This window comes from Dendrobates tinctorius, unplaced genomic scaffold, assembly GCF_039654945.1.
Source record: "Dendrobates tinctorius isolate UK_male_01 unplaced genomic scaffold, ASM3965494v1 ptg000515l, whole genome shotgun sequence".
NCBI lineage: Eukaryota > Metazoa > Chordata > Amphibia > Anura > Dendrobatidae > Dendrobates > Dendrobates tinctorius.
This window is the reverse complement of record NW_027362174.1, coordinates 579,060-650,183: the sequence shown is the minus strand read 5'-3', so window position 1 is coordinate 650,183 and position 71,124 is coordinate 579,060. Positions and strand designations below refer to the sequence as shown.

Sequence of the window (71,124 nt, the reverse complement as noted above, 5' to 3'; positions counted from 1 at the left end):
CGGAGTGAACTACTTATACGATGGACTACTTGCTAGAGATGGGGTGCACCTTACGAAGACTGGAAAGCAGGTATTTGGAAGTCGCCTTGCTACACTTGTAAGGAGAGCTTTAAACTAGAACAACATGGGAAGGGAAGCAAAAGACCAGAAAAAGCCATACACCTGACAAATGCTACTGAGAACTCTGCTATTAGAAGTGGAAAGGAAGAACAAAGACGAAAGAATCTAATTAAAAAAAATATTGGAGAAAGAGAAACCAATCACAAACTAAAATGTTTCTATACTAATGCACAAAGCATGGGCAACAAACAAGGAGAATTGGAACTACTAACACAGGAAAAGAAATATGATGTCATTGGAATCACTGAAACTTGGTGGGAGAATACACATGATTGGAATACAAGACTAGAAGGATACAACTTATTTGCAAGAAACAGACTTGATAAACGAGGAGGGGGTGTCGCATTGTATGTTAGAAATGCGTATATCTGCACAGAGATTGAAGCTTCAGAGACTGGGAGTTCTGTGGAAACTGTTTGGGTAAGAATACAAGGACAGAACAATGGAAAGGACACCATTGTAGGCATTTACTACAGGCCGCCTGTGCAAGCTGAAGATATGGATGAACTCTTTATGCATCAAATGGCCAAGTTCTCCAAAAAATATGACATAGTTGTCATGGGAGATTTCAACTATCCAGACATTTGTTGGGAATCTCTCTCAGGCAAAACTAACAGGTCAAGGAAATTCTTATCCTCTCTTGCTGACAACTTTATCTTCCAAAAGGTAAAGGAGAAAACAAGGGGAACTGCTACCTTGGATCTAATCCTTATAAACAGGGAGGAAATGGTTGAGGAGGTAAAAGTGGCTGGGACCCTAGGAGGTAGCGACCATGCTATTTTAGAATTTTGGATAACTAGAGGCGGAAGACCTGTGAAGACTCAGACGTCAAGGTTAGATTTCAGAAAGGCAGATTTTAAGGGATTCAGAAAGAGAATTGGAGGGATCCAATGGCTGGATATCCTTAAAGACAAAAATGTCCAGGAAGGATGGGAAATCTTGAAAAATGAAATTCTCAAAGCACAGTTGTTAACAATTCCGAAAAGAGGGAAGAATAGGAAGCATTTAAGGAAACCAGGATGGATGAACACAGAACTTAAGCACATGCTAAAAAGGAAGCAAAAAATGTTTATAAAATGGAAAGAAGGAGGCATATCTAAAGAAGAATATAATGCTGTCTGCAGAACCTGCAAGGCACAAATCAGATTATCTAAAGCTGAAAATGAATTGAGGCTTGCAAGAGATGTCAAAAGCAATAATAAAGGATTTTGGGGATATGTCAAAAGTAAAAGAAAAGTCAAAGATGCTATAGGATTTTTACAGGATGAAAATGATGAAATGGTAAGACAGGATGTTGAGAAGGCTGAACTTTTAAATTCCTATTTTGCATCTGTTTTCTCTCAGAAAGGAAATGTAACATCAACTGTTATTCACTGTCCTATTAAGGGAATAGAAGAATCCAGGATATCTATAAACAGAATGATAGTGAGGAAACACTTAGCTAACCTAAATGTATTCAAGTCTCCAGGTCCAGATGAATTACACCCCAGAGTACTGAAGGAGATAGCAGAAGAAATTTTTGAACCCCTCTCCATAATCTTTGAAAATTCTTGGAGAACAGGAGAAGTGCCAGAAGACTGGAGAAGAGCAAATGTTGTTCCTATCTTCAAAAAGGGGAAGAAGGTGGACCCAGGCAACTATAGGCCGGTGAGTCTGACTTCTATACCAGGAAAGATCTTTGAACAAATTATTAAACAACATGTATGTCAATACCTGGATAAGAATGAAGTGATTAAACAGAGTCAGCATGGGTTTGTAACTAATAAGTCATGTCAGACTAATTTAATTTCCTTCTATGATGGTATTACTGATTGGGTGGATCAAGGAAATGCTGTAGATATAGTATATCTTGACTTCAGCAAAGCATTTGACAAAGTCTCTCATACAATCCTTATTGAAAAAATGACTAAGTATGGAATGGACAAGGCAACTGTTAGGTGGATTCATAACTGGCTTAGTGATCGGACCCAAAGAGTGGTCGTAAATGGCTGCACATCCAGTTGGAAGAATGTCTCAAGTGGGGTACCACAGGGCTCTGTCCTGGGCCCTGTATTGTTCAACATCTTTATCAACGATTTAGATGAAGGAATTGAGGGTAAACTGATTAAATTTGCTGATGACACAAAGCTAGGAGGGATAGCTAATACTAGAGAAGAGAGAGAGAGGATTCAAAAAGATTTAAATAAACTGGAGAAGTGGGCAGCAACTAACAGAATGGTTTTTAACAGGGAGAAATGCAAAGTACTACATCTGGGCAATAAAAATGAAAAAAGCATATATAGAATGGGAGGAATAGGGCTAAGTGACAGCACATGTGAAAAAGACTTGGGTATACTAATAGATCACAGACTGAATATGAGTCAACAGTGTGATGCAGCAGCAAAAAAGGCAAATGCAATTCTAGGATGTATTAACAGAAGGATACAGTCTAGATCACGTGAAGTAATTATTTCCCTCTACTCCTCTTTGGTCAGACCTCATCTGGAATATTGTGTCCAATTTTGGGCACCACATTTGAAAAAAGACATCAACAAACTGGAGCAAGTTCAGAAAAGAGCGACCAGAATGGTGACCGGTCTGCAAACCCTGTCTTATGAGGAAAGGTTGCAGGATTTGGGAATGTTTAGTTTGCAAAAGAGAAGACTGAGAGGAGACTTAATAGCTGTCTACAAATATCTAAAGGGCTGTCACATTGTAGAAGGATCAACTTTATTCTCATTTGCACAAGGAAAGACTAGAAGCAATGGGATGAAGCTGAATGGGAGGAGACACAGATTAGATATTAGAAAAAACTTTTTGACAGTTAGAGTGATCAATGAGTGGAACAGGCTGCCACGAGAAGTGGTGAGTTCTCCTTCAATGGAAGTCTTCAAACAGAGGCTGGACAGACATCTAACTGGGATGATTTAGCGAATCCTGCTTTGAGCAGGGGGTTGGACCAGATGGCCCAGGAGGTCCCTTCCAACTCTACGATTCTATGATTCTATGATCTTTCTTTTCTTCCCCCTCATCTTTCTCTTCTTCTCTCTCATCTTTCTCTTCTTCCCCCTCATCTTTCTCTTCTTCTCTCTCATCTTTCTTTTCTTCTCCCTCATCTTTCTCTTCTTTCATCTTTCTTTTCTTCTCTCTCATCTTTCTCTTCTTCTCTCTCATCTTTCTTTTCTTCTCCCTCATCTTTCTCTTCTTTCATCTTTCTTTTCTTCTCTCTCATCTTTCTCTTCTTCTCCCTCATCTTTCTCTTCTTCTCTCTCATTTTTCTCTTCTTCTCTCTCATCTTTCTTTTCTTCTCCCTCATCTTTCTCTTCTCTCATCTTTCTTTTCTTCTCTCTCATCTTTCTCTTCTTCTCTCTCATCTTTCTTTTCTTCTCCCTCATCTTTCTCTTCTTTCATCTTTCTTTTCTTCTCTCTCATCTTTCTCTTCTTCTCCCTCATCTTTCTCTTCTTCTCCCTCATCTTTCTCTTCTTCTCTCTCATTTTTCTCTTCTCTCTCATCTTTCTCTTCTTCTCCCTCATCTTTCTCTTCTTCTCTCTCATTTTTCTCTTCTCTCTCATCTTTCTCTTCTTCTCTCTCATTTTTCTCTTCTCTCTCATCTTTCTTTTCTTCTCTCTCATCTTTCTTTTCTTCTCCCTCATCTTTCTCTTCTTTCATCTTTCTTTTCTTCTCTCTCATCTTTCTCTTCTTCTCCCTCATCTTTCTCTTCTTCTCTCTCATTTTTCTCTTCTCTCTCATCTTTCTCTTCTTCTCTCTCATTTTTCTCTTCTCTCTCATCTTTCTTTTCTTCTCTCTCATCTTTCTTTTCTTCTCCCTCATCTTTCTCTTCTTCTCTCTCATTTTTCTCTTCTCTCTCATCTTTCTTTTCTTCTCTCTCATCTTTCTCTTCTTCTCCCTCATCTTTCTCTTCTTCTCCCTCATCTTTCTCTTCTTCTCTCTCATCTTTCTCTTCTTCTCCCTCATCTTTCTCTTCTTCTCTCTCATCTTTCTCTTCTTCCCCCTCATCTTTCTCTTCTTCCCCCTCATCTTTCTCTTCTTCTCTCTCATCTTTCTTTTCTTCCCCCTCATCTTTCTCTTCTTCTCTCTCATCTTTCTCTTCTTCTCTCTCATCTTTCTCTTCTTCTCCCTCATCTTTCTCTTCTTCTCTCTCATTTTTCTCTTCTTCTCTCTCAACCAGGGGAAGAGTCTTGAGGAGATCATTTGCATATTCCCAGTGCCTTCTGGGATAAGTGAAGAGTCTCCGCGAGCTGAACGATCACTGGGTTTTGGCCGTTGCAGCTGAAAAGAGGAAATCGGAGAAACCAGGGGAAGAGTCTTGAGGAGATCATTTGCATATTCCCAGTGCCTACAGGGATAAGTGAAGAGTCTCCGCGAGCTCAACGATCACTGGGTTTTGGCCGTTGCAGCTGAAAAGAGGAAATCGGAGAAACCAGGGGAAGAGTCTTGAGGAGATCATTTGCATATTCCCAGTGCCTACAGGGATAAGTGAAGAGTCTCCGCGAGCTCAACGATCACTGGGTTTTGGCCGTTGCAGCTGAAAAGAGGAAATCGGAGAAACCAGGGGAAGAGTCTTGAGGAGATCATTTGCATATTCCCAGTGCCTACAGGGATAAGTGAAGAGTCTCCGCGAGCTCAACGATCACTGGGTTTTGGCCATTGCAGCTGAAAAGAGGAAATCGGAGAAACCAGGGGAAGAGTCTTGAGGAGATCATTTGTCGGCGCGCGAATTTTGGCTCATCTTTCATCTTTTTAAGAAATCTCAAGATGGAAGAGGCCAGGAGCCATTTGGTGAGCTGCATTTCTTGCTACATGTTCACAGATTTACCAGTGGAAAAGCCAAACTTCACATGCCACAAATGCAAGCTTGTGACCCTGTTGGAGGAAAAGTTGCAAAATCTCGAAGAGAGGTTAGCTACGTTGAAGATCATTAAGGAAGGTGAAGAGTTCTTGGACAGAGCAGAATTATCTCTTCATGTTACAGAAAGAGAAGAAATTCGAAGTGCACCTGAAGAAACAGAGGATTGGAGACATGTGACCCAGAGAAGCAGGAGGATCAGGAGGCAGTCAGCACCCATACTGCTCAGAAACCAGTACCAGGCTCTCACACAGGAAAACGATGAAGAAATACATCAGGATAAGACTTTGCCAACAAACAGCAACCTTGTACGCCTTCAGAGTCCTCCTGGATGGAGAAAGAAAAATGTTGTGAAGAAGAAACGGAGAGTGGTGGTCATGGGGGATTCCCTGTTGAGAGGAACAGAGGCCGCTATCTGCAGACCGGATATAACTTCAAGAGAAATGTGCTGTCTTCCAGGTGCAAAAATTAAAGATGTGTCTGACAGGATATCAGGACTCTTCAGACCTACAGATGACTACCCATTCCTGCTACTACATGTGGGGACAAATGACACCGCAAGAAACGACCTGGAAACCATCTGCAGAGACTTTGAAGACTTAGGCAAGAAAGTGAAAGAACTGGGAGCGCAGGTGGTCTTCTCTTCCATCCTCCCAGTGGATGGCCATGGAACAAGGAGGTGGAATAAGATTCTGCAGGTGAACAACTGGCTACGTCGATGGTGCCGTCAGCAACGATTTGGATTTCTGGATCACGGAGTGAACTACTTATACGATGGACTACTTGCTAGAGATGGGGTGCACCTTACGAAGACTGGAAAGCAGGTATTTGGAAGTCGCCTTGCTACACTTGTAAGGAGAGCTTTAAACTAGAACAACATGGGAAGGGAAGCAAAAGACCAGAAAAAGCCATACACCTGACAAATGCTACTGAGAACTCTGCTATTAGAAGTGGAAAGGAAGAACAAAGACGAAAGAATCTAATTAAAAAAAATATTGGAGAAAGAGAAACCAATCACAAACTAAAATGTTTCTATACTAATGCACAAAGCATGGGCAACAAACAAGGAGAATTGGAACTACTAACACAGGAAAAGAAATATGATGTCATTGGAATCACTGAAACTTGGTGGGAGAATACACATGATTGGAATACAAGACTAGAAGGATACAACTTATTTGCAAGAAACAGACTTGATAAACGAGGAGGGGGTGTCGCATTGTATGTTAGAAATGCGTATATCTGCACAGAGATTGAAGCTTCAGAGACTGGGAGTTCTGTGGAAACTGTTTGGGTAAGAATACAAGGACAGAACAATGGAAAGGACACCATTGTAGGCATTTACTACAGGCCGCCTGTGCAAGCTGAAGATATGGATGAACTCTTTATGCATCAAATGGCCAAGTTCTCCAAAAAATATGACATAGTTGTCATGGGAGATTTCAACTATCCAGACATTTGTTGGGAATCTCTCTCAGGCAAAACTAACAGGTCAAGGAAATTCTTATCCTCTCTTGCTGACAACTTTATCTTCCAAAAGGTAAAGGAGAAAACAAGGGGAACTGCTACCTTGGATCTAATCCTTATAAACAGGGAGGAAATGGTTGAGGAGGTAAAAGTGGCTGGGACCCTAGGAGGTAGCGACCATGCTATTTTAGAATTTTGGATAACTAGAGGCGGAAGACCTGTGAAGACTCAGACGTCAAGGTTAGATTTCAGAAAGGCAGATTTTAAGGGATTCAGAAAGAGAATTGGAGGGATCCAATGGCTGGATATCCTTAAAGACAAAAATGTCCAGGAAGGATGGGAAATCTTGAAAAATGAAATTCTCAAAGCACAGTTGTTAACAATTCCGAAAAGAGGGAAGAATAGGAAGCATTTAAGGAAACCAGGATGGATGAACACAGAACTTAAGCACATGCTAAAAAGGAAGCAAAAAATGTTTATAAAATGGAAAGAAGGAGGCATATCTAAAGAAGAATATAATGCTGTCTGCAGAACCTGCAAGGCACAAATCAGATTATCTAAAGCTGAAAATGAATTGAGGCTTGCAAGAGATGTCAAAAGCAATAATAAAGGATTTTGGGGATATGTCAAAAGTAAAAGAAAAGTCAAAGATGCTATAGGATTTTTACAGGATGAAAATGATGAAATGGTAAGACAGGATGTTGAGAAGGCTGAACTTTTAAATTCCTATTTTGCATCTGTTTTCTCTCAGAAAGGAAATGTAACATCAACTGTTATTCACTGTCCTATTAAGGGAATAGAAGAATCCAGGATATCTATAAACAGAATGATAGTGAGGAAACACTTAGCTAACCTAAATGTATTCAAGTCTCCAGGTCCAGATGAATTACACCCCAGAGTACTGAAGGAGATAGCAGAAGAAATTTTTGAACCCCTCTCCATAATCTTTGAAAATTCTTGGAGAACAGGAGAAGTGCCAGAAGACTGGAGAAGAGCAAATGTTGTTCCTATCTTCAAAAAGGGGAAGAAGGTGGACCCAGGCAACTATAGGCCGGTGAGTCTGACTTCTATACCAGGAAAGATCTTTGAACAAATTATTAAACAACATGTATGTCAATACCTGGATAAGAATGAAGTGATTAAACAGAGTCAGCATGGGTTTGTAACTAATAAGTCATGTCAGACTAATTTAATTTCCTTCTATGATGGTATTACTGATTGGGTGGATCAAGGAAATGCTGTAGATATAGTATATCTTGACTTCAGCAAAGCATTTGACAAAGTCTCTCATACAATCCTTATTGAAAAAATGACTAAGTATGGAATGGACAAGGCAACTGTTAGGTGGATTCATAACTGGCTTAGTGATCGGACCCAAAGAGTGGTCGTAAATGGCTGCACATCCAGTTGGAAGAATGTCTCAAGTGGGGTACCACAGGGCTCTGTCCTGGGCCCTGTATTGTTCAACATCTTTATCAACGATTTAGATGAAGGAATTGAGGGTAAACTGATTAAATTTGCTGATGACACAAAGCTAGGAGGGATAGCTAATACTAGAGAAGAGAGAGAGAGGATTCAAAAAGATTTAAATAAACTGGAGAAGTGGGCAGCAACTAACAGAATGGTTTTTAACAGGGAGAAATGCAAAGTACTACATCTGGGCAATAAAAATGAAAAAAGCATATATAGAATGGGAGGAATAGGGCTAAGTGACAGCACATGTGAAAAAGACTTGGGTATACTAATAGATCACAGACTGAATATGAGTCAACAGTGTGATGCAGCAGCAAAAAAGGCAAATGCAATTCTAGGATGTATTAACAGAAGCATACAGTCTAGATCACGTGAAGTAATTATTTCCCTCTACTCCTCTTTGGTCAGACCTCATCTGGAATATTGTGTCCAATTTTGGGCACCACATTTGAAAAAAGACATCAACAAACTGGAGCAAGTTCAGAAAAGAGCGACCAGAATGGTGACCGGTCTGCAAACCCTGTCTTATGAGGAAAGGTTGCAGGATTTGGGAATGTTTAGTTTGCAAAAGAGAAGACTGAGAGGAGACTTAATAGCTGTCTACAAATATCTAAAGGGCTGTCACATTGTAGAAGGATCAACTTTATTCTCATTTGCACAAGGAAAGACTAGAAGCAATGGGATGAAGCTGAATGGGAGGAGACACAGATTAGATATTAGAAAAAACTTTTTGACAGTTAGAGTGATCAATGAGTGGAACAGGCTGCCACGAGAAGTGGTGAGTTCTCCTTCAATGGAAGTCTTCAAACAGAGGCTGGACAGACATCTAACTGGGATGATTTAGCGAATCCTGCTTTGAGCAGGGGGTTGGACCAGATGGCCCAGGAGGTCCCTTCCAACTCTACGATTCTATGATCTTTCTTTTCTTCCCCCTCATCTTTCTCTTCTTCTCTCTCATCTTTCTCTTCTTCCCCCTCATCTTTCTCTTCTTCTCTCTCATCTTTCTTTTCTTCTCCCTCATCTTTCTCTTCTTTCATCTTTCTTTTCTTCTCTCTCATCTTTCTCTTCTTCTCTCTCATCTTTCTTTTCTTCTCCCTCATCTTTCTCTTCTTTCATCTTTCTTTTCTTCTCTCTCATCTTTCTCTTCTTCTCCCTCATCTTTCTCTTCTTCTCTCTCATTTTTCTCTTCTTCTCTCTCATCTTTCTTTTCTTCTCCCTCATCTTTCTCTTCTCTCATCTTTCTTTTCTTCTCTCTCATCTTTCTCTTCTTCTCTCTCATCTTTCTTTTCTTCTCCCTCATCTTTCTCTTCTTTCATCTTTCTTTTCTTCTCTCTCATCTTTCTCTTCTTCTCCCTCATCTTTCTCTTCTTCTCTCTCATTTTTCTCTTCTCTCTCATCTTTCTCTTCTTCTCCCTCATCTTTCTCTTCTTCTCTCTCATTTTTCTCTTCTCTCTCATCTTTCTCTTCTTCTCTCTCATTTTTCTCTTCTCTCTCATCTTTCTTTTCTTCTCTCTCATCTTTCTTTTCTTCTCCCTCATCTTTCTCTTCTTTCATCTTTCTTTTCTTCTCTCTCATCTTTCTCTTCTTCTCCCTCATCTTTCTCTTCTTCTCTCTCATTTTTCTCTTCTCTCTCATCTTTCTCTTCTTCTCTCTCATTTTTCTCTTCTCTCTCATCTTTCTTTTCTTCTCTCTCATCTTTCTTTTCTTCTCCCTCATCTTTCTCTTCTTCTCTCTCATTTTTCTCTTCTCTCTCATCTTTCTTTTCTTCTCTCTCATCTTTCTCTTCTTCTCCCTCATCTTTCTCTTCTTCTCCCTCATCTTTCTCTTCTTCTCTCTCATTTTTCTCTTCTCTCATCTTTCTCTTCTTCTCTCTCATTTTTCTCTTCTCTCTCATCTTTCTTTTCTTCTCTCTCATCTTTCTCTTCTTCTCCCTCATCTTTCTCTTCTTCTCTCTCATTTTTCTCTTCTCTCTCATCTTTCTCTTCTTCCCCCTCATCTTTCTCTTCTTCTCTCTCATCTTTCTTTTCTTCTCCCTCATCTTTCTCTTCTTTCATCTTTCTTTTCTTCTCTCTCATCTTTCTCTTCTTCTCTCTCATCTTTCTTTTCTTCTCCCTCATCTTTCTCTTCTTTCATCTTTCTTTTCTTCTCTCTCATCTTTCTCTTCTTCTCCCTCATCTTTCTCTTCTTCTCTCTCATTTTTCTCTTCTTCTCTCTCATCTTTCTTTTCTTCTCCCTCATCTTTCTCTTCTCTCATCTTTCTTTTCTTCTCTCTCATCTTTCTCTTCTTCTCTCTCATCTTTCTTTTCTTCTCCCTCATCTTTCTCTTCTTTCATCTTTCTTTTCTTCTCTCTCATCTTTCTCTTCTTCTCCCTCATCTTTCTCTTCTTCTCCCTCATCTTTCTCTTCTTCTCTCTCATTTTTCTCTTCTCTCTCATCTTTCTCTTCTTCTCCCTCATCTTTCTCTTCTTCTCTCTCATTTTTCTCTTCTCTCTCATCTTTCGCTTCTTCTCTCTCATTTTTCTCTTCTCTCTCATCTTTCTTTTCTTCTCTCTCATCTTTCTTTTCTTCTCCCTCATCTTTCTCTTCTTCTCTCTCATTTTTCTCTTCTCTCTCATCTTTCTCTTCTTCTCTCTCATTTTTCTCTTCTCTCTCATCTTTCTTTTCTTCTCCCTCATCTTTCTCTTCTTCTCTCTCATTTTTCTTTTCTCTCTCATCTTTCTTTTCTTCTCTCTCATCTTTCTTTTCTTCTCCCTCATCTTTCTCTTCTCTCTCATTTTTCTCTTCTCTCTCATCTTTCTCTTCTTCTCTCTCATTTTTCTCTTCTCTCTCATCTTTCTTTTCTTCTCTCTCATCTTTCTCTTCTTCTCCCTCATCTTTCTCTTCTTCTCTCTCATTTTTCTCTTCTCTCTCATCTTTCTTTTCTTCTCTCTCATCTTTCTTTTCTTCTCCCTCATCTTTCTCTTCTTCTCTCTCATTTTTCTCTTCTCTCTCATCTTTCTCTTCTTCTCTCTCATTTTTCTCTTCTCTCTCATCTTTCTTTTCTTCTCTCTCATCTTTCTCTTCTTCTCCCTCATCTTTCTCTTCTTCTCTCTCATTTTTCTCTTCTCTCTCATCTTTCTCTTCTTCTCTCTCATTTTTCTCTTCTCTCTCATCTTTCTTTTCTTCTCTCTCATCTTTCTTTTCTTCTCCCTCATCTTTCTCTTCTTCTCTCTCATCTTTCTTTTCTTCTCTCATCTTTCTTTTCTTCTCCCTCATCTTTCTCTTCTTCTCTCTCATTTTTCTCTTCTCTCTCATCTTTCTCTTCTTCTCTCTCATTTTTCTCTTCTCTCTCATCTTTCTTTTCTTCTCTCTCATCTTTCTTTTCTTCTCCCTCATCTTTCTCTTCTTCTCTCTCATTTTTCTCTTCTCTCTCATCTTTCTTTTCTTCTCTCTCATCTTTCTCTTCTTCTCCCTCATCTTTCTCTTCTTCTCCCTCATCTTTCTCTTCTTCTCTCTCATTTTTCTCTTCTCTCTCATCTTTCTTTTCTTCTCTCTCATCTTTCTCTTCTTCTCTCTCATCTTTCTTTTCTTCTCCCTCATCTTTCTCTTCTTTCATCTTTCTTTTCTTCTCTCTCATCTTTCTCTTCTTCTCCCTCATCTTTCTCTTCTTCTCCCTCATCTTTCTCTTCTTCTCTCTCATTTTTCTCTTCTCTCTCATCTTTCTCTTCTTCTCCCTCATCTTTCTCTTCTTCTCTCTCATTTTTCTCTTCTCTCTCATCTTTCTCTTCTTCTCTCTCATTTTTCTCTTCTCTCTCATCTTTCTTTTCTTCTCTCTCATCTTTCTTTTCTTCTCCCTCATCTTTCTCTTCTTCTCTCTCATTTTTCTCTTCTCTCTCATCTTTCTCTTCTTCTCTCTCATTTTTCTCTTCTCTCTCATCTTTCTTTTCTTCTCCCTCATCTTTCTCTTCTTCTCTCTCATTTTTCTTTTCTCTCTCATCTTTCTTTTCTTCTCTCTCATCTTTCTTTTCTTCTCCCTCATCTTTCTCTTCTTCTCTCTCATTTTTCTCTTCTCTCTCATCTTTCTCTTCTTCTCTCTCATTTTTCTCTTCTCTCTCATCTTTCTTTTCTTCTCTCTCATCTTTCTCTTCTTCTCCCTCATCTTTCTCTTCTTCTCTCTCATTTTTCTCTTCTCTCTCATCTTTCTTTTCTTCTCTCTCATCTTTCTTTTCTTCTCCCTCATCTTTCTCTTCTTCTCTCTCATTTTTCTCTTCTCTCTCATCTTTCTCTTCTCTCTCATTTTTCTCTTCTCTCTCATCTTTCTTTTCTTCTCTCTCATCTTTCTCTTCTTCTCCCTCATCTTTCTCTTCTTCTCTCTCATTTTTCTCTTCTCTCTCATCTTTCTCTTCTTCTCTCTCATTTTTCTCTTCTCTCTCATCTTTCTTTTCTTCTCTCTCATCTTTCTTTTCTTCTCCCTCATCTTTCTCTTCTTCTCTCTCATTTTTCTCTTCTCTCTCATCTTTCTCTTCTTCTCTCTCATCTTTCTTTTCTTCTCTCATCTTTCTTTTCTTCTCCCTCATCTTTCTCTTCTTCTCTCTCATTTTTCTCTTCTCTCTCATCTTTCTTTTCTTCTCTCTCATCTTTCTTTTCTTCTCCCTCATCTTTCTCTTCTTCTCTCTCATTTTTCTCTTCTCTCTCATCTTTCTCTTCTTCTCTCTCATTTTTCTCTTCTCTCTCATCTTTCTTTTCTTCTCTCTCATCTTTCTCTTCTTCTCCCTCATCTTTCTCTTCTTCTCTCTCATTTTTCTCTTCTCTCTCATCTTTCTTTTCTTCTCTCTCATCTTTCTTTTCTTCTCCCTCATCTTTCTCTTCTTCTCTCTCATTTTTCTCTTCTCTCTCATCTTTCTCTTCTTCTCTCTCATTTTTCTCTTCTCTCTCATCTTTCTTTTCTTCTCTCTCATCTTTCTCTTCTTCTCCCTCATCTTTCTCTTCTTCTCTCTCATTTTTCTCTTCTCTCTCATCTTTCTCTTCTTCTCTCTCATTTTTCTCTTCTCTCTCATCTTTCTTTTCTTCTCTCTCATCTTTCTTTTCTTCTCCCTCATCTTTCTCTTCTTCTCTCTCATTTTTCTCTTCTCTCTCATCTTTCTCTTCTTCTCTCTCATCTTTCTTTTCTTCTCTCTCATCTTTCTTTTCTTCTCCCTCATCTTTCTCTTCTTCTCTCTCATTTTTCTCTTCTCTCTCATCTTTCTTTTCTTCTCTCTCATCTTTCTTTTCTTCTCCCTCATCTTTCTCTTCTTCTCTCTCATTTTTCTCTTCTCTCTCATCTTTCTTTTCTTCTCTCTCATCTTTCTCTTCTTCTCCCTCATCTTTCTCTTCTTCTCTCTCATTTTTCTCTTCTCTCTCATCTTTCTTTTCTTCTCTCTCATCTTTCTTTTCTTCTCCCTCATCTTTCTCTTCTTCTCTCTCATTTTTCTCTTCTCTCTCATCTTTCTCTTCTTCTCCCTCATCTTTCTCTTCTTCTCTCTCATTTTTCTCTTCTCTCTCATCTTTCTTTTCTTCTCTCTCATCTTTCTTTTCTTCTCCCTCATCTTTCTCTTCTTCTCTCTCATTTTTCTCTTCTCTCTCATCTTTCTTTTCTTCTCTCTCATCTTTCTCTTCTTCTCCCTCATCTTTCTCTTCTTCTCTCTCATTTTTCTCTTCTCTCTCATCTTTCTTTTCTTCTCTCTCATCTTTCTTTTCTTCTCCCTCATCTTTCTCTTCTTCTCTCTCATTTTTCTCTTCTCTCTCATCTTTCTCTTCTTCTCCCTCATCTTTCTCTTCTTCTCTCTCATTTTTCTCTTCTCTCTCATCTTTCTCTTCTTCTCCCTCATCTTTCTTTTCTTCTCTCTCATCTTTCTTTTCTTCTCCCTCATCTTTCTCTTCTTCTCTCTCATTTTTCTCTTCTCTCTCATCTTTCTCTTCTTCTCCCTCATCTTTCTCTTCTTCTCCCTCATCTTTCTCTTCTTCTCTCTCATTTTTCTCTTCTCTCTCATCTTTCTTTTCTTCTCCCTCATCTTTCTCTTCTTCTCTCTCATTTTTCTCTTCTCTCTCATCTTTCTCTTCTTCTCCCTCATCTTTCTTTTCTTCTCTCTCATCTTTCTTTTCTTCTCCCTCATCTTTCTCTTCTTCTCTCTCATTTTTCTCTTCTCTCTCATCTTTCTCTTCTTCTCTCTCATCTTTCTCTTCTTCTCTCTCATCTTTCTCTTCTTCTCTCTCATTTTTCTCTTCTCTCTCATCTTTCTTTTCTTCTCTCTCATCTTTCTCTTCTTCTCCCTCATCTTTCTCTTCTTCTCTCTCATTTTTCTCTTCTCTCTCATCTTTCTCTTCTTCTCTCTCATTTTTCTCTTCTCTCTCATCTTTCTTTTCTTCTCTCTCAACTTTCTTTTCTTCTCCCTCATCTTTCTCTTCTTCTCTCTCATTTTTCTCTTCTCTCTCATCTTTCTCTTCTTCTCTCTCATCTTTCTTTTCTTCTCTCTCATCTTTCTTTTCTTCTCCCTCATCTTTCTCTTCTTCTCTCTCATTTTTCTCTTCTCTCTCATCTTTCTTTTCTTCTCTCTCATCTTTCTTTTCTTCTCCCTCATCTTTCTCTTCTTCTCTCTCATTTTTCTCTTCTCTCTCATCTTTCTTTTCTTCTCTCTCATCTTTCTCTTCTTCTCCCTCATCTTTCTCTTCTTCTCTCTCATTTTTCTCTTCTCTCTCATCTTTCTTTTCTTCTCTCTCATCTTTCTTTTCTTCTCCCTCATCTTTCTCTTCTTCTCTCTCATTTTTCTCTTCTCTCTCATCTTTCTCTTCTTCTCCCTCATCTTTCTCTTCTTCTCTCTCATTTTTCTCTTCTCTCTCATCTTTCTTTTCTTCTCTCTCATCTTTCTTTTCTTCTCCCTCATCTTTCTCTTCTTCTCTCTCATTTTTCTCTTCTCTCTCATCTTTCTTTTCTTCTCTCTTATCTTTCTCTTCTTCTCCCTCATCTTTCTCTTCTTCTCTCTCATCTTTCTCTTCTCTCTCATCTTTCTTTTCTTCTCTCTCATCTTTCTTTTCTTCTCCCTCATCTTTCTCTTCTTCTCTCTCATCTTTCTCTTCTTCTCTCTCATCTTTCTTTTCTTCTCTCTCATCTTTTTCTTCTCTCTCATCTTTCTCTTCTTCTCTCTCATCTTTCTCTTCTCCCTCATCTTTCTTTTCTTCTCTCTCATCTTTCTTTTCTTCTCCCTCATCTTTCTCTTCTTCTCTCTCATTTTTCTCTTCTCTCTCATCTTTCTTTTCTTCTCTCTCATCTTTCTCTTCTTCTCCCTCATCTTTCTCTTCTTCTCTCTCATTTTTCTCTTCTCTCTCATCTTTCTTTTCTTCTCTCTCATCTTTCTCTTCTTCTCTCATTTTTCTCTTCTCTCTCATCTTTCTCTTCTTCTCTCTCATTTTTCTCTTCTCTCTCATCTTTCTTTTCTTCTCTCTCATCTTTCTCTTCTTCTCCCTCATCTTTCTCTTCTTCCTCATCTTTCTATTCTTCTCTCTCATCTTTCTTTTCTTCTCCCTCATCTTTCTCTTCTTCTCTCTCATCTTTCTCTTCTTCTCTCTCATCTTTCTCTTCTTCTCCCTCATCTTTCTCTTCTTCCTCATCTTTCTCTTCTTCTCTCTCATCTTTCTTTTCTTCTCCCTCATCTTTCTCTTCTTCTCTCTCATCTTTCTCTTCTTCTCTCTCATCTTTCTCTTCTTCTCCCTCATCTTTCTCTTCTTCCTCATCTTTCTCTTCTTCTCTCTCATCTTTCTCTTCTTCTCCCTCATCTTTCTCTTCTTCCTCATCTTTCTCTTCTTCTCTCTCATCTTTCTCTTCTTCTCCCTCATCTTTCTCTTCTTCTCTCTCATCTTTCTTTTCTTCTCTCTCATCTTTCTCTTCTTCTCTCTCATTTTTCTCTTCTCTCTCATCTTTCTCTTCTTCTCTCTCATCTTTCTCTTCTTCTCTCTCATTTTTCTCTTCTCTCTCATCTTTCTCTTCTTCTCTCTCATCTTTCTCTTCTTCTCTCTCATTTTTCTCTTCTCTCTCATCTTTCTCTTCTTCCCCCTCATATTTCTCTTCTTCTCTCTCATCTTTCTCTTCTTCTCTCTCATCTTTCTCTTCTTCTCTCTTATCTTTCTCTTCTTCTCTCTCATCTTTCTCTTCTTCTCTCTCATTTTTCTCTTCTCTCTCATCTTTCTCTTCTTCTCCCTCATCTTTCTCTTCTTCTCCCTCAGTTTTCTCTTCTTCTCCCTCATCTTTCTCTTCTTCTCTCTCATCTTTCTCTTCTTCTCCCTCAGTTTTCTCTTCTTCTCCCTCACGTTCCGTGGACATCTTGCAGACTTCGTCACTAGCGCCGTCTTTTCCTGACTAGTCTCTTTTCTTTCTCTTTGTCCCTCTTAGTAACTGCCGCAGCCAATCAATGGCACCGCTTTTTCGCCCTGCTAGCTGATTGGCTGGTAAGGCGAACAGTCGGTGTTCAGTGTTCTCTCCTCGGCTCTCGCGTTCTCCTGCAGACAAAGAGCACGAGCTCAGATACCGCTCCGCCCCTGGGTTCCTTTCAGCCAATCAGCACTGCCCTGCCCTCCCCACCGCGCTTTTCCGGGAGCCAATCGTCATTTAAATCCGAACTCTGTGCACACTGGCCCCGCCCCCTGCCTGGGGCCAGTTTTCCGAACGTACTAAGTGCGGTCTTCTCCCCTAGTGTGGGGGGGTCTCTGTCCTAAGGTCTCGGGAGCGTAATGATTCGGGGGCTGTCCGGGGATTCCGGTTCTCCTCACAGGTTTCCCCTCCTCTTTTCTAGGTCTCTCCAGGTGGTGTCTTGAACCTCGTGTTCAGGAGAGCTGTGTCCGGTCGGTCCCTGCCCGCCTCCCCCGGCAGTGTAATGGTACAGTCCAGCAGTTGCCGGTTGGCGCCGCGGCTCATAGAATGAAATGTGACGAGCGGAGACGGGAGCGAGCACGGGAGCGAGCAGCGCGCGGCAAGACCCTGAGCCGCTCATCATGCCGTACTCCGCCGCCGCCGAGCTGCTCTTCTACATCGAGATGGACCCTCCGCCTCCTCCAGGTACCCGCGACCCCCGGATATAGCCCCCCAGAGAGATGTAACCGGAGCGTCCCCCGGATATAGCCCCCCAGAGAGATGTAACCGGAGCGACCCCCGGATATAGCCCCCCTGAGAGATGTAACCGGAGCGTCCCCCGGATATAGCCCCCCAGAGAGATGTAACCGGAGCGACCCCCGGATATAGCCCCCCAGAGAGATGTGACCGGAGCGTCCCCCGGATATAGCCCCCCTGAGAGATGTAACCGGAGCGTCCCCCGGATATAGCCCCCCAGAGAGATGTAACCGGAGCGACCCCCGGATATAGCCCCCCAGAGAGATGTAACCGGAGCGTCCCCCGGATATAGCCCCCCAGAGAGATGTAACCGGAGCGACCCCCGGATATAGCCCCCCAGAGAGATGTAACCGGAGCGACCCCCGGATATAGCCCCCCAGAGAGATGTAACCGGAGCGTCCCCCGGATATAGCCCCCCAGAGAGATGTAACCGGAGCGACCCCCGGATATAGCCCCCCAGAGAGATGTGACCGGAGCGTCCCCCGGATATAGCCCCCCTGAGAGATGTAACCGGAGCGTCCCCCGGATATAGCCCCCCAGAGAGATGTAACCGGAGCGACCCCCGGATATAGCCCCCCAGAGAGATGTAACCGGAGCGTCCCCCGGATATAGCCCCCCAGAGAGATGTAACCGGAGCGACCCCCGGATATAGCCCCCCAGAGAGATGTGACCGGAGCGTCCCCCGGATATAGCCCCCCTGAGAGATGTAACCGGAGCGTCCCCCGGATATAGCCCCCCAGAGAGATGTAACCGGAGCGACCCCCGGATATAGCCCCCCAGAGAGATGTAACCGGAGCGTCCCCCGGATATAGCCCCCCAGAGAGATGTAACCGGAGCGACCCCCGGATATAGCCCCCCAGAGAGATGTAACCGGAGCGACCCCCGGATATAGCCCCCCAGAGAGATGTAACCGGAGCGTCCCCCGGATATAGCCCCCCAGAGAGATGTAACCGGAGCGACCCCCGGATATAGCCCCCCCAGAGAGATGTAACCGGAGCGACCCCCGGATATAGCCCCCCAGAGAGATGTAACCGGAGCGACCCCCGGATATAGCCCCCCAGAGAGATGTGACCGGAGCGACCCCCGGATATAGCCCCCCAGAGAGATGTAACCGGAGCGACCCCCGGATATAGCCCCCCAGAGAGATGTAACCGGAGCGACCCCCGGATATAGCCCCCCAGAGAGATGTAACCGGAGCGTCCCCCGGATATAGCCCCCCAGAGAGATGTAACCGGAGCGTCCCCCGGATATAGCCCCCCAGAGAGATGTAACCGGAGCGTCCCCCGGATATAGCCCCCCAGAGAGATGTAACCGGAGCGACCCTCGGATATAGCCCCCCAGAGAGATGTAACCGGAGCGACCCCCGGATATAGCCCCCCAGAGAGATGTAACCGGAGCGACCCCCGGATATAGCCCCCCAGAGAGATGTAACCGGAGCGACCCCCGGATATAGCCCCCCAGAGAGATGTAACCGGAGCGACCCCCGGATATAGCCCCCCAGAGAGATGTAACCGGAGCGACCCCCGGATATAGCCCCCCAGAGAGATGTAACCGGAGCGACCCCCGGATATAGCCCCCCAGAGAGATGTGACCGGAGCGAGCCCCGGATATAGCCCCCCCAGAGAGATGTAACCGGAGCGACCCCCGGATATAGCCCCCCAGAGAGATGTAACCGGAGCGACCCCCGGATATAGCCCCCCAGAGAGATGTGACCGGAGCGACCCCCGGATATAGCCCCCAGAGAGATGTAACCGGAGCGACCCCCGGATATAGCCCCCCAGAGAGATATAACCGGAGCGACCCCCGGATATAGCCCCCCAGAGAGATGTAACCGGAGCGACCCCCGGATATAGCCCCCCAGAGAGATGTAACCTGAGCGACCCCCGGATATAGCCCCCCAGAGAGATGTAACCGGAGCGACCCCCGGATATAGCCCCCCAGAGAGATGTAACCGGAGCGACCCCCGGATATAGCCCCCCAGAGAGATGTAACCGGAGCGACCCCCGGATATAGCCCCCCAGAGAGATGTAACCGGAGCGACCCCCGGATATAGCCCCCCAGAGAGATGTAACCGGAGCGACCCCCGGATATAGCCCCCCAGAGAGATGTAACCGGAGCGACCCCCGGATATAGCCCCCCAGAGAGATGTATCCGGAGCGACCCCCGGATATAGCCCCCCAGAGAGATGTAACCGGAGCGACCCCCGGATATAGCCCCCCAGAGAGATGTAACCGGAGCGTCCCCCGGATATAGCCCCCCAGAGAGATGTAACCGGAGCGACCCCCGGATATAGCCCCCCAGAGAGATGTAACCGGAGCGACCCCCGGATATAGCCCCCCAGAGAGATGTAACCGGAGCGACCCCCGGATATAGCCCCCCAGAGAGATGTAACCGGAGCGACCCCCGGATATAGCCCCCCAGAGAGATGTAACCGGAGCGACCCCCGGATATAGCCCCCCAGAGAGATGTAACCGGAGCGACCCCCGGATATAGCCCCCCAGAGAGATGTAACCGGAGCGACCCCCGGATATAGCCCCCCAGAGAGATGTAACCGGAGCGACCCCAGGATATAGCCCCCCAGAGAGATGTGACCGGAGCGACCCCCGGATATAGCCCCCCAGAGAGATGTGACCGGAGCGACCCCCGGATATAGCCCCCCAGAGAGATGTAACCGGAGCGACCCCCGGATATAGCCCCCCAGAGAGATGTAACCGGAGCGACCCCCGGATATAGCCCCCCAGAGAGATGTAACCGGAGCGACCCCCGGATATAGCCCCCCAGAGAGATGTAACCGGAGCGACCCCCGGATATAGCCCCCCAGAGAGATGTAACCGGAGCGACCCCCGGATATAGCCCCCCAGAGAGATGTAACCGGAGCGACCCCCGGATATAGCCCCCCAGAGAGATGTAACCGGAGCGTCCCCCGGATATAGCCCCCCAGAGAGATGTGACCCCCGGATATAGCCCCCCAGAGAGATGTAACCGGAGCGACCCCCGGATATAGCCCCCCAGAGAGATGTAACCGGAGCGACCCCCGGATATAGCCCCCCAGAGAGATGTAACCGGAGCGTCCCCCGGATATAGCCCCCCAGAGAGATGTGACCCCCGGATATAGCCCCCCAGAGAGATGTAACCGGAGCGTCCCCCGGATATAGCTCCCCAGAGAGATGTAACCGGAGCGTCCCCCGGATATAGCCCCCCAGAGAGATGTAACCGGAGCGACCCCCGGATATAGCCCCCCAGAGAGGTGTAACCGGAGCGACCCCCTGATATAGCCCCCCAGAGAGATGTAACCGGAGCGTCCCCCGGATATAGCCCCCCAGAGAGATGTAACCGGAGCGACCCCCTGATATAGCCCCCCAGAGAGATGTAACCGGAGCGACCCCAGGATATAGCCCCCCAGAGAGATGTAACCGGAGCGACCCCCTGATATAGCCCCCCAGAGAGATGTACCCGGAGCGACCCCCGGATATAGCCCCCCAGAGAGATGTAACCGGAGCGACCCCCTGATATAGCCCCCCCAGAGAGATGTACCCGGAGCGACCCCCGGATATAGCCCCCCAGAGAGATGTAACCGGAGCGACCCCCGGATATAGCCCCCCAGAGAGATGCAACCGGAGCGACCCCCGGATATAGCCCCCCAGAGAGATGTGACCGGAGCGACCCCCTGATATAGCCCCCCAGAGAGATGTAACCGGAGCGGCCCCCTGATATAGCCCCCCAGAGAGATTTAACCGGAGCGACCCCAGGATATAGCCCCCCAGAGAGATGTAACCGGAGCGACCCCCGGATATAGCCCCCCAGAGAGATGTAACCGGAGCGACCCCCGGATATAGCCCCCCAGAGAGATGTAACCGGAGCGACCCCCTGATATAGCCCCCCAGAGAGATGTAACCGGAGCGACCCCCGGATATAGCCCCCCAGAGAGATGTAAACGGAGCGACCCCCTGATATAGCCCCCCAGAGAGATGTAACCGGAGCGACCCCCGGATATAGCCCCCCAGAGAGATGTGACCGGAGCGACCCCCGGATATAGCCCCCCAGAGAGATGTGACCGGAGCGACCCCCGGATATAGCCCCCCAGAGAGAGGTAACCGGAGCGTCCCCCGGATATTGCCCCCCAGAGAGATGTAACCGGAGCGACCCCAGGATATAGCCCCCCAGAGAGATGTAACCGGAGAGACCCCCTGATATAGCCCCCCAGAGAGATGTACCCGGAGCGACCCCCGGATATAGCCCCCCAGAGAGATGTAACCGGAGCGACCCCCGGATATAGCCCCCCAGAGAGATGTAACCGGAGCGACCCCCGGATATAGCCCCCCAGAGAGATGTAACCGGAGCGACCCCCGGATATAGCCCCCCAGAGAGATGTAACCGGAGCGTCCCCCGGATATAGCCCCCCAGAGAGATGTGACCCCCGGATATAGCCCCCCAGAGAGATGTAACCGGAGCGACCCCCGGATATAGCCCCCCAGAGAGATGTAACCGGAGCGACCCCCGGATATAGCCCCCCAGAGAGATGTAACCGGAGCGTCCCCCGGATATAGCCCCCCAGAGAGATGTGACCCCCGGATATAGCCCCCCAGAGAGATGTAACCGGAGCGTCCCCCGGATATAGCCCCCCAGAGAGATGTAACCGGAGCGACCCCCGGATATAGCCCCCCAGAGAGATGTGACCCCCGGATATAGCTCCCCAGAGAGATGTAACCGGAGCGTCCCCCGGATATAGCCCCCCAGAGAGATGTAACCGGAGCGACCCCCGGATATAGCCCCCCAGAGAGGTGTAACCGGAGCGACCCCCTGATATAGCCCCCCAGAGAGATGTAACCGGAGCGTCCCCCGGATATAGCCCCCCAGAGAGATGTAACCGGAGCGACCCCCTGATATAGCCCCCCAGAGAGATGTAACCGGAGCGACCCCAGGATGTAGCCCCCCAGAGAGATGTAACCGGAGCGACCCCCTGATATAGCCCCCCAGAGAGATGTACCCGGAGCGACCCCCGGATATAGCCCCCCAGAGAGATGTAACCGGAGCGACCCCCTGATATAGCCCCCCCAGAGAGATGTACCCGGAGCGACCCCCGGATATAGCCCCCCAGAGAGATGCAACCGGAGCGACCCCCGGATATAGCCCCCCAGAGAGATGCAACCGGAGCGACCCCCGGATATAGCCCCCCAGAGAGATGTGACCGGAGCGACCCCCTGATATAGCCCCCCAGAGAGATGTAACCGGAGCGGCCCCCTGATATAGCCCCCCAGAGAGATTTAACCGGAGCGACCCCAGGATATAGCCCCCCAGAGAGATGTAACCGGAGCGACCCCCGGATATAGCCCCCCAGAGAGATGTAACCGGAGCGACCCCCGGATATAGCCCCCCAGAGAGATGTAACCGGAGCGACCCCCTGATATAGCCCCCCAGAGAGATGTAACCGGAGCGACCCCCGGATATAGCCCCCCAGAGAGATGTAAACGGAGCGACCCCCTGATATAGCCCCCCAGAGAGATGTAACCGGAGCGACCCCCGGATATAGCCCCCCAGAGAGATGTAACCGGAGCGACCCCCGGATATAGCCCCCCAGAGAGATGTAACCGGAGCGACCCCCGGATATAGCCCCCCAGAGAGATGTAACCGGAGCGTCCCCCGGATATAGCCCCCCAGAGAGATGTGACCCCCGGATATAGCCCCCCAGAGAGATGTAACCGGAGCGACCCCCGGATATAGCCCCCCAGAGAGATGTAACCGGAGCGACCCCCGGATATAGCCCCCCAGAGAGATGTAACCGGAGCGTCCCCCGGATATAGCCCCCCAGAGAGATGTGACCCCCGGATATAGCCCCCCAGAGAGATGTAACCGGAGCGTCCCCCGGATATAGCCCCCCAGAGAGATGTAACCGGAGCGACCCCCGGATATAGCCCCCCAGAGAGATGTGACCCCCGGATATAGCTCCCCAGAGAGATGTAACCGGAGCGTCCCCCGGATATAGCCCCCCAGAGAGATGTAACCGGAGCGACCCCCGGATATAGCCCCCCAGAGAGGTGTAACCGGAGCGACCCCCTGATATAGCCCCCCAGAGAGATGTAACCGGAGCGTCCCCCGGATATAGCCCCCCAGAGAGATGTAACCGGAGCGACCCCCTGATATAGCCCCCCAGAGAGATGTAACCGGAGCGACCCCAGGATGTAGCCCCCCAGAGAGATGTAACCGGAGCGACCCCCTGATATAGCCCCCCAGAGAGATGTACCCGGAGCGACCCCCGGATATAGCCCCCCAGAGAGATGTAACCGGAGCGACCCCCTGATATAGCCCCCCCAGAGAGATGTACCCGGAGCGACCCCCGGATATAGCCCCCCAGAGAGATGTAACCGGAGCGACCCCCGGATATAGCCCCCCAGAGAGATGCAACCGGAGCGACCCCCGGATATAGCCCCCCAGAGAGATGTGACCGGAGCGACCCCCTGATATAGCCCCCCAGAGAGATGTAACCGGAGCGGCCCCCTGATATAGCCCCCCAGAGAGATTTAACCGGAGCGACCCCAGGATATAGCCCCCCAGAGAGATGTAACCGGAGCGACCCCCGGATATAGCCCCCCAGAGAGATGTAACCGGAGCGACCCCCGGATATAGCCCCCCAGAGAGATGTAACCGGAGCGACCCCCTGATATAGCCCCCCAGAGAGATGTAACCGGAGCGACCCCCGGATATAGCCCCCCAGAGAGATGTAAACGGAGCGACCCCCTGATATAGCCCCCCAGAGAGATGTAACCGGAGCGACCCCCGGATATAGCCCCCCAGAGAGATGTGACCGGAGCGACCCCCGGATATAGCCCCCCAGAGAGATGTGACCGGAGCGACCCCCGGATATAGCCCCCCAGAGAGAGGTAACCGGAGCGTCCCCCGGATATTGCCCCCCAGAGAGATGTAACCGGAGCGACCCCAGGATATAGCCCCCCAGAGAGATGTAACCGGAGAGACCCCCTGATATAGCCCCCCAGAGAGATGTACCCGGAGCGACCCCCGGATATAGCCCCCCAGAGAGATGTAACCGGAGCGACCCCCGGATATAGCCCCCCAGAGAGATGTAACCGGAGCGACCCCCGGATATAGCCCCCCAGAGAGATGTAACCGGAGCGTCCCCCGGATATAGCCCCCCAGAGAGATGTAACCGGAGCGACCCCCTGATATAGCCCCCCAGAGAGATGTACCCGGAGCGACCCCCAGAGAGATGTAACCGGAGCGACCCCCGGATATATCCCCCCAGAGAGATGTAACCGGAGCGACCACCGGACATAGCCCCCCTGAGAGATGTAACCGGAGCGACCCCCGGATATAGCCCCCCAGAGAGATGTAATCGGAGCGACCCCTGGATATAGCCCCCCAGAGAGATGTAACCGCAGCGACCCCCGGATATAGCCCCCCAGAGAGATGTTAACGGAGCGACCCCTGGATATAGACCCCCAGAGAGATGTAACCGGAGCGACCCCAGGATATAGCCCCCCAGAGAGATGTAACCGGAGCGACCCCCGGATATAGCCCCCCAGAGAGATGTAACCGGAGCGACCCCCGGATATAGCCCCCCAGAGAGATGTAACCGGAGCGACCCCCGGATATAGCCCCCCAGAGAGATGTAACCGGAGCGACCCCCGGATATAGCCCCCCTGAGAGATGTAACCGGAGCGACCCCCGGATATAGCCCCCCTGAGAGATGTAACCGGAGCGACCCCCGGATATAGCCCCCCAGAGAGATGTAACCGGAGCGACCCCCGGATATAGCCCCCCAGAGAGATGTAACCGGAGCGACCCCCGGATATAGCCCCCCAGAGAGATGTAACCGGAGCGACCCCCGGATATAGCCCCCCAGAGAGATGTAACCGGAGCGACCCCCGGATATAGCCCCCCAGAGAGATGTAACCGGAGCGACCCCCGGACATAGCCCCCCTGAGAGATGTTACCGGTGCGACCCCCGGATATAGCCCCCCAGAGAGATGTAACCGGAGCGACCCCCGGATATAGCCCCCCAGAGAGATGTGACCCCCTGATATAGCCCCCCAGAGAGATGTAACCGGAGCGACCCCCGGATATAGCCCCCCAGAGAGATGTAACCGGAGCGACCCCCCGGATATAGCCCCCCAGAGAGATGTAACCGGAGCGACCCCCGGATATAGCCCCCTAGAGAGATGTAACCGGAGCGACCCCCGGATATAGCCCCCCAGAGAGATGTAACCGGAGCGACCCCCGGATATAGCCCCCCAGAGAGATGTAACCGGACCGACCCCAGGATATAGCCCCCCAGAGAGATGTAACCGGAGCGACCCCCGGATATAGCCCCCCAGAGAGATGTGACCGGAGCGACCCCCGGATATAGCCCCCCCAGAGAGATGTAACCGGAGCGACCCCCGGATATAGCCCCCCAGAGAGATGTAACCGGACCGACCCCAGGATATAGCTCCCCAGAGAGATGTAACCGGAGCGACCCCCGGATATAGCCCCCCAGAGAGATGTGACCGGAGCGACCCCCGGATATAGCCCCCCCAGAGAGATGTAACCGGAGCGACCCCCGGATATAGCCCCCCCAGAGAGATGTAACCGGAGCGACCCCCGGATATAGCCCCCCAGAGAGATGTAACCGGAGCGACCCCCGGATATAGCCCCCCAGAGAGATGTAACCGGAGCGACCCCCGGATATAGCCCCCCAGAGAGATGTGACCGGAGCGACCCCCGGATATAGCCCCCCAGAGAGATGTGACCGGAGCGACCCCCGGATATAGCCCCCCAGAGAGATGTAACCGGAGCGACCCCCGGATATAGCCCCCCAGAGAGATGTAACCGGAGTGACCCCCGAATATAGCCCCCCAGAGAGATGTAACCGGAGCGTCCCCCGGATATAGCCCCCCAGAGAGATGTAACCGGAGCGACCCCAGGATATAGCCCCTCAGAGAGATGTAACCGGAGCGACCCCCGGATATAGCCCCCCAGAGAGATGTAACCGGAGCGACCCCCGGATATAGCCCCCCAGAGAGATGTAACCGGAGCGACCCCCGGATATAGCCCCCCAGAGAGATGTAACCGGAGCGACCCCCGGATATAGCCCCCCAGAGAGATGTAACCGGAGCGATCCCCAGATATAGCCCCCCAGAGAGATGTAACCGGAGCGACCCCTGAATATAGCCCCCCTGAGAGATGTATCCGGAGCGACCCCCGGATATAGCCCCCCAGAGAGATGTAACCGGAGCGACCCCCGGATATAGCCCCCCAGAGAGATGTAACCGGAGCGACCCCCGAATATAGCCCCCCTGAGAGATGTATCCGGAGCGACCCCCGGATATAGCTCCCCAGAGAGATGTATCCGGAGCGACCCCCGGATATAGCCCCCCAGAGAGATGTAACCGGAGCGACCCCCGGATATAGCCCCCCAGAGAGATGTAACCGGAGCGACCCCCGAATATAGCCCCCCTGAGAGATGTATCCGGAGCGACCCCCGGATATAGCCCCCCAGAGAGATGTAACCGGAGCGACCCCCGGATATAGCCCCCCAGAGAGATGTAACCTGAACGACTCCCGGATATCGCCCCCCAGAGAGATGTGACCCCCGGATATAGCCCCCCAGAGAGATGTAACCGGAGCGACCCCCGGATATAGCCCCCCAGAGAGATGTAACCTGAACGACTCCCGGATATCGCCCCCCAGAGAGATGTGACCCCCGGATATGGCCCCCCAGAGAGATGTAACCGGAGCGACCCCCGGATATAGCCCCCCAGAGAGATGTAACCGGAGAGACCCCCGGATATAGCCCCCCAGAGAGATGTAACCGGAGCGACCCCCGGATATAGCCCCCCAGAGAGATGTGACCGGAGCGACCCCCGGATATAGCCCCCCAGAGAGATGTAACCGGAGCGACCCCCGGATATAGCCCCCCAGAGAGATGTAACCGGACCGACCCCAGGATATAGCCCCCCAGAGAGATGTAACCGGAGCGACCCCCGGATATAGCTCCCCAGAGAGATGTAACCGGAGCGACCCCCGGATATAGCCCCCCAGAGAGATGTGACCGGAGCGACCCCCGGATATAGCCCCCCCAGAGAGATGTAACCGGAGCGACCCCCGGATATAGCCCCCCCAGAGAGATGTAACCGGAGCGACCCCCGGATATAGCCCCCCAGAGAGATGTAACCGGAGCGACCCCCGGATATAGCCCCCCAGAGAGATGTAACCGGAGCGACCCCCGGATATAGCCCCCCAGAGAGATGTGACCGGAGCGACCCCCGGATATAGCCCCCCAGAGAGATGTGACCGGAGCGACCCCCGGATATAGCCCCCCAGAGAGATGTAACCGGAGCGACCCCCGGATATAGCCCCCCAGAGAGATGTAACCGGAGGGACCCCCGAATATAGCCCCCCAGAGAGATGTAACCGGAGCGTCCCCCGGATATAGCCCCCCAGAGAGATGTAACCGGAGCGACCCCAGGATATAGCCCCTCAGAGAGATGTAACCGGAGCGACCCCCGGATATAGCCCCCCAGAGAGATGTAACCGGAGCGACCCCCGGATATAGCCCCCCAGAGAGATGTAACCGGAGCGACCCCCGGATATAGCCCCCCAGAGAGATGTAACCGGAGCGACCCCCGGATATAGCCCCCCAGAGAGATGTAACCGGAGCGATCCCCAGATATAGCCCCCCAGAGAGATGTAACCGGAGCGACCCCCGGATATAGCCCCCCAGAGAGATGTATCCGGAGCGACCCCCGGATATAGCCCCCCAGAGAGATGTAACCGGAGCGACCCCCGGATATAGCCCCCCAGAGAGATGTAACCGGAGCGACCCCCGAATATAGCCCCCCTGAGAGATGTATCCGGAGCGACCCCCGGATATAGCTCCCCAGAGAGATGTATCCGGAGCGACCCCCGGATATAGCCCCCCAGAGAGATGTAACCGGAGCGACCCCCGGATATAGCCCCCCAGAGAGATGTAACCGGAGCGACCCCCGAATATAGCCCCCCTGAGAGATGTATCCGGAGCGACCCCCGGATATAGCCCCCCAGAGAGATGTAACCGGAGCGACCCCCGGATATAGCCCCCCAGAGAGATGTAACCTGAACGACTCCCGGATATCGCCCCCCAGAGAGATGTGACCCCCGGATATGGCCCCCCAGAGAGATGTAACCGGAGCGACCCCCGGATATAGCCCCCCAGAGAGATGTAACCGGAGCGACCCCCGAATATAGCCCCCCTGAGAGATGTATCCGGAGCGACCCCCGGATATGGCTCCCCAGAGAGATGTAACCGGAGCGACCCCCGGATATAGCCCCCCAGAGAGATGTAACCTGAACGACTCCCGGATATCGCCCCCCAGAGAGATGTGACCCCCGGATATGGCCCCCCAGAGAGATGTAACCGGAGCGACCCCCGGATATAGCCCCCCAGAGAGATGTAACCGGAGAGACCCCCGGATATAGCCCCCCAGAGAGATGTAACCGGAGCGACCCCCGGATATAGCCCCCCAGAGAGATGTGACCGGAGCGACCCCCGGATATAGCCCCCCAGAGAGATGTAACCGGAGCGACACCCGGATATAGCCCCTCAGAGAGGTGTCACCGCTGCGACCCCCGGATATGGCCCCCCCAGAGAGACTTAACCGGTGCGACTCCCGAATATACAGTAGCTCCCCATAGACATGTAACCGGTACGACCCCTGGATGTAGCCCCCCAGAGAGATGTAACTCTCTCGCATATAACCCCCCAAAATACAACCGAGTGCGACCCCCATATATAGCCCCCCAGTATGTAACCCCCTATAATACGGACCTAGTGCGACCCCAGGATGTAGCCCCCCAGGATACGGACCAAATGCAAATGTGACACCCAGATATAGCCCCCCCAGAGAGATGTAACAGGTGTGACCCACGGATATAGACACCCCCCTGAAAACTGACCGAGTGCCACTCCCAAACATAGTCCCCCAGGATACTGACCATATTCGATCCATGGATATAGCCCTCCAGGATGCAGCCCCCCCAGGATACTGCCCATTGTGACCCTCGGATTATGCAGTCCCCCTGGATGGAGCCTCCCAAGATACAGTCTGAGCGTGAACCCTGGGATATAACCTCCCCCTAAGATGCAGCCCCCCCAGAATACAGAGTGCATCCCCCGGAATATAACCACCCACCCAGGATGCAGCATTCTGAAATGTTAACCCCTGATATAACTCCCCCGTCCCCCATATGCAGACCCCCAGAATACGGACCGAATGTGACCTCCGGATATAACCCTCAGATGCAGTCCCCCAGGATTCCGACCGACTGTGGCCCCCAGGATATACTCCAGGATAAATTTCAAGCTCGGCCTCCATATATGACCCCACAGGATACGGTCCAAGTGCAGCCCCCGGGATATAACTACCCCTAGGGTACGGTCCGGGCATGGCCCCGGAAAGACCCCCAGGATGCAGCCACCCCAAAGGATACGGACCGACTGTGGTTCCTAGGATATAACTACCCTCCAGGATACGGTTTGAGCGCGACCCCCAAGATACGGTCAGAGTGCAACCCCGGAAAATAACCATGCCCCAGCATACGGTCCGAGTGTAACTACCTATTAGGATGCTTCCCCCAGGATACTCCCCGAGTGCAGACCCAGGATATAACCAACCCCCAGTTTGCATTCCCCCTGGATACGGTCCCAGCACGCTTCCAAATATGGTCTAAGTGCTATTCCCAGTATATTACCACCCCCAGGATGCAGCCCCCCCAGGATAATGTCTGAGCGTGGCCCCCAGGATACAGTCCTAGAAGGGCTCCCGAGATATAAACAGCCCCCAGGATACGGTCCGAGTGCGACACCTGGTATACGGTACGAGTGCAGCTCCCTAAATATGAAGCCCCACCTGGATACAGTTAGAGTATGGCCCCCAACGATATAGATGAACAGAGCAGAAGTGTGACCCCTGAAATATTAACCACCTCCCCCAAGATACGGTCCGAGTGCAGCTCCCTGACCTGGGATACAGTCCGAGTGTGATCCGTCAGGATGTAACCGTTACTACTCGAGTAAGCCCCCGCTTCACCCAGGATACTGTCCTAGTCTCACCTGGCAGCTCTGAGAAGTCACTGGCTGTATTATATAATGAAGGGAGCGCATCTTGAGTGAAGGGCGCCAGTGGAGGGGTCTCCCCGGGGTGCAAGTCCCTGTACGGTAATGATCTGTGGGACTCTCAGTGGATGGAGGGGTCTCGCCGGGGTGTGGGGCCCTGTACGATACTGACCTGTAGGGCACTCAGTGGATGGAGGGGTCTCCCCGGGGTGCAGGGCCCTGTGTGGTAATGATCTGTAGGGCACTCAGTGGATGGAGTCGTCTCCACGGGATGTGGGTCCCATACAGTTATGATCTGTAGGGCACTCAGTGGATGGAGGGGTCTCCCCGGGGTGTGGGTCCCATACAGTTATGATCTGTAGGGCACTCAGTGGATGGAGGGGTCTCCCCGGGGTGTGGGTCCCATACAGTTATGATCTGTAGGGCACTCAGTGGATGGAGGGGTCTCCCCGGGGTGTGGGTCCCATACAGTTATGATCTGTAGGGCACTCAGTGGATGGAGGGGTCTCCCCGGGGTGTGGGTCCCATACAGTTATGATCTGTAGGGCACTCAGTGGATGGAGGGGTCTCCCCGGGGTGTGGGTCCCATACAGTTATGATCTGTAGGGCACTCAGTGGATGGAGGGGTCTCCCCGGGGTGTGGGTCCCATACAGTTATGATCTGTAGGGCACTCAGTGGATGGAGGGTTCTCCCCCGGGGTGTGGGTCCCATACAGTCATGATCTGTAGGGCACTCAGTGGATGGAGGGGTCTCCACGGGGTGTGGGTCCCATACAGTCATGATCTGTAGGGCACTCAGTGGATGGAGGGGTCTCCCCGGGGTGTGGGTCCCATACAGTTATGATCTGTAGGGCACTCAGTGGATGGAGGGGTCTCCGCGGGGTGTGGGTCCCATACAGTCATGATCTGTAGGGCACTCAATAGAATCATAGAATCGTAGAGTTGGAAGGGACCTCCTGGGCCATCTGGTCCAACCCCCTGCTCAAAGCAGGATTCGCTAAATCATCCCAGTCAGATGTCTGTCCAGCCTCTGTTTGAAGACTTCCATTGAAGGAGAACTCACCACTTCTCGTGGCAGCCTGTTCCACTCATTGATCACTCTAACTGTCAAAAAGTTTTTTCTAATATCTAATCTGTGTCTCCTCCCATTCAGTTTCATCCCATTGCTTCTAGTCTTTCCTTGTGCAAATGAGAATAAAATTGATCCTTCTACAATGTGACAGCCCTTTAGATATTTGTAGACAGCTATTAAGTCTCCTCTCAGTCTTCTCTTTTGCAAACTAAACATTCCCAAATCCTGCAACCTTTCCTCATAAGACAGGGTTTGCAGACCGGTCACCATTCTGGTCGCTCTTTTCTGAACTTGCTCCAGTTTGTTGATGTCTTTTTTAAAATGTGGTGCCCAAAACTGGACACAATATTCCAGATGAGGTCTGACCAAAGAGGAGTAGAGGGAAATAATGACTTCACGTGATCTAGACTGTATGCTTCTGTTAATACATCCTAGAATTGCATTTGCCTTTTTTGCTGCTGCATCAATAGAATGCAGCAGCAACCATCCACTCAGTGGATGGAGGGGTCTTCCCGGGGTGTGGGTCCCATACAGTTATGATCTGTAGGGTACTCAGTGGATGGAGGGGTCTCCCCGGGGTGTGGGTCCCATACAGTTATGATCTGTAGGGCACTCATTGGATGGAGGGGTCTCCCCGGGGTGTGGGTCCCATACAGTTATGATCTGTAGGGCACTCAGTGGATGGAGGGGTCTCCCCGGGGTGTGGGTCCCATACAGTTATGATCTGTAGGGCACTCAGTGGATGGAGGGGTCTCCCCGGGGTGTGGGTCCCATACAGTTATGATCTGTAGGGCACTCAGTGGATGGAGGGGTCTCCCCGGGGTGTGGGTCCCATACAGTTATGATCTGTAGGGCACTCAGTGGATGGAGGGTTCTCCCCCGGGGTGTGGGTCCCATACAGTCATGATCTGTAGGGCACTCAGTGGATGGAGGGGTCTCCACGGGGTGTGGGTCCCATACAGTCATGATCTGTAGGGCACTCAGTGGATGGAGGGGTCTCCCCGGGGTGTGGGTCCCATACAGTTATGATCTGTAGGGCACTCAGTGGATGGAGGGGTCTCCGCGGGGTGTGGGTCCCATACAGTCATGATCTGTAGGGCACTCAGTGGATGGAGGGGTCTTCCCGGGGTGTGGGTCCCATACAGTTATGATCTGTAGGGCACTCAGTGGATGGAGGGGTCTCCGCGGGGTGTGGGTCCCATACAGTCATGATCTGTAGGGCACTCAGTGGATGGAGGGGTCTTCCCGGGGTGTGGGTCCCATACAGTTATGATCTGTAGGGTACTCAGTGGATGGAGGGGTCTCCCCGGGGTGTGGGTCCCATACAGTTATGATCTGTAGGGCACTCATTGGATGGAGGGGTCTCCCCGGGGTGTGGGTCCCATACAGTTATGATCTGTAGGGCACTCAGTGGATGGAGGAGTCTCCCCGGGGTGTGGGTCCCATACAGTTATGATCTGTAGGGCACTCAGTGGATGGAGGGGTCTCCCCGGGGTGTGGGTCCCATACAGTTATGATCTGTAGGGCACTCAGTGGATGGAGGGGTCTCCGCGGGGTGTGGGTCCCATACAGTTATGATCTGTAGGGCACTCAGTGGATGGAGGGGTCTCCCCGGGGTGTGGGTCCCATACAGTTATGATCTGTAGGGCACTCAGTGGATGGAGGGGTCTCCCCGGGGTGTGGGTCCCATACAGTTATGATCTGTAGGGCACTCAGTGGATGGAGGGGTCTCCCCGGGGTGTGGGTCCCATACAGTTATGATCTGTAGGGCACTCAGTGGATGGAGGGGTCTCCCCGGGGTGTGGGTCCCATACAGTTATGATCTGTAGGGCACTCAGTGGATGGAGGGGTCTCCCCGGGGTGTGGGTCCCATACAGTTATGATCTGTAGGGCACTCAGTGGATGGAGGGTTCTCCCCCGGGGTGTGGGTCCCATACAGTCATGATCTGTAGGGCACTCAGTGGATGGAGGGGTCTCCACGGGGTGTGGGTCCCATACAGTCATGATCTGTAGGGCACTCAGTGGATGGAGGGGTCTCCCCGGGGTGTGGGTCCCATACAGTTATGATCTGTAGGGCACTCAGTGGATGGAGGGGTCTCCGCGGGGTGTGGGTCCCATACAGTCATGATCTGTAGGGCACTCAGTGGATGGAGGGGTCTTCCCGGGGTGTGGGTCCCATACAGTTATGATCTGTAGGGCACTCAGTGGATGGAGGGGTCTCCGCGGGGTGTGGGTCCCATACAGTCATGATCTGTAGGGCACTCAGTGGATGGAGGGGTCTTCCCGGGGTGTGGGTCCCATACAGTTATGATCTGTAGGGTACTCAGTGGATGGAGGGGTCTCCCCGGGGTGTGGGTCCCATACAGTTATGATCTGTAGGGCACTCATTGGATGGAGGGGTCTCCCCGGGGTGTGGGTCCCATACAGTTATGATCTGTAGGGCACTCAGTGGATGGAGGGGTCTCCCCGGGGTGTGGGTCCCATACAGTTATGATCTGTAGGGCACTCAGTGGATGGAGGGGTCTCCCCGGGGTGTGGGTCCCATACAGTTATGATCTGTAGGGCACTCAGTGGATGGAGGGGTCTCCGCGGGGTGTGGGTCCCATACAGTTATGATCTGTAGGGCACTCAGTGGATGGAGGGGTCTCCCTGGGGTGTGGGTCCCATACAGTTATGATCTGTAGGGCACTCAGTGGATGGAGGGGTCTCCCCGGGGTGTGGGTCCCATACAGTTATGATCTGTAGGGCACTCAGTGGATGGAGGGGTCTCCCCGGGGTGTGGGTCCCATACAGTCATGATCTGTAGGGCACTCAGTGGCTGGAGGGGTCTCCCCGGGGTGTGGGTCCCATACAGTTATGATCTGTAGGGCACTCAGTGGATGGAGGGGTCTTCCCGGGGTGTGGGTCCCATACAGTTATGATCTGTAGGGCACTCAGTGGCTGGAGGGGTCTCCCCGGGGTGTGGGTCCCATACAGTTATGATCTGTAGGGCACTCAGTGGATGGAGGGGTCTCCCCGGGGTGTGGGTCCCATACAGTTATGATCTGTAGGGCACTCAGTGGATGGAGGGGTCTCCCCGGGGTGTGGGTCCCATACAGTTATGATCTGTAGGGCACTCAGTGGATGGAGGGGTCTCCCCGGGGTGTGGGTCCCATACAGTCATGATCTGTAGGGCACTCAGTGGCTGGAGGGGTCTCCCCGGGGTGTGGGTCCCATACAGTTATGATCTGTAGGGCACTCAGTGGATGGAGGGGTCTCCCCGGGGTGTGGGTCCCATACAGTTATGATCTGTAGGGCACTCAGTGGCTGGAGGGGTCTCCCCGGGGTGTGGGTCCCATACAGTTATGATCTGTAGGGCACTCAGTGGATGGAGGGGTCTCCCCGGGGTGTGGGTCCCATACAGTTATGATCTGTAGGGCACTCAGTGGATGCAGGGGTCTCCCCCGGGGTGTGGGGCTGTGAGCATCAGAGGTTGTGGGTTATAAAAATCACCTAGACAGGTTAACGATGCAACTACAGCTCTAGCAAAAAATTAAGAGACCACTGTAAAATTTTCAGTCTGATTTTTCTCTTTATATTTTTGAGTAAAATGTAAATTGCTCTTTTATTCTATAAACTTCTGACAACTTGTCTCCGAATTTCCAAGCAATACATTTTGTATTTATTTTCAGAAAAGGAGAAATGGTCAAGATACCAAAAAAATGCAGAGTGCTTGTAGACCTCAAATAATGCAAAGAAAACAAGTCCATAATCATTTAGAAACAACAATACTAATGTTTTACCTCAGGAAGAGTTCAGAAATCAGTATTCTGTGGAATCCCCATGATTGTTAACCCCAGCTTTCCTGCGTCTTGGCTGCTTTCCTCCAGTCTCTCACACGGCTTTTGGGTGACCTTATGCCGCTCCTGGTACACACATGTCAGCAGTTCTTCTTTGTCTGATGGCTTGTGACTCTCCATCTTCCTCCTGATTACATTCTAGAGGTTTTCAGTGGGGTTCAGGTCTGGAGATTGGGTGGCCATGACAGGGGTGTGATGTGCGGGTCCTTCATCCACACATTGATTCACCTAGCTGTGTGGCATGGTGCATTGTCCTCAGAGTTGGGGAACATTGCCTGAGCAGAAGGAATTGGCTGTTTTTCCAGGATAACCTTGTATGGGGCTTGATTCATATGTCCTTCACAAAGATTAACCTGCCCAATTCCAGCCGTGCTGAAGCCTCCCCAGATCATCACCGATCCTCCACCAAATTTCACAGTGGGTGCAAGACACTGTGGCTTGTACGCCTCTCCAGGTCTCTGTCTAGCCATTTTACCAGATGTTGGGCAAAGCTGAAAATTAGACTCATCAGAGAAGATTACCTTACTCCAGTCCTCTATGGTCCAATTCTTATGGTCTTTGGCAAACTTCAGCCTGGCTCCCCTTTGCTTCTCATTGATGAAAGGCTTTTTTTCTAGCTGACTTGAGCCCTGCCTCTAGGAGCCTGTTACAATCTGTTCTTGCCATGGACTTCACTCCAGCTGCCATTTGCCATTCCTTTTGTAAGTCACTTGATGTCAGTGGAGAGTGGTTTTTGCCCCCTGCCAGTCTGTCACTTTGTTGTCCCCAATGTCTGCTGCTTGACCTTGTTGTAATGGACTGCAGGCATAAGCTCCCGTCACACTCAGCGACCCCGACAATGATACGACCTAGAAGGGATTGTTGCTGCATCGCTATGTGGTTGCTGGTGAGATGCCAAACAGTCAGATCTTCCCAACGACGCAGCAACGATACGGCGACCTGTAGTGATCTTTAACAATGTTGGCAAATCCACGACTGTGTGTCTCGCTTCTGAGTCGCTAACGAGGTCGTTGGTAAGGTGTCAAACATACCGATGCATAACCCCATAGTGAAATTGTAAAGAAAACACAGAAACCCAGTAAAAAAATCCTTTAATTGAAATGATGACACAGACTCCTTTATTCTTAATTAAACCATACTTAATCCATGCGAAGCCCTCGATCTCCTGTAATAAAAGTAAAATAAAAAAGCAACAATATACCTGTCCGTTGTTGTGTCCTACGCAGTAATCCATATCTTGGGGATATACAGTTTGCAACCTGGACAGTGCTAAGATGCCACCGCTCCGGCTGAAAACCACAGGTGAATGAGGTGATGGTGCCGGTGCAGTGACTAGCGATGACGTCACTGATGCTGCGCTCCCTCACAGCCTGAACGGCGCTGAATTCTGGACCATGGGAAAATGCACTGGCAGCGTTTTTTCACCATCCATTCAAGTCAATTGATGAAAAACGCTGAAAGAAGTGACATGCTGTATGTCAGAAAAACGCAGCAAAGCACAAAATCCTGATGATACAAAAAACAATGTGTGTGCAGGAGATTTCTTTAATGTCATAGGCTGATACTGTAAAAAGCAGCATAAAAAATGCTTGCGAAATGCTCAGACAGAGCCGATACGTCGCCCTGCCATGTGGGTTGAATACATTTTGCACACTTTTTCTACCAAGACTAAGGAGTGCTGCCTTCGTTTTTTGGTATTTGTATCCTTTGGGCAATGCGCGGACGGGTTGTCTGGGGGCCGTGCACCCGAAGAGCGGTATTGTGCCGTCCCATTGTTTGTACATTTGTATAATAGGCGATTTGTATGGACGCCACTTTGTATCACTGGCTTTATACCCATTACCAATATCTTTGTTAGTGGTTTCCGTAAATTTTGTAGTTTGGTTCCCTCCATCCTTCATGTGTTTTTATCGTCTCTTATATTTTAATATTATTACTTAAGAAAAAAATATGTAGAAAAAATATAATTTTCTTATGCTACTTTGTTGAGACGACGTTTCTGTGCATCGACCTTTGACTCTTGTCCTGTGATTGGCGCTTGGAGCCTCGGTTCCCCGGCACTATGGCGGCTTTCACATGTTACAGAAGGCGATAATCTCCAGAATGGAGACTTGTCCTCATCTTCCATCCTGTATGTAATAATGTGGCGATCGGTCATCTATAATGTAATCGCCTCCCCGCCCCCACCTTGTTTTAATTTTTTTTCTTTTTATTCTTTTTCATGATTTTATACTTCTGTGCACACCTCATATCCTCTCTGATGTTTCAGCCCTTCCCCCCAAACTCCAGAAGTCAATGAGTCCCGTGTGCAGCAGCCGCAGTAAGGATGGTGCCAGCACGAAGCCCCTTAAAGACATAGAGTGGTACTGGGGGGACATCTCAAGGTAAAGGCTCTCGTGGCTGCTGTATGCCAACCTCGTGTTGTAATATGGGGTCTCAGCTCTTTGAGCTCTCTTTTCAGGGAAGAAGTAAATGATAAGCTACGTGATATGCCGGATGGGACGTTTCTGGTTCGCGATGCTTCTACCAAGATGCATGGAGATTACACGCTCACCCTCCGGTAAGCAGTGATGAATGATGCCGTCTCCTGGGTAGTGAGGTCACCTCTGTGGGGCGAGCTATGGACGCCATCTCCTGGGTAGTGAGGTTACCACTGATGTGTGAGCTATGGACGCCATCTCTTGGGTAGTGAGGTCACCTCTGCTCGACAAGCTGTGGATGCCGTCTCCTGGGTAGTGAGGTCACCTCTGCTGGGCGAGCTGTGGACGCCGTCACCTCTGCTTGGCGAGCTATGGACACCATCTCCTGGATAGTGAGGTCACCTCCTCTGCAGGGCGCGCTATGGACACCGTCTCCTGGAAATTGAATTTACCTCTTCTGGGCGAGCTGTGGACACCATCTTCTGCGTAGTGATGTCACCTCTGTTGGGTGAGCTATGGATGCCGACTCCTGGGTAGTGAGATCACCTCTGCTGGGCGAGCTGTGGACACCATCTCCTGTGTAGTGTGGTCACCTCTGCTGGGTGAGCTATGGATGCCGACTCCTGGGTAGTGAGGTCACCTCTGCAGGGCAAGCTATGGACGCCGTCTCCTGGGTAATAAGGTCACCTCCGCTGGACGAGCTGTGGGTGCCGTCTCATGGTTAGCGAGGTCTCCTCTGCGGTGCGAGGTATGGACACTGTCTCCTGGGTAGCGAGGTCACCTCTGCAGATCAAGCTATGGATGCTGTCTCCTGGGTAGTGAGGTCACCTCTGCTGGGCGAGCTAGGGATGCCGTCTCGTGGGTAGTGAGGTCACCTTCGCTGGGCGCGCTGTTGACACCGTCTCCTAGATAGTGACGTTACCTCTGCGGGGCCAGCTATTATTATTATTATACATTTATATAGCGCCATTTATTCCATGGCGCTTTACATGTGGAAAGGGGAAATATAGACAAGTACAATAAACGTGCAAGACAAGGGACACAAAAGTACAGAAGGAGAGAGGACCCTGCCTGCGAGGGCTCACAGTCTACAGGGATGGATGAGGATGCACTAGGAGAGGGTAGAGCATGTCGTGCGGTGGTTCAGTAGACTGTGGATCATTGCAGGCTGTAGGCTTGTTGGAACAGGTGGGTCTTCAGGTTCTTCTTGAAGGTTTCCGTTGATGGTGAGAGTCTGATGTGTTGCGGGGAGGCCAGAGAGTAGCAAGTTGCAGTAGTTGAGGCGGGAGATAAGGGCGTGCACTAGTGTTTTTGTGGTTTCATGGTTGAGGAATGCGCGGATCCGTGAAATATTTTTGAGTTTGAGGCGATAGAAGGAGGCGAGGGCTTGGATATGTGGTTTGAAAGAGAGGGCAGAGTCGAGGATCACCCCGAGGCACCGAGCATGCGGGACTGGGGAAAGCGAGCAGCCATTGATGGATAGGTCTGGTGGAGGGGTAGAGTGAGATGGGGGAAAGATGATGAATTCTGTTTTGTCCATGTTCAGTTTGAGAAAGCGAGCAGAAAAGAAGGCTGAGATAGCAGACAGACATTGTGGGATTTCAGTCAGTAAGGAGGCGAGGTTGGGTCCAGATAGGTAGATCTGCGTGTCATCGGCGTAGAGGTGGTACTGCAAGCCCTGGGATTCTATGAGCTGTCCCAGGCCGAAGGTGTAGATGGAGAAGAGTAGGGGTCCTAGGACTGAGTCTTGAGGAACACCGACAGACAGGAGACGAGGTGAGGAGGTGATGTGTGAGAGGGAGACACTAAATGTTCGGTCTGCTAGGTATGATGAGATCCAGGATAGGGCCAAGTCTGTGATGCCAAGAGATGAGAGAATCTGTAGCAGGAGGGAATGGTCCACGGTGTCGAAGGCAGAAGACAGGTCCAGGAGAAGGAGGACAGAGTAGTGTCGCTTGCTCTTGGCGGTAAGTAGGTCGTTAGTGACTTTAGTTAGGGCAGTTTCAGTTGAGTGATGCGGCCGGAAGCCAGATTGTAACCGGTCAAAGAGGGAACAGGAGGAGAGGTGGGAGGACAGTTCAAGATATTCATGCTGTTCCAGTAGTTTTGAGGCGTAAGGGAGAAGAGATATCGGGCGATAGTTAGACACAGAGGATGGGTTGAGGGAGGGCTTTTTGAGGATGGGTGTGATTGAAGCATGTTTGAAGGATGAGGGAAAGACACCATTTGTAAGTGAAAGGTTGAAGAGGTGTGTTAGAGTTGGGATGAAGACTGTGGCAAAGTTAGGGATGAGGTGGGATGGGAGCGGGTCAAGCGTGCAAGTGGTGAGGTGTGATCTTGACAGGAGGGTGGAGAGCTGATCTTCTGTCATGGTGTAGAAGCTGGCTTTGGAAGAACAGGGCTGAGCGGCTAAGAGGGGCATTGGGGGCTGCGGTCCAAAGCTTTCACTGATCGTATCGATCTTCTGCTTAAAGAAGGAGGCAAAGTCATCAGCAGAAATGAGAGGAGAGGGAGGAGGTGCTGGGGTATGGAGTAGAGAATTGAAAGTGTTGAAAAGCTGTTTAGGGTTGTGAGACAGTGAGGATATGAGGGATGCAAATGGAAGCTATGGACACCGTCTCCTGGGTAATATGGTCAACTCCGCTGGACGAGCTGTTGGCGCCGTCTCATGGGTAGTGAGGTCATCTCCGCAGGGCACGATATGGACGCCTTCTCATAGGTAGTGAGGTCATCTCCGCAGGCACGATATGGACGCCTTCTCATAGGTAGTGAGGTCACCTCCGCAGGGCACGATATGGACGCCTTCTCATAGGTAGTGAGGTCATCTCTGCAGGGCACGATATGGATGCCGTCTCATAGGTAGTGAGGTCATCTCCGCAGGGCACGATATGGACGCCTTCTCATAGGTAGTGAGGTAATCTCCGCAGGCACGATATGGACGCCTTCTCATAGGTAGTGAGGTCATCTCCACAGGGCACGATATGGACGCCTTCTCATAGGTAGTGAGGTCATCTCCGCAGGGCACGATATGGACGCCTTCTCATAGGTAGTGAGGTCATCTCCGCAGGGCACGATATGGACGCCTTCTCATACGTAGTGAGGTCATCTCCGCAGGGCACGATATGGATGCCGTCTCATAGGTAGTGAGGTCATCTCCGCAGGGCACGATATGGACGCCTTCTCATAGGTAGTGAGTTCATCTCCACAGGGCACGATATGGACGCCTTCTCATACGTAGTGAGGTCATCTCCGCAGGGCACGATATGGACGCCTTCTCATACGTAGTGAGGTCATCTCCGCAGGGCACGATATGGATGCCGTCTCATAGGTAGTGAGGTCATCTCCGCAGGGCGAGCTATGGACGCAATCTCATGGGTAGTGAAGTCATCTCTGCCTGGCGGGCTATGGACGCCGTCTCATGAGAAGTGAGATCATCTCCGCAGGGCGAGCTATGGACGCTGTCTCATGGGTAGTGAGGTCATCTCCGCAGGGTGCAATATGGACGCCATCTCATGGGTAGTGAGGTCATCTCCGCAGGGTGCAATATGGACGCCGTCTCATGGGCAGTGAGGTCATCTCCACAGGGCGAGCTATGGACGCTGTCTCATGGGTAGTGAGGTCATCTCCGCAGGGCGAGCTATGGACGCCATCTCATGGGTAGTGAAGTCATCTCTGCCTGGCGGGCTATGGACGCCGTCTCATGAGAAGTGAGATCATCTCCGCAGGGCGAGCTATGGACGCTGTCTCATGGGTAGTGAGGTCATCTCCGCAGGGTGCAATATGGACGCCATCTCATGGGTAGTGAGGTCATCTCCGCAGGGTGCAATATGGACGCCGTCTCATGGGCAGTGAGGTCATCTCCACAGGGCGAGCTATGGACGCTGTCTCATGGGTAGTGAGGTCATCTCCGCAGGGCGAGCTATGGACGCCATCTCATGGGTAGTGAGGTCATCTCCGCAGGGCGAGCTATGGACACAGTCTCATGGGTAGTGAGGTCATCTCCGCAGGGCGAGCTATGGACACTGTTTCATGGGTAGTGAGGTCACCTCCGCAGGGCGAGCTATGGACACTGTTTCATAGGTAGTGAGGTCACCTCCGCAGGGCGAGCAATGGACGCTGTCTCATGGGTAGTGAGGGCATCTCCGCAGGGTGCGATATTGACACTGTCTCATGGGTAGTGAGGTCATCTCCGCAGGGCGAGCTATGGACGCCGTCTCATGGGTAATGAGGTCATCTCCACAGGGCGAGCTCTGGACGCTATCTGATGGGTAGTGAGGTCATCTCCGCAGGGCGAGCTATGAACGCCGTCTCATGGGTAGTGAGGTCATCTCTGCAGGGCGAGCTATGGACGCTGTCTCATGGGTAGTGAGGTCATCTCCGCAGGGTGCAATATGGATGCCATCTCATGGGTAGTGAGGTCATCTCCGCAGGGTGCAATATGGACGCCGTCTCATGGGCAGTGAGGTCATCTCCACAGGGCGAGCTATGGACGCTGTCTCATGGGTAGTGAGGTCATCTCCGCAGGGCGAGCTATGGACGCCATCTCATGGGTAGTGAGGTCATCTCCGCAGGGCGAGCTATGGACACAGTCTCATGGGTAGTGAGGTCATCTCCGCAGGGCGAGCTATGGACATTGTTTCATGGGTAGTGAGGTCACCTCCGCAGGGCGAGCTATGGACACTGTTTCATAGGTAGTGAGGTCACCTCCGCAGGGCGAGCAATGGACGCTGTCTCATGGGTAGTGAGGGCATCTCCGCAGGGTGCGATATTGACACTGTCTCATGGGTAGTGAGGTCATCTCCGCAGGGCGAGCTATGGACGCCGTCTCATGGGTAATGAGGTCATCTCCACAGGGCGAGCTCTGGACGCTATCTGATGGGTAGTGAGGTCATCTCTGCAGGGCGAGCTATGAACGCCGTCTCATGGGTAGTGAGGTCATCTCTGCAGGGCGAGCTATGGACGCCGTCTCATGGGTAGTGAGGTAATCTCCACAGAGCGAGCTATGGACGCCGTCTCATGGGTAGTGAGGTCTCTTATGAATGGGTCACCGAGGAGGAAAAAACCTAAACATGCTAAGCCCAGAAAAACCAGAGAGGTTGGTAACTATGCAGATTGCAGATCCCTGATCCTAACCACACAACTAGCAGCAGCCGTGGAGCGTACCTACGATGAACCTAGACGCCTTGTCACGGCCGGAGGACTAAATAAGCCTGAAGCAAGAAAAAGGAAAACTAACTGCCCCAGAGCAGACCCCAAAGGAATAGACAGCCCCCACACATGTATTGACGGTGAAACAAGATGAAAACACAAACACAGGCAGGAAAATAGGCTGAGCAAACGATGGGGCCCAAACTAACTAGAAAGAAAAGGAAAGACACTGTCTGCAATCTGCCCAAAACCCTACAAAATGATGTCCAACACTTCTGATAACAAAATTAACCCTGAAGTAACTAGACTTCTCCCACTATATCAGCACTCTGAAATATTCTGAGACAGAGCAAAAAGAGGCCAATCTAGTAAGGGACAAAAAGCAAATTGGCAAATACAGTTGACCACACAAAAAACTGAATAGAACTACAAAATCAAGTGTGAACATTAGCAGAGAAACTTAGCTTGAGCTGACTGGAACAGAGCTGAGAACCAAGACCTGACAAGCAGAAGGAATCACCTGCACCAGAGTAGGGCGTCGGCTGTCTTAAATCCAATCTGAGATTCCTGAGGTCCAATCTTCATCCTCATTATCAGGTGGCAGATCTCTACTGATTAAATCAGCCTCACTACCTCCTGTTACCACCAGAGGGAGCCTGGAAGGAGAACTCACAACTGGTAGACCAGAAAATGAACTCACAACAGTACCCCCCCTTGAGGAGGGGTCACTGAACCGTCATCCACGTCACCAAGCCGATCAGGAAGGGCCCGGTGAAAAGCACGAACCAATCTATTGGCATGAATATCAGAGGCAGAGACCCAAGAATTATCCTCCTGGCCATAACCCTTCCATTTGACCAAATATTGGAGTCTCCGTCTAACCAAACGAGAATCCAATATTTTCTCTACCTCATATTCCACATTGCCTTCAACCAACACAGGGTCAGGAGGTGCTGCCATAGGAACCACTGGCTCAACAAACCTCTTCAACAGAGATTTGTGAAATACGTTATGGATCTTGAACGTAACTGGAAGAGCCAATCGAAAAGAAACAGGATTAAGAATCTCCAAAATCTTATAAGGTCCAATAAATCTTGGTTTAAATTTTGGAGATGCAACCTTCATAGGAATATTCCTAGAAGACAACCAAACCATATCACCCACTCTAAACCGGAGACCAATGGTCCTATGCCGGTTGGAAAATCGCTGGGCCTTTTCCTGAGAGAGTTGACAACTTATCCACCACTTGGTCCCATATCTTCTGCATTCTCTCAACCACAGTGTCCACACCTGGGCAGGACGAAGATTCCACTTGCCCTGAAGAGAATCGAGGATGAAACCCAAAATTACAGAAAAAGGGTGACATCAAAGTGGCAGAACTAGCTCTATTGTTCAGCGCGAATTCGGCCAAGGGCAAAAATGAGACCCAATCATCCTGATCAGGAGATATAAAACATCTTAAATAAGACTCTAAGGTCTGGTTTGCTCTCTCAGTCTGTCCATTGGTCTGGGGATGAAACGCGGAGGAGAAGGATAACTGAATTCCCAGACTGGAACAAAAGGCTTTCCAGAATCTGGAAACAAACTGAACTCCTCTGTCGGACACAATGTTCTCAGGAATCCCATGTAACCGAACCACGTGTTGTAAAAACAAGGGTACCAACTCAGCGGAAGATGGCAACTTTGGGAGTGGTACAAGATGGACCATCTTCGAAAATCTATCACAAATCACCCAGATAACAGTCATTCTCTGAGAGACAGGAAGATCAGAAATAAATTCCATTGAGATATGGGTCCATGGCCTCTTGGGCCCGGCAGGGGCATCAGCAACCCACGAGAACAGGGTTTAGACCGAGAACAAGTCCCACAGGACTGTACAAAATTTTCAGACATCACTCTTTTTCCACTGATCAGGAACATACAATTTTCCTATAGGGCAATGCTCAGGTATATCCTCCTGAAATTCCTCCAGGGCGCGTCTCAAATCGGGCGAAATGGCAGAAAGAACTACCCCCTCACCTAGGATGGTAGTAGGCTCGGTCACATTAAGAGAATCGGCAAAGAAACTCCTAGAAAGGGCGTCTGCCTTAACATTCTTAGTGCCCGGAAGAAAAGAGACCACAACATTAAAACGCGTGAAAAACAAGGTCCATCTAGCCTGTCTAGGATTCAAGCGTTTGGCCGACTCCAGATAAATCAAATTCTTGTGATCGGTGAGGACCACAACTTGATGTCTAGCTCCCTCCAACCAATGTCTCCAATCCTCAAATGCCCATTTCATGGCCAACAATTCCCGATTCCCCACGTCATAGTTGCGTTCAGATGGGGAGAACTTTTGAGAAAAGAAGGCACAGGGATTCATCTTAGAAGTCACAGGGTCTTTTTGGGACAAAACAGCTCCTGCACCAATCTCAGAAGCATCTACCTCCACCTGAAATGGAAGTGAGACATCAGGTTGCCGTAAAACTGGAGCTGAAGTAAATCTCCGCTTAAGCTCCTGAAATGCTGAGACAGCCTCAGGAGACCAATTCAGCACATCAGCGCCCTTCTTGGTCAGATCAGTCAGTGGTTTGACAATACCAGAAAAATTACCTATAAATTTACGATAGAAATTAGCAAAACCCAAAAACTTCTGGAGGGCCTTCAAAGAAGTAGGCTGAACCCAATCATAAATGGCCTGTACCTTGGCCGGGTCCATTTCAATAGTCAATGGAGACAAGATAAATCCCAAAAATGAAATCCTCTGTACACCAAAGAGGCATTTCGATCCCTTAACAAACAGGGAATTCTCCCTCAAAATCTGGAACACAGTCCGGACGTGTTCCACATGAGAATCCCAATCACTAGAAAAGATCAAAATATCATCCAGATAGATGATCAAAAACTTATCCACAAAGTCACGGAAAATATCATTCATAAAGGACTGAAAGACAGAAGGGGCATTAGAGGAGCCCAAAAGGCATCACCAGGTACTCAAAATGTCCCTCCGGAGTATTAAACGCCGTCTTCCATTCATCACCGTGCTTGATGCGAATAAGATTATACGCCCCCTGAGGTCAAGCTTAGTAAACCAGCAGGCACTCTTAACTCTGGAGTGTATAAATCAGACATCAGAGGTAACGGGTACTGATATTTAACCGTCATCTTGTTAAGGGAACGATAATCAATACACGGTCTTAATGAACCATCTTTCTTGGCCACAAAAAAAAACCCAGCACCTAAAGGTGACGAGGATGGTCTAATATGACCCTTCTCCAATGACTCCTTAATATAGGATCACATAGCATCATGTTCGGGTACTGATAAGTTGATAAAGCCGACCCTTGGGAAATTTACACCCAGGCATCAACTCAATTGCACAGTCATAACTCCTATGAAGAGGCAAAGACACAGACTTGCTCTCACTAAATACATCAGAAAAATCGGCCAGATAATCAGGAATATCATGAGACTGAGGAGAGGTGGAGAAAACAGGAGCGTCCCTAAGAACACCCTGACAACCCCAACTCACCACAGACCCAGATTTCCAATCCAAAACTGGATTATGAGTTTGCAACCAAGGAAAACCCAGAACAATAGTATCATGCAAATTATGCAGCACCGAAAATTTACAATTTTCTTGGTGGTCTGGGGCAACTCGCATTATCACCTGGGTCCAAAACTGAGGTTTATTCTCCGCCAAAGGAGTAGCATCAATACCCCTCAAAGGAATAGGCGTCCGCAGAGGCGTCATGGAAAAACCACAACGTTTAGCAAAATCCAAGTCCATCAGATTCAGAGCTGCTCCTGAATCCACAAAAGCCTTAGTGGAAAATGTGGATAAGGAGCAGATCAGAGTAATTGCCAAAAGGAACTTAGGTTGTATACTGCCCACAGCAAATGTGTGTGCAAAACGTTTCTCTCGTTTAGGGCAGACAGAAATAGTATGAGAGGCGTCTCCACAGAAAAAACACAGCTTATTACGCCTTCTAAACTCTTGACGTTGCGCCCTAGACAAAACCCCATCACATTGCATAGGTTCAGACGTTTGTTCAAAAGGTGGCAGCGCCTCCCGTGTAGTTTTACGTTCACGTAAACGCCGATCAACTTGAATGGCTAATGACATAGAGCCATTCAGACCAGAGGGAGCAGGAAATCCCACCATAACATCTTTTACGGTCTCTGATAAACCTTTCCGAAAGAGAGCCGCCAATGCACTATCATTCCATGTAGTAAGGACCGCCCACTTTCGGAATTTTTGACAGTGTAACTCTGCAGAATCCTGACCCTGGTTTAATGCCAACAGGGTTCTCTCAGCTTGATCAACAGCATTAGGTTCATCATACAACAAACCCAAGGCTTGAAAAAATGCATTCACATTAGTCCGAATAGGATTTTCAGGTGTCAGAGAAAACACCCAATCCTGGGGATCGCCGCGCAGCAAGGAGATGACAATTTTAACCTGCTGCACAGAGCTCCCCGATGAGTTAGGCTTCAAGGCAAGAAATAACTTACAATTATTCTTAAAATTCAGAAATTTAGACCGATCCCCAGAGAAACACATCAGGAGTGGGGATCTTAGGTTAAGCAGCATGTGACTGAATGAGGTAGGTGGAAATTCCCCGCACTTCAGCAGCCAGCTGCTCCACACGGTCAGACAATTGCTTAATCTCCATTAGGGAAAAAAAATCCTCCTACGGCCCCAGAGAAAAAGAGGAAAAAATATATATATATAAAAAAAAATTCTGACCCTTTTTTTTTTAACAACTTTTTCCTGCTTTTGAGTACCCTAGAATCTGCGGTATGGCTGGTGATTCTGCTATGAATGGGTCACCGAGGAGAAAAAAGCAAAACAAGCTAAGTCACAGAAAACCAGAGAGGTTGGTAACTATGCAGACTGCAGATCCCTGATCCTAACGACACAACTATGATGAATCTAGAGGCTTCGTCACAGCCGGAGAACTACACAAGCCTGAAGCAAGAAAAGGGGAAAACTAACTGCCCCAGAGCAGACCCCAAAGGAATAGATAGCCCCGACACATGTATTGACGGTGAAACAAGATGAAGGCACAAACACAGGCAGGAAAATAGGCTGAGCAAACGATGGGGCCCAAACTAACTAGAAAGAAGAGGAAAGGAAAGACACTGTCTGCAATCTGCCCAAAACCCTACAAAAATAATGTCCAACACTTCTGATAACAAAATTAACCCTGAAGTCACTAGACTTCTACTATATCAGAACTCTGAAATATTCTGAGACAGAGCAAAAAGAGGCCAATCTAATAAGGGACAAAAAGCAAATTGGCAAATACAGATAAATAAGAGTGGAAATTCAGCACAGTCCCCAGCAGGGGCTGGCTGACCACACAAAAAGCTGAATAGAACTACAAAATCAAGTGTGAACATTAGCAGAGAAACTTAGCTTGAGCTGACTGGAACAGAGCTGAGAACCAAGACCTGACAAACAGAAGGAATCACCAGCACCAGAGTAGGGCGTCGGCTGTCTTAAATCCAATCTGAGATTCCTGAGGTCCAATCGTCATCCTCATTATCAGGTGGCAGATCTCTACTGATTAAATCAGCCTCACTACCTCCTGTTACCACCAGAGGGAGCCTGGAAGGAGAACTCACAACTGGTAGACCAGAAAATGAACTCACAACAGAGGTCATCTCCGCAGGGCGAGCTATGGACGCCGTCTCATGGGTAGTGAGGTCATCTCCGCAGGGTGCGATATGGACGCCGTCTCATGGGTAGTGAGGTCATCTCCACAGGGCGAGCTATGGACGCCGTCTCATGGGTAGTGAGGTCATCTCCGCAGGGCGAGCTATGGACGCCGTCTCATGGGTAGTGAGGTCATCTCCGCAGGGTGCGATTTGGATGCCGTCTCATGGGTAGTGAGGTCCCCTCTACTGGGCGGGTCAGTCACAGGGCTGTTCATTAGGATTAGGTGATCCCATCCACATTTTCACTTTCTCCTTCTTTGCCTGATTATAGGAAGGGCGGAAACAACAAACTGATAAAGATTTACCACCGAGACGGGAAATACGGCTTCTCCGATCCGCTGACGTTCACATCTGTGGTGGAACTGATCAGCCATTACCGGCACGAGTCTCTGGCCCAGTACAACCCAAAGCTGGACGTGAAGCTGCTGTATCCCGTGTCGCACCTCCAGGAGGTGAGCTACTCCTGGCACCCCATGATGGCCCGGCCGCTGTAACCCCCCAAGGCCCATGTACTATGGCTTTCTGTTCTGCACAGGAGCAGCTTGTGAAGGAGGATAGCGTCGACGCTGTGGGCATGAAGCTCCAGGACTATCATGGCCAGTTTCAGGACAAGAGTAAGGAGTACGACGGCCTGTATGAGGAGTACACGAAGATGTCTCAGGTCAGTGGCCACCTCTCAGAAATAGGAGCGGTCTCTCCAACATCACAGTGTAATGGCCACCTCCGACTGCTGTCCAGGGTAGTCGCTACCAGCTCTGCCCGTGCTGTAGGGCGGTAACCTCTCCCACATGGTGGCCGTCTAATGCTTCTATCGGAGAATCTGCTGCAGTATCGTGGCTGTCCCCCTCCTTATATCCAGAATGGATATTCCACGTAACGGCTGTCCCCCTATATGAGGGAGTGACCCCCACCCCTCTACACCACCTTATATCAGGGAGTGCCCCCCTATTAGAGGGAGCGGCCCCCATCCCTCTACACCACCGTATGTCAGGGAGTGCCCCCCTATAAGAGGGAGTGACCCCCACCCCTCTACACCACCTTATATTAGGGATCGCCCCCCTTCCTATATTGGAGCACCCCCTTCATGTTAGGGAGCGTCCTCTTTCTCAGGCCCCTTCCCCTGTATTAGGAAGTGGCCTCTCTACAGTGTTGGGGGGATTTTGGCTGCCCCCCGGCCGACATCGTTTCCTGGGGCAGGAGGCTTGGGTGCGGTTGCGCTCGCTGGGGGTGAGTAGACGCCTCCGCTGTGTATTACAGGAGATTCAGATGAAGCGGACGGCCATTGACGCCTTCAGTGAGACCATCAGGATCTTCGAGGAGCAGTGCCATTCCCAGGAGCGATACAGTAAGGAGGTCACGGAGAGCTTCCACCACGAGGGGAGCGATAAAGAGAGCAAGCGGTAAGCGCGCAGCCTCCACCTCACCGCCGCCGTCACTCACTGCCGGTGATCGCTGCCAGGTCCTGATGTCTTCTCTTCTAGGATAATGATCAGTTATGAAAAATTGAAGTCTCGATTGGGGGAAATTCATGAGAGCAAAGTGCGACTGGAGCAAGATCTGAAGAAGCAAGCGCTGGACACCCGGGAAATAGACCGGAAGATGAGCAGCATCAGACCTGACCTGCTGCAGCTACGCAAGGTCCGGGACCAGCACCTGGTGTAGGTGGCGCCTCCCGATGATTGCCAGTGTATCCTTCCCTCCCTCGTTCTGTAAATCCGCCTTTTGTAGGGTGACTCGCCCGCAGTGACGATTTCTCTTTCCCGTCAGATGGCTCAATCATAAAGGAGTGCGGCAGAAGCGCATCAATGAATGGCTGGGAATCAAGAGCGAGAATCCTGATGTGTGAGTAGTCAGTGTCCGTGCAGGGGCCAGTGCATATGTATTCATGCCCTTAACCTTCTTCTCCCTCAACAGCCCATATTTCCTGTGCGAGGAGGACAACTATCTGCCCCACTATGATGAGAAGACTTGGTTTGTCGGGGATGTAAACCGGATCCAAGCTGAAGGACTACTCCAAGGAAAGCCGGATGGCGCCTTTCTGGTCCGGGAGAGCAGCAAGAAGGGTTGTTACGCCTGCTCTGTGGTGTGAGTGTGCCTCAGCTTCAGCATACGCGCTGCTCTGTGGTGTGAGTGCGCCTCAGTGTCAGCATACGCGTGGGCCATCACAGCTGGCCCTTCAACCCCTTCATAACATATCACGTATCTTTACGTACCTTTAATGCGAGCCGCTTCTTTCCTGCACGGGATCACATTTAATGGTAAGGATAGGTGATCAATGTGTGATCGGTAAGGGTCCGGCACCCCCACAGATCAGCGATCGATTGCGGAGCTGCTCCGTCTTCTGGTGGCCGCGGCCGGTACTGCACATTCATTTGAATAGGGGGTGTGGATGTGCAGTTACCCGGCCACTACCAGAAGACGGAGCAGCTCCGCAATCGAGCAGTTGCAGATGGCGGCCACCGACACCAGCTGATTGGCGGGGTGCCGGGTGTCAGACCCTGACCGACCAGACATTGATCGCCTATCCTTAGCATCGGTCAAAAATGAAAACGTAGTGGACAACCGCTTTGGATAAAAAATAAGCGACACCTGCTTGGTGTCTGTGTGGTGGCCGCACTTATCTGGGGACTCCGGCTGCCAGGTTAGTTTCACCGTATGGTGAACGCGGTAAGTAAAAATCCCAAACAGCAGTTGTGGAATTCTGCACTTGGATTTTTTCCCATTTTTCAGGACACTGTGGTAGAATGAATGGTGTCATTCAAAAGTCCAACTCATCCCCCAAAAAGCAAGCCTCGTACGGCCCTATGGACGGGAAATAGAGACGTTATGGCTCTCGTGAAGTTGCCATGTCATGAAGGGGTTAAATGGCTGCGGGGCTGTCTGGTCTGCAGATATGGCGGGCACATGGGGTCCGTCCGTGCATGCATTGTATTCTACATCCAGAGAGACCACAGCGCCTTCGGAGCTGTGCTCACTAGTGTGTGTAGATTGTGCTGCGTGCGTCTGTCAGCAGTGAGATGGCGGTTGTGCCGCTGCCGCCGGCCAGTCTAATTGTTGTGTCTTGCACATCTAGGGTGGATGGCGGCGTGAAGCATTGCGTTATCTACGGCACGTCTCGGGGCTTCGGCTTTGCAGAGCCCTACAATCTGTACAGCACGCTGAAGGACTTGGTGCTTCATTACCAGCACACATCCCTCATCCAACACAACGATGCCCTGAACGTGCGGCTGGCCCACCCCGTCTACGCACATCTGTCTCCGCTGTGCAGGTAAGGCCTGCGGGAGGCGCGTGCCGGCTGCTCTGGACCTTTTCTACAGTTTTTACCAGAATTACGAGGGCATTCTTTCTACTTAGACTGCTTGTTTTGCACAAGATGTGAATGTGAAATGAAGAGTGACGCTCGGTGCGAGAAGACAGCGCAGATTCAAGGGCTCCCGCTGTGAGACCAAAGGACAGGCAGCAGATTCTGTGGTTTCTGACATCTTGGGGTGACGCAGGTCACCTCCAACCACTGAATATCTGCTCCAGCTCACTATTGGAAGGGGCGCGAGGTTTGGGGAAGACCAAAGGATTCTCCAGATTCAATTATTCCTGTATGGAGTCATAAACTTAGAAAGTCGCGTTCTTTGTCCAACACTTAGCAAAGTTTTGGCTTCCATGGCACGAACTCTTCATGTGTGGAGACGTCGATCATTTGACCAAATTCAGCCACCAAGACTTTGTTCTTTGCTGGACCGAACACTAAGGTAGAAACCGCGCGAAGCGGGGACTAAGGTAGAAGCCGCGCCGCGCCTGCACAGTTTTCTACACCAAAACTTGAAGAAAAAAAAAAGAGAAAGGTGTGACGAGCACGACCCCGTCACTCTGGTTTATGTCCTATATGGTGTGCTGCTGTGGCGGCCGCCTAGCACATGACGTGAGGACCCCGCGGGAACATTTTTTTGGGTTTTTTTTGCGGAGTTTGTTACAATGACGCCTTCACTTTGGACTGGACGTGATCCGGAGCTGATGCTCGAATCTTCTTCACGGAGAAGCCGCTTGTGGTTTTATATGTTCAGGTCAAAGCTTCTAGATGGCTGGTGATGCCACATCATTCCTCCTCCGGCAGCGGGCGAGTAATGTGGGCGTCAGACCACCGTCTTCTGAAGGCTCCTCTAGATTCTGTCCTGTCACTGCAGCCGCTATGTGAGGAGACCTCTGATTGCTGCCATTACTGTCAATATGAGGACATCACTGACCCGTAGATATTGTGGGAGGAGAGCACAAGGCCGGCTGCCATGGCCCCTGTAATGACAGCTGCGCAGGGGGCTGGTAGCGGCTCTACCCCTGTAATGACGGCTGCGCAGGGGGCTGGTAGCGGCTCTACCCCTGTAATGACGGCTGCGCAGGGGGCTGGTAGCGGCTCTACCCCTGTAATGACAGCTGCGCAGGGGGCTGGTAGCGGCTCCACCCCTGTAATGACGGCTGCGCAGGGGGCTGGTAGCGGCTCTACCCCTGTAATGATGGCTGCGCAGGGGGCTGGTAGCGGCTCTACCCCTGTAATGACGGCTGCGCAGGGGGCTGGTAGCGGATCCACCCCTGTAATGACTGCTGCGCAGGGGGCTGGTAGCGGCTCTACCCCTGTAATGACGGCTGCGCAGGGGGCTGGTAGCGGCTCCACCCCTGTAATGACGGCTGTGCAGGGGGCTGGTAGCGGCTCCATCCCTGTAATGACGGCTGCGCAGGGGGCTGGTAGCGGCTCCACCCCTGTAATGACGGCTGCGCAGGGGGCTGGTAGCGGCTCCACCCCTGTAATGACTGCTGCGCAGGGGGCTGGTAGCGGCTCCACCCCTGTAATGACTGCTGCGCAGGGGGCTGGTAGAGGCTCCACCCCTGTAATGACTGCTGCGCAGGGGGCTGGTAGCGGCTCCACCCCTGTAATGACGGCTGGGCAGGGGGCTGGTAGAGGCTCCACCCCTGTAATGACTGCTGCGCAGGGGGCTGGTAGCGGCTCCACCCCTGTAATGACTGCTGCGCAGGGGGCTGGTAGAGGCTCCACCCCTGTAATGACTGCTGCGCAGGGGGCTGGTAGCGGCTCCACCCCTGTAATGACTGCTGCGCAGGGGGCTGGTAGCGGCTCCACCCCTGTAATGACGGCTGTGCAGGGGGCTGGTAGAGGCTCCACCCCTGTAATGACTGCTGCGCAGGGGGCTGGTAGCGGCTCCACCCCTGTAATGACGGCTGGGCAGGGGGCTGGTAGCGGCTCCACCCCTGTAATGACGGCTGGGCAGGGGGCTGGTAGCGGCTCCACCGCTGTAATGACGGCTGCGCAGGGGGCTGGTAGCGGCTCCACCCCTGTAATGACGGCTGCGCAGGGGGCTGGTAGCGGCTCCACCCCTGTAATGACGGCTGGGCAGGGGGCTGGTAGCGGCTCCACCCCTGTAATGACGGTTGCGCAGGGGGCTGGTAGCGGCTCCACCCCTGTAATGACGGCTGCGCAGGGGGCTGGTAGCGGCTCCACCCCTGTAATGATGGCTGGGCAGGGAGCTGGTAGCGGCTCCACCCCTGTAATGATGGCTGGGCAGGGGGCTGGTAGCGGCTCCACCGCTGTAATGACGGCTGCGCAGGGGGCTGGTAGCGGCTCCACCCCTGTAATGATGGCTGGGCAGGGAGCTGGTAGCGGCTCCACCCCTGTAATGATGGCTGGGCAGGGGGCTGGTAGCGGCTCCACCCCTGTAATGATGGCTGGGCAGGGAGCTGGTAGCGGCTCCACCCCTGTAATGACGGCTGCGCAGGGGGCTGGTAGCGGCTCCACCCCTGTAATGATGGCTGGGCAGGGAGCTGGTAGCGGCTCCACCCCTGTAATGACGGCTGCGCAGGGGGCTGGTAGCGGCTCCACCCCTGTAATGATGGCTGGGCAGGGAGCTGGTAGCGGCTCCACCCCTGTAATGACGGCTGCGCAGGGGGCTGGTAGCGGCTCCACCGCTGTAATGACGGCTGGTAGCGGCTCCACCCCTGTAATGACGGCTGCGCAGGGAGCTGGTAGCGGCTCCACCCCTGTAATGACGGCTGCGCAGGGGGCTGGTAGCGGCTCCACCGCTGTAATGACGGCTGGTAGCGGCTCCACCCTTGTAATGATGGCTGCGCAGGGGGCTGGTAGCGGCTCCACCCCTGTAATGATGGCTGGGCAGGGAGCTGGTAGCGGCTCCACCCCTGTAATGACGGCTGCGTAGGGGGCTGGTAGCGGCTCCACCCCTGTAATGACGGCTGGTAGCGGCTCCACCCCTGTAATGACGGCTGGTAGCGGCTCCACCCCTGTAATGACGGCTGGTAGCGGCTCCAGCAAGGGTCTTCACTGATTTATCGGGGAACTTTCCAGATTTGATATCCGATTTTGCCGTCTATGTGACGCTTTAAGTTTTAATCATTTTTTGTATTGTCAGAATTTATTATTTATTCTTTTAACGAGGGTGAAGATTTGTGACCCGATGAGTGGATGAAGCCATCTAGAAGCAGAGGTCCTTGTTGTGCGTGGTCTCCGCCTGCTCTCTGTTCCCGCTGGCGGTCCATGCTCAGTGATTATGGGGGGGTCTAGGTTTTTGGGGGGGATTCTTTGCACTTATTGGGCACGTGATAAAAAATGTGTAAAAAGCAGAAGATGAATCTAAGCATAAATGCACTAGAGCCGAGGAGCCGGCGGCTGGACGATGGCGCCGCTACGGCCACGACTGACACCGTACAGTCACTGATCGGTCCATTACTCGTACGGCCTTGTGCCTGTCGCTTGCCATGTCCTCCCGACTATCGGCCTCACGTTCAGTCTTGTGTCTTACTAATCCGTGCAATACGAAACGTCTGCTCCGTCCTTGCCGCCATTCGCACGCTTCTCCCAGTGACGATAGGACAAGACTTGATTTGCACGTCAGTCTTAGATTTTAGTTCTCGGTCACTTAACATTTGCAAAACTCTTCTTCCTGCCAAGGGGACGTAAAGCATTTCTAGGGCCACAGGGCCGTCCATGGAGAGGTTCAGTGCTCTTCGGGGTCTTCTCGTGGTTCTCTGCAGAATTGCACCCACTGCCCCCGTGTCTCCACATTGCTGCACTGCACACACTGTATGCTGTGCGCCTCTGGGAGCGCCTACTGCACACACTGTATGCTGTGCGCCTCTGGGAGCGCCTACTGCACACACTGTATGCTGTGCGCCTCTGGGAGCGCCTACTGCACACACTGTATGCTGTGCGCCTCTCGGAGCGCCTACTGCACACACTGTATGCTGTGCGCCTCTGGGAGCGCCTACTGCACACACTGTATGCTGTGCGCCTCTGGGAGCGCCTGCTGCACTGCACACACTGCTGTGCGCCTCTGGGAGCGCCAGCTGCACTGCACACACTGTATGCTGTGCGCCTGCTGCACTGCACACTATGCTGTGCGCCTCTGGGAGCGCCTGCTGCACTGCACACACTGTATGCTGTGCGTCTTTTGGAGCCTGCTGCACTGCACACACTGTATGCTGTGCGCTTCTGGGAGCGCCAGCTGCTCTGCACACACTATGCTGTGCGCCTCTGGGAGCGCCTGCTGCACTGCACACACTGCTGTGCGCCTCTGGGAGCGCCAGCTGCACTGCACACACTGTATGCTGTGCGCCTGCTGCACTGCACACTATGCTGTGCGCCTCTGGGAGCGCCTGCTGCACTGCACACACTGTATGCTATGCGTCTTTTGGAGCCTGCTGCACTGCACACACTATGCTGTGCGCTTCTGGGAGCGCCTGCTGCTCTGCACACACTGTATGCCGTGCGCCTCTGGGAGCGCCTGCTGCACTGCACACACTGTATGCCGTACGCCTCTGGGAGCGCCTGCTGCACTGCACACACTGTATGCTGAGCGCCTGCTGCACTGCACACACTATGCTGTGCGCCTCTGGGAGCGCCTGCTGCACTGCACACACTGTATGCTGTGCGCCTCTGGGAGCGCCTGCTGCACTGCACACACTGTATGCTGTACGCCTCTGGGAGCGCCTTCTGCACTGCACACACTGTATGCTGTGCGCCTCTGGGAGCGCCTGCTGCACTGCACACACTGTATGCCGTACGCCTCTGGGAGCACCTGCTGCACTGCACACACTGTATGCCGTGCGCCTCTGGGAGCGCCTGCTGCACTGCACACACTGTATGCCGTGCGCCTCTGGGAGCGCCTGCTGCACTGCACAAACTGTATGCCGTACGCCTCTGGGAGCGCCTGCTGCACTGCATACACTGTATGCCGTACGCCTCTGGGAGCGCCTGCTGCACTGCACACACTGTATGCTGTACGCCTCTGGGAGCGCCTGCTGCACTGCACACACTGTATGCCGTACGCCTCTGGGAGCGCCTGCTGCACTGCACACACTGTATGCCGTACGCCTCTGGGAGCACCTGCTGCACTGCACACACTGTATGCCGTGCGCCTCTGGGAGCGCCTGCTGCACTGCACACACTGTATGCCGTGCGCCTCTGGGAGCGCCTGCTGCACTGCACAAACTGTATGCCGTACGCCTCTGGGAGCGCCTGCTGCACTGCATACACTGTATGCCGTACGCCTCTGGGAGCGCCTGCTGCACTGCACACACTGTATGCTGTACGCCTCTGGGAGCGCCTGCTGCACTGCACACACTGTATGCCGTACGCCTCTGGGAGCGCCTGCTGCACTGCACACACTGTATGCTGTGCGCCTCTGGGAGCGCCTGCTGCACTGCACACACTGTATGCTGTGCGCCTCTGGGAGCGCCTGCTGCACTGCACACACTGTATGCCGTACGCCTCTGGGAGCGCCTGCTGCACTGCACACACTGTGCCGTACGCCTCTGGGAGCGCCTGCTGCACTGCACACACTGTGCCGTACGCCTCTGGGAGCGCCTGCTGCACTGCACACACTGTATGCTGTGCGCCTCTGGGAGTGCCTGCTGCACTGCACACACTATGCCGTACGCCTCTGGGAGCGCCTGCTGCACTGCACACACTGTATGCTGTGCGCCTCTGGGAGCGCCTGCTGCACTGCACACACTGTATGCCGTACGCCTCTGGGAGCGCCTGCTGCACTGCACACACTGTATGCCGTGCGCCTCTGGGAGCGCCTGCTGCACTGCACACACTGTATGCTGTGCGCCTCTGGGAGCGCCTGCTGCACTGCACACACTGTATGCCGTGCGCCTCTGGGAGCGCCTGCTGCACTGCACACACTGTATGCTGTGCGCCTCTGGGAGAGCCTGCTGCACTGCACACACTGTATGCTGTGCGCCTCTGGGAGTGCCTGCTGCACTGCACACACTGTATGCTGTGCGCCTCTGGGAGCGCCTGCTGCACTGCACACACTGTATGCTGTGCGCCTCTGGGAGCGCCTGCTGCACTGCACACACTGTATGCCGTACGCCTCTGGGAGCGCCTGCTGCACTGCACACACTGTATGCCGTGCGCCTCTGGGAGCGCCTGCTGCACTGCACACACTGTATGCTGTGCGCCTCTGGGAGCGCCTGCTGCACTGCACACACTGTATGCCGTGCGCCTCTGGGAGCGCCTGCTGCACTGCACACACTGTATGCTGTGCGCCTCTGGGAGAGCCTGCTGCACTGCACACACTGTATGCTGTGCGCCTCTGGGAGTGCCTGCTGCACTGCACACACTGTATGCTGTGCGCCTCTGGGAGAGCCTGCTGCACTGCACATACTGTATGCTGTGCGCCTCTGGGAGTGCCTGCTGCACTGCACACACTGTATGCTGTGCGCCTCTGGGAGAGCCTGCTGCACTGCACACACTGTATGCTGTGCGCCTCTGGGAGTGCCTGCTGCACTGCACACACTGTATGCTGTGCGCCTCTGGGAGAGCCTGCTGCACTGCACATACTGTATGCTGTGCGCCTCTGGGAGCGCCTGCTGCACTGCACACACTGTATGCTGTGCGCCTCTGGGAGCGCCTGCTGCACTGCACACACTGTATGCTGTGCGCCTCTGGGAGCGCCTGGTGTGCCGCAGATGTTGGGCGCACATAATGGTCTGTGGCGAGTGACTCCACAAAGACGAAATTCTCATAGAAGACAAATGAATTCCGGCTACTTGAACAATGTGACGCTGTTTTTATAGGATGTTGGGAGTTTTCTACGTCTCGCTGTGTTTCTGCAGCTTCAGGGGAATCCTGTGTTCTCGAGTTTTAGCCTTTTATTGACCAGTTGGAGGAGTGGCTTTTCTTCCAGCTTTTTTGTTATTTCTCATGCCCAGACACCAGCGCCTCTGTGCTCACTGACATGTAGACGTGGCCACCGGTAGTCACTGACCCGACCACGCAGCTCAGACACCAGCGCCTCTGTGCTCACTGACGTGTAGACGTGGCCACCGGTAGTCACTGACCCGACCACGCAGCTCAGACACCAGCGCCTCTGTGCTCACTGACGTGTAGACGTGGCCACCGGTAGTCACTGACCCGACCACGCAGCTCAGACACCAGCGCCTCTGTGCTCACTGACGTGTAGACGTGGCCGCCGGTAGTCACTGACCCGACCACGCAGCTCAGACACCAGCGCCTCTGTGCTCACTGACGTGTAGACGTGGCCACCGGTAGTCACTGACCCGACCACGCAGCTCAGACACCAGCGCCTCTGTGCTCACTGACGTGTAGACGTGGCCACCGGTAGTCACTGACCCGACCACGCAGCTCAGACACCAGCGCCTCTGTGCTCACTGACATGTAGACGTGGCCACCGGTAGTCACTGACCCGACCACGCAGCTCAGACACCAGCGCCTCTGTGCTCACTGACGTGTAGACGTGGCCACCGGTAGTCACTGACCCGACCACGCAGCTCAGACACCAGCGCCTCTGTGCTCACTGACGTGTAGACGTGGCCACCGGTAGTCACTGACCCGACCACGCAGCTCAGACACCAGCGCCTCTGTGCTCACTGACGTGTAGACGTGGCCACCGGTAGTCACTGACCCGACCACGCAGCTCAGACACCAGCGCCTCTGTGCTCACACTGACGTGTAGACGTGGCCACCGGTAGTCACTGACCCGACCACGCAGCTCAGACACCAGCGCCTCTGTGCTCACTGACATGTAGACGTGGCCACCGGTAGTCACTGACCCGACCACGCAGCTCAGACACCAGCGCCTCTGTGCTCACTGACGTGTAGACGTGGCCACCGGTAGTCACTGACCCGACCACGCAGCTCAGACACCAGCGCCTCTGTGCTCACTGACGTGTAGACGTGGCCACCGGTAGTCACTGACCCGACCACGCAGCTCAGACACCAGCGCCTCTGTGCTCACTGACGTGTAGACGTGGCCACCGGTAGTCACTGACCCGACCACGCAGCTCAGACACCAGCGCCTCTGTGCTCACTGACGTGTAGACGTGGCCACCGGTAGTCACTGACCCGACCACGCAGCTCAGACACCAGCGCCTCTGTGCTCACTGACTTGTAGACGTGGCCACCGGTAGTCACTGACCCGACCACGCAGCTCAGACACCAGCGCCTCTGTGCTCACTGACGTGTAGACGTGGCCACCGGTAGTCACTGACCCGACCACGCAGCTCAGACACCAGCGCCTCTGTGCTCACTGACGTGTAGACGTGGCCACCGGTAGTCACTGACCCGACCACGCAGCTCAGACACCAGCGCCTCTGTGCTCACTGACGTGTAGACGTGGCCACCGGTAGTCACTGACCCGACCACGCAGCTCAGACACCAGCGCCTCTGTGCTCACTGACGTGTAGACGTGGCCACCGGTAGTCACTGACCCGACCACGCAGCTCAGACACCAGCGCCTCTGTGCTCACTGACATGTAGACGTGGCCACCGGTAGTCACTGACCCGACCACGCAGCTCAGACACCAGCGCCTCTGTGCTCACTGACGTGTAGACGTGGCCACCGGTAGTCACTGACCCGACCACGCAGCTCAGACACCAGCGCCTCTGTGCTCACTGACGTGTAGACATGGCCACCGGTAGTCACTGACCCGACCACGCAGCTCAGACACCAGCGCCTCTGTGCTCACTGACGTGTAGACGTGGCCACCGGTAGTCACTGACCCGACCACGCAGCTCAGACACCAGCGCCTCTGTGCTCACTGACTTGTAGACGTGGCCACCGGTAGTCACTGACCCGACCACGCAGCTCAGACACCAGCGCCTCTGTGCTCACTGACGTGTAGACGTGGCCACCGGTAGTCACTGACCCGACCACGCAGCTCAGACACCAGCGCCTCTGTGCTCACTGACTTGTAGACGTGGCCACCGGTAGTCACTGACCCGACCACGCAGCTCAGACACCAGCGCCTCTGTGCTCACTGACGTGTAGACGTGGCCACCGGTAGTCACTGACCCGACCACGCAGCTCAGACACCAGCGCCTCTGTGCTCACTGACTTGTAGACGTGGCCACCGGTAGTCACTGACCCGACCACGCAGCTCAGACACCAGCGCCTCTGTGCTCACTGACGTGTAGACGTGGCCACCGGTAGTCACTGACCCGACCACGCAGCTCAGACACCAGCGCCTCTGTGCTCACTGACGTGTAGACGTGGCCACCGGTAGTCACTGACCCGACCACGCAGCTCAGACACCAGCGCCTCTGTGCTCACTGACGTGTAGACGTGGCCACCGGTAGTCACTGACCCGACCACGCAGCTCAGACACCAGCGCCTCTGTGCTCACTGACGTGTAGACGTGGCCACCGGTAGTCACTGACCCGACCACGCAGCTCAGACACCAGCGCCTCTGTGCTCACTGACGTGTAGACGTGGCCACAGGTAGTCACTGACCCGACCACGCAGCTCAGACACCAGCGCCTCTGTGCTCACTGACGTGTAGACGTGGCCACAGGTAGTCACTGACCCGACCACGCAGCTCATTTTGATTTGCAATAAAGTGAGTTCAGGCACGGAGCTTTCTGTCTGGAGTGTTGTACAGCAGAGCGCCATCATTGGGTGGGTGTGCGGTGTCCGCACAGGGCCGGCGCATGCGTGGGCTCGGAGTGATCTTCCATGACACAGGCTGATCCAAGCCTCCTCATTCCTTTCCCTTTTCCAGTGGTTGAGGCCCGGTTGGCTATGGTTTGTCTTTACCTCGGCTCCATAATGTCAGGGCCGCTTCCCGTCTCTCTGTGCTTTGGTCCCACATGTTGCTGAATGTTAGAAGCCAGACCGAGATAGATATAGCCAGAAGAAAAGCTGTATATATGACAGCCACTTGTGTGTGCACTATCAAATGGACCAAAAAGCTTGCACTTTAATTTATTTCCCAAAACATAACGTGTCCGAAACCAGAAAGAAGAGTCGCGGCTGCAGTGGAGACACATTGCCCCGCCAGCAGTCAGAGTTGACTCATCGATCACCATATCCCATGTGTGCTGCCAGTGTCACTAGCAGAGGCCACGGGAGGAAAGACGAGAGGTTTATCTCCACTTAGTAATAGCGCAAGGACTTGTACCTGCATGTGGAACCGACGCAGAGCACCCTGTAATCCCTCATCCACGCTGACCACGATGGGTGTGTGGAGCAGTAATAAGATCGCCTAAACCAACCGCCGATAATTATGAGCGACAGGAACCCCAGGGTACAGAGACACAGGCTGTGGCGCAGTCGAGAGATGTGACCCACCACCGGATCTGATTGCATTACATCACGGTGGTCATCGTGTGACAGTGTTCCCATGGTTGAGATGAATGCATTTCAGCCGCACCGGTAGGGATGGTGGCGCAGGCTGGACACATTGTATTCTCGCCATTGTTTTGTAATCTGCAGGACAGAAAAGGTTTCAGTTTAATAGTGAAGCTCAGGAGAAGGACTATGCCAGCAGATGTCCATGCACTAGAACCAATAAGCTATTGCGAAGCAGCACAAGATTGCACATGTCGTTCCTGGCTTGTCTGTAGCGCTGGGGCGTCATTGGGTGACGAGTGCACAAGATGGCGCTAGGATTTCAGAGGGGAAAACCTCCTCTGTGGCTTTTGGATGCATTTCTGAGTGGCCCAGGATGGCGCTGCAGCTCGCCGGCTTCTACGCCAACGTTTCTTCCTCTTTTCCCGAGTTTCAGCATGTAACCTTGGTTCTATGTTACTGACTGTTAGTGTGAACCGTTCTGTCTCGATGGTGTCATGGGAAGTCATGTAGCTAAATAGCTCTCGCAAGAAGCAATGTGTCTGTTTTCGTGTTTCTCCAACAAATCACGCTGTAGATGTTAGAATTCTCTTGATTAACGCCCATCACTCGGTGTCGTGGCGCTGGGTGGCTGAGTGCGCTACATGGCGTCAGCCGGAGCACATCGGTTATGAGCTGGCAAGCGAAAAGCAGAACCCTGATAAGAAATCTGCCCTCTCCTCCAACCGCCCCACACCTCCCCTTACTGTGACCAGCCTCATCGTATGTACGGCAGATTTCATCCTGGACCCTGCAGTGTCACGGTCTCACTGCCCCGTGCTGCGCCATCTGGTGGCTCGTGTTTGCCTCTGTTTTTGGTGCTCTCTTGTTACAAGTGAACTTGTCTCTCTGTATCGGCCGTGTTGTAGCCCTCATGGGGGCAGATCTGTGTACGGCGTTTACATGGTTCCATACTACTTGCCTGTCTTGCGAAATTAAATAAGATATTTTCATGACGAGTTGGCTGCAGCTTCTTATTGCACAGATTTACATTCTCATGAATGTCTTATTGCCGCATCTGTCACAAGCTTTCAGATCAATGACCTAATTCAATGTATACGTTTTGTCATCACCACGTAGTGTGGGACGTTGTCTGCTCCAAATGTTAAAATCCAAGTACACGTAGAGAGAGAGCGAGAACCACCCGGACAGTCTTCGTATCAGAACAGAACTCTATTACATCTTCCGGGCAGTCTTTATATAGGTTATTAGTATTCAGGCATTGTAACAATAGAACAGGCTCATCTGATCTCTGTGCTGGCATTGGCATACCTACTTCTATTGACACCCAGCTTGTGACCTAGGGGTCGTACTAGCCTCTAAGGGCCCCTTTACAATTAGTGATGCAGCAGCGATCCCGACCACGATATGACCCGGTCAGGATCGCTGGTGCATCGCTAAATGGTCGCTAGTGAGCTGTCACACAGGCAGATCTCACAGCGACGCAGCAGCGGTCGTTACCTGTCACACGCAGCGATGATGACGTCCTCCGCCCGCGTCCACACATCGGTGCCAGCAGGAAGTGGCTGACGAGAAATGGACCCGGCGATCTCGCACGATCAGCGATAACCAGCGGGGGAGCCGGTCGGAGGTAAGTATCACATGTAGCGATATCACTAGCAATATCGCTGCTGCGTCACAAAATCGGTGACACTTTAGCGATATCGCTATGTGTAAAGCCCCCTTAAGTTTCCTTTCTCTGATTTCTCTGTCTTTGCACAGACATTCCTGAGACCCCTTATCTCACCATGATTAAGACCGTTTAGGTTGAAACATGTAGGATTCCTTCTCTGCACTGGGATTGTTTTTTCCATACATCCGTACTTTTTAATATAATGGCGTAATAAATGTCAAGTATCTCCTGTGGTCGCTGGATACAACTCTTCTTGCACATTGGCTTTCCTTTCCGCCGGGACCAGGGCGGCTCCGTGCGCCGATGACCAGCCAACGAACCAGGACATAACCGGGTGAGCTGAACACTTTTTCCTTTACATTTTATCTGACCATGGACTCCATCTTGGAAGGAAAGAAATACATGTAGAAAGAAACTAAAATGAATCCAGGATAGATAAAATATAAATCCTGCTCGCACAATTCCCTTCTCTTGTGGCGGTTCCTGCCGAAGTGCTCGTCCGTAGCCTTCCCCAGAGACGTTCTCCTCCTCTAAGAAACCAGTCTTCCAACATCACTTCACTGGATTCTGTGGAAAGGTACGCCGGTCACACCATCGGATGGATACATACACAAGCCACAACAAGCAAGGAGACCATATGGGCGCTACATTCATGTGTCGGTCAGGGTCAGCATGCAACAGCTGGCCATAGTACTCGCCATCTTTCACTATCACTGGTTGCAGTCCAGCAACAGGTCTAGTCTCTGTGGCCTTGTCTATAGCTTTAGAAACAACGCCCCGAACACTGGGTACGAGGCAGCAACCAAGTACCGCAATGGCCACCAGAACTATCACCAAAGTACACGCTATGTTAGTAAGAATACTTCCAAGGATCTCTTAAGTTGCGACATCTTGGTTTTACTTAGAACAGGTCGGTCCCAGCTGTCCTTGAGATAAAAGTGTCCTAATGAGTCGGTGCCCCCGGGATATTTATGACCAACACATATAGTCCTGAACACAGGGGCTCTCTATCGTGAAGTATAGGGGAAGACAGTTGCCAAACGTACAAGTAACACAGGACCCTACTGTACGTTTGGACACGCATTCATTCTAGTAAGGAGGCTTCTGTCTTTTCTTGGGCTACGGAAGGTTTGTAGGCCCAGTCTCCCACCCCACCATACTCCAGGACTCACAATCAGACCCATAGCCAGTATGTCCCCGAGCTGCCACTCCACTGTAGGGCAGGAGACCATGTTACACAGGTCAAACTTATAACTGACTACAGGGTTTGAGGTATTAAATCAGAAAGTGGTAGCTAGCTTCCCATGCTTTCTCTCTTGGGACATAGGTCTAGATGAATCCCATTTAGGGTATGTGCACACGTTAACCAATGTAAAATGAGAAACGCAGTGCACATGCTGCAGATTTTTCCGTGCAGATTTGCTGCGGATTTGAATCGGCAGCATGTCAATTCTTTGTGCGGAATCCGCAGCGTTTTTACACCTCTTCCAATATAGAAATCCGCACAAAATCTGCACTAAATCCACAGGTCATTTTGCCTGAGGAGTTCGCAGAATCCGCATCGTGTGCACATACCCTTATTAAGGATAAGGCACAGGATGTGCGTTGATATCATTCGGTGGCTTGTTTGGGCTCAGCTGTCTTCTTGCAGTGTGAGGCGTGGATCCAGTTGGGCTTCCCTTCAACCTTTACAGCCGTATCAGTTGTTAGCAGAACTTGTAAAAGTCCATCAAATTGAGGCTTGAGCGCTCTCCTGACATGTCTTTTGACCACCACCCAGTCTCCAGGCTGCAAGAGGTGGCTCCCTTCCACAGAATCTGGAAGGGAAGAGTAAACGCGAGAATATATTTGTCAGACAAGCATTTTGTAAGTGCAATAACCTAAGTAGACAGCCTATCATGTTGCATCTGGAACTGCTGTGGAAAATACAACCCTAGCCTAGCGGCTGACCCAAATAGCCCCTCATATGGGCTGAGGTTTGTCTTTTTGTTGTGAGTATACCTGACTGAGAAGAGTGCAAGAGGCAAGCATTTTGTCCATGGTCTGTTCATTTCATCCATGGCTTTCTGGAATTTCAGTTTCAGGGTCCCATTCAGTCTCTCTACCACTACTTTGTGGATGGTAGGTAGTATGAAAGGTCCCTCCACTCCCAGGGTAGATATTATTTCCTGCATTACTTCTCCAGTAAAGTGGGTGCCTCTATCACTCTCTATGGTCTCAGGCACCCCATATCTGCAGACAACTTCTGAGATCAGTTTCTTCGCTGTAGCCTTGGCAGTGGCTTTACCCACTGGATACGCCTTTGTCCATCCTGAGAAGAGGTTGACACACAAAGGTACATACTCGTAGGTTTCCATCTTGGGAAGTTGAATGTAGTCGATCTGAAGACACTGATGTAACGGGGTCTTCTGTGCTATAATACCTCTTACATTACCACCCCGTGTCTCAGGAGGTCCACTCTGCTTTTCCTCACTTCTGAATGAAGGACGCCGGCTCGAAAAGCTTTGTAACATGGGAACATATAAAAGATCACTGCTACTCCATGTATTTCCAGTGTGACAACATCTTACTCACTGGTCTCAGAATATATATACATACACAGGGCAGGACAATCAATGTGTGTCCGGACAGTAGATAACAGGCTCCAATTAAGACGCCAGACGTACAATAGCTGTGGGATTTACAAAGGTGGGGGGGTCAGAAGTGGGATATCTTGTTTACCTCTGCCCAGGGGGTCGCAGCCGGTTGGTTGCTGTATTAAGGGCATACATCTCCTATTCGGTGTGCTGGGGGGTTCTGTAACATGGCTCCCCCTTTTCAGTGACGCGATCGGCATACACAGTCTGATCCTTAACGGATCGGTTTGGGGATGACCGAAGTCTATGGGGTTAGTACAAGTTCCGTTTGTCGACTTAGTCCATCGGCATTACCATTTTGTTTGCCGGGTCTGTGGTGGATGGTGAAGTCTAGAGGTTGAAGGGCTAAACTCCACCGCAATAATCTGGTGTTGTCTCCAGAGACCCGATGAAGCCAGACTAGGGGATTATGGTCCGTTAGGAGGGAAAACTGTCGTCCATACAAATATGGTTGTAACTTATTGAGTGCCCATACTCCTGCCAGGCACTCCTTCTCGATGGCCCCATAGCTTCGTGGGGCAATAGTTTCCGACTCAGGTAAGCTACCGGGTGGTCTTGACCGTCCGGCCCGACTTGGCTCAGCACTGCCCCCAGTCCAAACATAGAAGCGTCTGTGTGAACAAGGAAACGTTTAGTTGGATCAGGTGCGGCCAATACCGGGGTATTTGAGAGGGCATCCTTTAGCTGGCAGAAGGCTTCCTCACACTCGGGGGTCCAGGTTACCTGGCAGGGGAGGTTCTTACGGGTCAGATCAGTGAGGGGCTTGGCTACGCTGCTGTAATTGGGGACAAAGTTCCTATAATACCCTGCTGTCCCTTGAAACGCCATGACCTGGGTTTTAGTGCGTGGGGTGGGCCATTTGGCTATGGCCTCAATCTTGGCTGGTTCTGGTCGCTGTTTCCCACTTCCCACCCAATGTCCTAAATACTGAACCTCTTTTTTCCCACGTGACACTTGTTGGGGTTCAAGGTGATTCCGGCCTTGTGGATCCTGTCCAATACTGTCTCTAGGTGATTTAGATGCTCATCCCATGTTGCGCTGTAGATGGCGATGTTATCCAGGTAGGCACAAGCATAGTCCTGGAGACCATCCAGAAGCCGGTCAGCCAGCCTCTGGATGGTCGCAGGGGCATTCTTCATCCCGAATGGCATAACTCTAAACTGGAATAAGCCGAATGGGGTGACAAATGCAGACTTGGGAATAGCGTCAGGACTTAGGGGGATCTGACAATAGCCTTTGCATAGGTCGATGGTGGTCAAATACTTTGCCCCCGCCAGCCGGTCTAACAACTCATCCATATGCGGCATGGGATACGCATCCGTCACCATTTTCTCATTTAGCTTGCGATAGTCTACACAAAACCGTGTAGTCCCATCCTTCTTGGGCACTAACACTACGGGGGAAGCCCAGGGACTATCTGACTCTTCAGTGACCCCTAAACGCAACATCTCTTGTCGCATCCCTTCTCGCACAGACTCAGGGACGCGGAAGGGGGGTTATCTCAGGGGGGTCTGATCCTGGGTCTCAACCTTGTGTTGTGCCAGGCGGGTGTACCTCGGTCTCTTTGAAAACATCCTCTGTCGCTGCCTCAACAACACCTCTGCCTGCTGTCTCTCCCGGGGCCGTAGGTTTTCTCCCAAGTGTACCTGGTCCCATGTTTTAGACTGAGTCCTCTCCCCTAAGACATCAGGCAAGGGAAGTCCGGCTAAATCCTCTGCTTCAGGTGCACAGATGGCCACTACCTCTTCAGGGCGCTCCCGGTAGGGCTTCAGCATATTCACGTGGAACATGCGGATAACCCTGGGGTCGTCACAATCGGCGACATTGTAGGTGGTGTCGGCTATTTTCCCACTACCTGGTAGGGCCCCTGCCATGCAGCTTGGAACTTGTTCTGCCTAGTTGGTTCTAACACCAGGACCTTCTGTCCTATCTCAAAGGTGCGTTTTCTGGCCCTCCGATCGTACCATACGTGCTGGCGCCGTTGGGCCGTCTGCATGTTCCCACGTACAGCCTGGGTCAGCTGCTGTAGGCAGTCTCAGAATTCCAGCACATAGGGTACAATAGGTACCCCTTCTATGGTTCCCTCTCCTTCCCAGTGTTCTCGCACTAAGTCTAGGGGTCCCCTTACCGCCTCCCGTATAACAGTTCGAACGGGGAGAACCCCGTGGATTCTTGGGGCACCTCCCGATAGGCAAACAGGAGGTGTGGCAAGAATTTCTCCCAGTCCCTGTAGGTCCTGGTAAAAGTCCCAGTGAGTTGTTTTAATGTTCCGTTAAAACGTTCACACAACCCATTGGTTTGCGGGTGGTACGGGGCACTTCTAATGGACATTACGCCGCACAGCTTCCACAGTTGATTGGTCACCTCTGCTGTAAACTGGGTACCCTGGTCCGAGATAATCTCCCGGGGAAATCCAACCGGTGAGAAAACCTGGAGCAGGGCAGCCGCCGCTGTCTCTGCCAGTATGTTAGGTAATGCAACCGCCTCTGGATACCGTGTGGCATAATCTACCACTGTCAATATATACTTTTTCTTTGACGGACTGGGTTTGGCTAACGGCCCTATCAGATCGACCGCTACTCGGCTAAATGGCTCCTCCACAATGGGGAGGGGGTGTAGTTTGGCCTTGCAGTGATCTCCCCTCTTGCCAATGCACTGGCAACTGTCACAGGTCTGGCAGTACTGACGAACATCATAGGTTACCCCCGGCCAAAAGAAGTTTTGTGTCAGACGATGCCTGGTGCGACTGACGCCGAGGTGCCTGGCCAAGGGTATGTCATGAGAGATTCGCAGTAACTCCTGCCTATACTTCTTGGGAACTACTAGCTGTCGTTTTATAGTGGGGCTCGTCCCTGTGTGGCGCTGCTCTGTAACCCGGTAGAGGAGTCCCTGATGCCATACAAACTTCCCCTTCCAGTACTCCTCTCCCCTCCTGTGCCTTCCCACGATACCCCTGTAATGAGAAATCCTCAAGTAACTCCCTTTTAAACTCAGCTGGGGTGTGTTACCTGGGCCTCCTCTGAGTGTGATTCCGCCTCCGCAGCTCGAGCTTGTCTCCGGGTGGTCACAGGATAGGTCTCAGCCAAAGGGGCGACCGAAAATGCAGACAACATGGGCCCCAAGTCATTTCCCAGAAAGACGTCTGCAGGCAAATCATCAGGCCAGCCTCAACAAGGCCATCCCCGACTCGACTCCCCAGCTCAGGTGAATCCTGGCAGTGGGCAGTTGATGTATGGCTCCCCCTGCTACACGGATGGCCACTGTCTGGTCCATCTTCTCTTGGTCCCGGACGAGATGAGGCTTCACAAGGGTCAACGTTGCTACGGAATCTCTTAGTCCCTGCATACATTTCCCATTATCCCACACCGCCTGTCAATGCTGTTGTCGATTATCTGCCCGGGCTGCCTGCACGGGGTCTACTTCATGCAGCACTTCCTCCATCTCTTTCATCCCCAGATTAGTCATAGCCCCCAATGCCGGGTCAGCTTCGCCCTGGTAGTAGTGTACAGCAGCCTGGTTGATGGTAGCCGTTCCCGCCTTTGGCCACTGGGTACGCTGAGTCCGGTTGGGACTTTGTCTTTGCAGGTGGCCCAGCTAATGGCAGGTGTGGCATCGCACCCCAGGGGGACTCTGGTAAGCCGGGGTTTTAGCTGGTCTCCAGACAATCTTCTGTGGTTTAGGGGCCTCCAGACGCATGGGAGGGTCCCTAGTGAGTCTTTGATCCTGACAACTGAGACCTCCTGGCATCATGGTGTTCATCGGCCAGACGAGCGGCCTCCTCAAGAGTCATTGGCCATTTGTCCCGAAGCCATTCTTGTGTCTCGGGGTTTAGTCCAGTAAAGAATCGCTGGAGGATGTCCTCCTTAGTGGTTGCTTGGCTCCCTGGTACCCACTGTAGCAGTGACCGCCGTAGTTTACAGGCCCATTCAGCGTGGGTATCTGTTACCTGTTTTATAAGTCCGTGGAAATTTTGGCGGTATGCCTCTGGTGTCAGCGCATACCGAGCCAAGATCACTTCTTTGACCCGCTCATAGTCCATACAGTTCTCATCAGGTACCGTGTGATAGGCGTCCGCTGCCCGGCCTGTCAGCTTGCTGGCCAGAACCTGAACCCAATCCTCCGGCTTCACTTGATGAAGGGTACACTGCCGCTCAAAGTCCTGCAGAAAGCCATCAATGTCTTCCTCTGCCTCCCCCAACTGTCGGAAGGCATTATACTGGATTTTTTTGTGGCTTACTGCTGACGGTACCTGGTCGAAGGCCAGAGCTCCCCCTGCTCGCTGACTCTCCTCTCTCCGCTCTGCCATCTCCATCTTGGCCAGCTCCACTTTGGTCCGCTCTGCCATCTCCATCTTGGCTAGCTCTATCCTGGTCCGCTCGGCCATCTTTTCCTTCAGATCAGTACGCACATCAGCCATCACTTCTCGTATGATCTCTACTGCAGGGTTTGGGCCATAGAACGCCAGTCTGTTCTTTACCTCCCTCTGGAATTCAGTCTCTTCCACGTTCACATCGGGGGGCGCTGCACTGTCGTGTTCCATGATGGCTGCTATCAAATCCGCTTTTGTTTTGTTGCTGGCGATCAACCCTCGGGCTTCCACCAGGTCTTTTATTGTAGTCCTCTTTAACTTCTGGTAGTTGTTTTCCATTCAGTCATTTACTCCTATAGACGGGGTATCATATCCCGCCGCTGCCACCAGTGTAACGGGGTCTTCTGTGCTGTAATACCTCTTACATTACCACCCCGTTTCTCAGGAGGTTCACTCTGCTTTTCCTCACTTCTGAATGAAGGACGCTGGTTCGAAAGACTTTATAATATGGGAACATATAAAAGATCACTGCTACTCCATGTATTTCCAGTGTGACAACATTTTACTCATCGATCTCAGAATATATATACGGACAGGACAATCAATGTG

At 51.5% G+C, this 71,124-nt stretch overlaps 2 protein-coding genes across 3 annotated transcripts; both read left to right on the top strand.

Annotated features, from left to right (window-relative positions):
• The first annotated feature begins 16,551 nt into the window (after positions 1-16,551).
• PIK3R3 (phosphoinositide-3-kinase regulatory subunit 3) lies at positions 16,552-52,619 on the top strand. 2 transcript variants are annotated; one of them, XM_073565002.1, is made up of 12 exons: positions 16,552-16,632; positions 16,709-16,971; positions 37,290-37,404; positions 37,482-37,580; positions 48,563-48,743; positions 48,827-48,952; positions 49,549-49,691; positions 49,773-49,949; positions 50,059-50,133; positions 50,206-50,376; positions 51,365-51,559; positions 51,646-52,619. In XM_073565002.1, the coding sequence occupies exons 2-12, from the start codon at positions 16,908-16,910 to the stop codon at positions 51,668-51,670; spliced, it is 1,371 nt and encodes a 456-aa protein (XP_073421103.1). In that variant the 5' UTR covers positions 16,552-16,632; positions 16,709-16,907; the 3' UTR covers positions 51,671-52,619. The 2 variants fall into 2 exon arrangements, with proteins under 2 accessions (XP_073421103.1, XP_073421104.1); XM_073565003.1 differs by lacking the exon at positions 16,552-16,632 and having other exon boundaries at positions 48,833-48,952.
• Positions 52,569-56,168, top strand: LOC141078202 (uncharacterized). Its single transcript, XM_073565001.1, has one exon. It carries the CDS (start codon positions 52,569-52,571, stop codon positions 54,501-54,503), a length of 1,935 nt encoding a protein of 644 aa, XP_073421102.1. The 3' UTR covers positions 54,504-56,168.
• Positions 56,169-71,124: the final 14,956 nt, after the last annotated feature.

Excerpts from the sequence above, each read along its gene's own strand:
- PIK3R3 (XM_073565002.1), top strand. The coding sequence starts at position 16,908 with ATGCCGTACTCCGCCGCCGCCGAGCTGCTCTTCTACATCGAGATGGAC. Across the intron at positions 49,692-49,772 it reads AGCGATAAAGAGAGCAAGCG|GATAATGATCAGTTATGAAA; the intron begins GTAAGCGCGCAG and ends CTTCTCTTCTAG. Across the intron at positions 50,377-51,364 it reads TGTTACGCCTGCTCTGTGGT|GGTGGATGGCGGCGTGAAGC; the intron begins GTGAGTGTGCCT and ends TTGCACATCTAG.
- LOC141078202 (XM_073565001.1), top strand. The coding sequence starts at position 52,569 with ATGGCCCCTGTAATGACAGCTGCGCAGGGGGCTGGTAGCGGCTCTACC.